At 41.7% G+C, this 65000-nt stretch overlaps 6 protein-coding genes and 1 long non-coding RNA gene across 10 annotated transcripts in view; 2 read left to right on the top strand and 5 right to left on the bottom strand.

Moving 5' to 3' along the window:
• LOC122975567 (spectrin beta chain, non-erythrocytic 1-like) overlaps positions 1-5272 on the bottom strand; it is a 51456-nt gene extending 46184 nt beyond the window's left edge. The window contains exon 1 of the mRNA XM_044344075.1: positions 5101-5272. The gene's annotated coding sequence lies outside the window, so the exon portion shown is untranslated. The remainder of the gene's footprint in view (positions 1-5100) is intronic.
• Positions 5273-11985: 6713 nt separating this feature from the next.
• Positions 11986-18346, bottom strand: polr3f (polymerase (RNA) III (DNA directed) polypeptide F). Its single transcript, XM_044344271.1, has 9 exons — positions 18136-18346; positions 16723-16840; positions 15265-15332; positions 14823-14890; positions 14628-14740; positions 14397-14540; positions 13044-13151; positions 12284-12475; positions 11986-12184 (listed from the first exon to the last, which is right to left on the bottom strand). The coding sequence occupies exons 1-9, from the start codon at positions 18195-18197 to the stop codon at positions 12107-12109; spliced, it is 951 nt and encodes a 316-aa protein (XP_044200206.1). The 5' UTR covers positions 18198-18346; the 3' UTR covers positions 11986-12106.
• A 208-nt stretch (positions 18347-18554) lies between these two features.
• Positions 18555-40983, top strand: dzank1 (double zinc ribbon and ankyrin repeat domains 1). Of its 4 annotated transcripts, none has more exons than XM_044344190.1 (21): positions 18567-18924; positions 19950-20074; positions 20568-20715; positions 20870-20975; positions 21167-21230; positions 21417-21535; positions 21638-21708; positions 23073-23190; positions 23768-23881; positions 24685-24768; positions 24951-25073; positions 26631-26804; positions 26881-27115; positions 28712-28815; positions 29026-29109; positions 29203-29308; positions 30643-30701; positions 30842-30919; positions 31004-31131; positions 40002-40076; positions 40194-40983. In XM_044344190.1, the coding sequence occupies exons 2-21, from the start codon at positions 19966-19968 to the stop codon at positions 40354-40356; spliced, it is 2262 nt and encodes a 753-aa protein (XP_044200125.1). In that variant the 5' UTR covers positions 18567-18924; positions 19950-19965; the 3' UTR covers positions 40357-40983. The 4 variants fall into 4 exon arrangements, with proteins under 4 accessions (XP_044200128.1, XP_044200125.1, XP_044200126.1 ...); XM_044344191.1 differs by having other exon boundaries at positions 18571-18924; positions 19901-20074; positions 26631-26753; XM_044344189.1 differs by having other exon boundaries at positions 18571-18924; positions 19901-20074.
• On the bottom strand, positions 21100-23123 carry LOC122976097. Its single transcript, XR_006400800.1, has 3 exons — positions 23053-23123; positions 22371-22482; positions 21100-21237 (listed from the first exon to the last, which is right to left on the bottom strand). It is a non-coding gene; the product is annotated as an uncharacterized LOC122976097 (long non-coding RNA).
• Positions 40984-51705: 10722 nt separating the features above from the next.
• LOC122976068 (ribonuclease inhibitor-like) lies at positions 51706-53334 on the top strand (the record flags this gene model as incomplete). Its single annotated transcript, XM_044344353.1, has 3 exons — positions 51706-51874; positions 51988-52161; positions 53175-53334. Coding segments are annotated over exons 1-3 (417 nt in total), but the record flags the coding sequence as incomplete, so codon positions are not given.
• Positions 53335-55769: 2435 nt separating this feature from the next.
• kat14 (lysine acetyltransferase 14) lies at positions 55770-64636 on the bottom strand. The gene is made up of 10 exons (XM_044344188.1): positions 64378-64636; positions 62411-62532; positions 61324-61445; positions 59914-60086; positions 59227-59661; positions 58532-59124; positions 57612-57745; positions 57182-57357; positions 56886-57076; positions 55770-56483 (listed from the first exon to the last, which is right to left on the bottom strand). The coding sequence occupies exons 1-10, from the start codon at positions 64634-64636 to the stop codon at positions 56310-56312; spliced, it is 2379 nt and encodes a 792-aa protein (XP_044200123.1). The 3' UTR covers positions 55770-56309.
• The window catches only part of LOC122976076 (protein PET117 homolog, mitochondrial), a 1496-nt gene continuing 1065 nt past the window's right edge, over positions 64570-65000 (bottom strand). The window contains exon 3 of the mRNA XM_044344366.1: positions 64570-64661. Within this exon, the coding sequence (XP_044200301.1) occupies positions 64654-64661 (8 nt within the window). The 3' untranslated portion in view covers positions 64570-64653. The remainder of the gene's footprint in view (positions 64662-65000) is intronic.

Here is a 65000-nt window from a genome sequence, read left to right as displayed (position 1 = left end):
AGAATGTCTCAGTGTGTTCAGAGATCTCACATTAAACTGCTTCACACAGCTGCTTCTAACCATCATCATCATCATCATCATCATCATCATCATCATCATAACCCTTCATCTGCAGGTCATTTTAACCATCAACCGATCAGCTGTTTGGTCCATAAAATGTCAGAAAATGGTGAAAACGTTGATGAGTGTTTCCCAAAGACGACGGCCTCAGAGACATTCAGTTTACTGTCAATCAACTAATCGATTAATGTGATTAAAAGCTGGACTGAGTGAAGCTCAGCTGATCCAGGATCAATCTGTTGAGCTGAAACATCTTCACCTGTAACATGTTTTTACTTCTACTTTTGTCCTCCTGATGTATTTCAACTCTATTTTTACTGCGTTTTGTGACCCGGATCAGTTCTCTGAGTGTTTGTTCTCTGAGCGAATGACAGATAAAGTTGAGTTGAACCTGAAGACGGCGGCGGCGGCGGCGGCGGCCGTCGACACACACACGATGGGAAACGTTTCATGTTCCAGTGAAACAAAACAACACACACACAGAGCAGGTTAACTTCAGGTCAGAGCGAGGACGACGCCTGTTTTATGTTCCAGAAAACAGCAGAAGAAGAATGACCTCACTGCGCCGAGCAGAGCCGGGTGGAGTTATCGAATTTACACACACACACACACACACACACACACACACACACACACACACACACACACACACACACACACACACACACACGTTTCCTGGTTAGCTGACCCCACCCTTCATCACTGATCCACTCAGACTGAACAAGAGAAGAAAACATTTCTGCTGAATCACACGAAAACAGAAACATACGACACGCCGGCGTCTTATTGGTGCAAAAACCGTCAGAAATAATAATCAATGTTTTTATCTGAAGCTGTCAGTGATTCTGATGTCTGACGAACAATTAGCCGCCTCGTTAGAGCTGCTGAGATTGGAGGATTAATCGATTATTCAACTGACTGACAAATAATCAACAACTTTTTTAAAGTTAATTAATCATTTCAGTCATTTTTTGATGCAACAATGTCAAACACTCGCCAGTAACAGGAAGTGATCTGTGAGGATTTGCTTTGTCTTATGAGACAGTAAATTAAATATCTTTGATCAGCTGGACGAACAAACCGACAACCTGAAGTTCAGGAAACTGTGACGGATGAAAAGAATCGTTAGCTGCAGCCCAAATGTTATGTTACGTTATGTTTTACTATATTATATCACATCTCTGAGTATCTTTAAATGTGTTAATAATAATAATAATAATAATAATAATAATTATTATTATTATTATTATTATTATTATTATATTACATGATATTATGTTTCTCTCCTGTTGAATCATCTGCTTCTTTAGTAAAAAGTCGAAGCTACGAGCCTGCAGTTAACTACGTCTCCCATGGTGCATTTCAGCAAGAAACAGCCAATCACAGAGCTTAATGAACGGTGAGAAAACTGATTTTACAATCTGCAGGTTCACTTTTAATGTCTGAGTCACTTTGAGTGAATTCAGTAACCGTGGTGACGTGTTTTGTTTACAATGCTCTGACTGGCCTCCTCTCCGTAGCAACAGCAGCTGAGGCTCATGGGTATTGTAGTATTTCCTCTGTGTGCAGGTGATCAATAATATCAGTGAGCTACTAATGATTTTCACTCGTATAGTGTGTAACGAGTGCGAGAGAGCGAGCAGCAGAGAAGTGACGTGAACGTGAGCGCAGCCGAGGAAAAGCCGTCAGAAGCTCCTGCAGGTTAAACTGACTGGAAGAAACTCGCTAGCCTAGCGACATGAATGCTACAAACTACCCAGAATGCATCACTCGCTGTAGGAGACACTTAATAAAAGAAGATCTGATGTTGTGAACGCGTCGTTTCAAACGTTTCATTTCCTGACAAAAATATCGTCTCATATTGTTGTTAGAACACAGCTGTGGTCATGTGACGTCACGATGTTGAAAAAAAGATAAATGAGGTTCACGTCTGATCAGTGATCGATTAATCTGTTATATTATGCTAGCTTATATTATATAACATTATATTATGCTAGCTTATATTATATAACATTATATTATGCTAGCTTATATTATATAACATTATATTATGCTAGTATAGCTTATATTATATAACATTATATTATGCTAGCTTATATTATATAACATTATATTATGTTACTATAGCTTATATTATATAACATTATATTATGCTAGTATAGCTTATATTATATAACATTATATTATGCTAGCTTATATTATATAACATTATATTATGCTAGCTTATATTATATAACATTATATTATGCTACTATAGCTTATATTATATAACATTATATTATGCTAGCTTATATTATATAACATTATATTATGCTAGTTTATATTATATAACATTATATTATGCTAGCTTATATTATATAACATTATATTATGCTAGCTTATATTACATAACATTATATTATGCTACTATAGCTTATATTATATAGTAGCTTATATTATATAACATTATATTATGCTACTATAGCTTATATTATATAACATTATATTATGCTACTATAGCTTATATTATATAACATTATATTATGCTACTATAGCTTATATTATATAACATTATATTATGCTACTATAGCTTATATTATATAACATTATATTATGTTACTATAGCTTATATTATATAACATTATATTATGCTACTATAGCTTATATTATATAACATTATATTATGCTAGCTTATATTACATAACATTATATTATGCTACTATAGCTTATATTATATAACATTATATTATGCTACTATAGCTTATATTATATAACATTATATTATGCTAGCTTATATTACATAACATTATATTATGCTACTATAGCTTATATTATATAACATTATATTATGCTACTATAGCTTATATTATATAACATTATATTATGCTACTATAGCTTATATTATATAACATTATATTATGCTACTATAGCTTATATTATATAACATTATATTATGCTACTATAGCTTATATTATATAACATTATATTATGCTATAAACTGTAAACTGAAAATCTGGTGATTCACATTTTTCAAAACATTTATAGACAAAACGAATAATTAACGGAGAAAATAATCTTCATCGATCAGCTACGAGCTTCTATATATTTATATATATCGATATTAAATGAAGTCATTTGGGTGATATCACATTAAGCTTCTGTATATTTTATTAAATAATAACATTATAGATGAAAGCAGAGCTGGTTGGTTCACATGTATTGATCCAGCTGAATGTTTTCCTGTGTAAGAAGCAGCCAATTAGATGCGTTCAATGTCAGCTAAATTAATCTGAGTTTATAGCGTCACGTTATTCTGCATTAACTTTAGTATTATTGTGTTTATGTTATTAATGTAACTCCTACTGTAAGATTATACAGTCGGCATACATGTTTCATGTCTTTATATTTAATGAATATGTGCATCAGGACAGTGAACGCACCGACATTTACATAAATGTTGAATATTAACTGTTTACTACATATCGTCATATATTTATTAACTGTGAGACGGCGGCGATGACGCTGTCGTATTGCAGATATTCCTAATAATAATTTTGAAATTCAATACAGCATTTTGATTGATCCTAATTTTCCTTCAGTATATTTTAACTGTTTTTATTCACCAAGTTTAACAGAAACTCCGGCTTTTTGTTTCATTTCTCCATCAATAATGTCAAAAACATCATAATATGATATTTCTGCTGTATGGTCTCAGCCTGAGTCCAACGTTTACAAACAAACTGCAGATATTTATCATCAACCATCACCGATCGATTAATGGACTCAATGTATCAGCATCAATCAATAAAAGCATCTCAAGCCTTTTAAAAACAGACAAAGCATGAAAGAAAACCAGCAGATTATTTACCGTCTACAGCAGGAAACCAGGAAACGTTTCCATGGAACCACCAGAGAACGTTCTGTAGAGGGTTTCAGGGAACGTTACGGGAACGTTACGGGATTCTCCTGATTTTAGGAAATAATTCCCAGAACGTTCCCTGAAAGTTTCCTAAACTTCCTTATTTACATTTCATAGTTTATTTGATAATAATGTTCTAATGATGTTCTACGATGTTCTTTTAACCTTCAAGGAACGTTTTCCAAACGTTCTAAAAAAGGAAAAGGAACAATGTGTTTCAGAGATTTTCGAACGTTCTCATTAATTTATCTCTAATGTTCTTTAAACATTAACAGAACGTTGAACACTAGAACCAAACAGGAAGTGTTGTTGTTTACATGATGTCGCTGCTGCACCCTGTTTATTTGTGTTGGGGGGGGGGGTGTTTATGTCTGGTCCCCCCTCCCCCGGGCTGGATCCGGCCCTGCTGGACCACATCACGGTTCTGCTGAGTTCTAACAGAACAGGAACCAGACAACTCATGTTGCTGTTTGTTTGAGTTCACAGAACCTCAGTAAAACGTTCCTGCAACGTTCCCGAAACCCAGCGTGTGTTTGGGGGTTTGGGGGCCAGAGGCCTGCTCCACCTTCCGTCCTTCTGTCTGTTTTCCAGCATTTTGTGACGCACCGGCCTGCGGAGCTTCACACGGCCGAGGACAGCTGCTGGAGGCCGGCCACAGCCCGCTCAATCTGCCGCTAACAAACACCCGCAGATCGGCGCGATGAGGAGCGTTTTCCTCGGTGTTTATTGTCCTGAACACACACAGTAACACACACCTCCTCCTCCTCCTCCTCCTCCTCCTCCTCCTCCCGCGGCCACGCCTGTGTTTGCGTCCATGCATGGCGCACCGTTATTCTGCTCCATCCTCCGCCGACACTGATGGCTGCTGGCGGGGCGGGAGGGGAGGGGAACGCGCAGCGGACACGCGGGCTGAAGCGCACCGCGACACGGCTACTGAAAGCGGATCCCGCCCCGGAGAGAGGAGCGGGCCTCCGGGAGACTCCCCGCCGGTGACCGGAGCAGAGTGAGAGCGCACAGATTCATCAGACATGAGGATCGGAGGCTCGGTGTGTCCCTCCGCAGAGCTCCGGAGCGACAATAGAGGCAGAATAGAAACAGGTAGAAAACACAGAAACAGGTAGAAACACGGAGGAGCGGCTCACCTGCTCACAGGGTCCGGGCGAGGCTCCAAACTTCAGCCGAGAGGAAGAGTCCGCAGACGGGCATCCGACACAGAGAGCACCGAGAGACGGGAGGAGGGAGCTGCTGCTGCTGCTGCTGCAGGGAATGACGGGAAAGAATCCGCACTGCCCCCCCCTCCCCTCCTCCTCCTCCTCTTCCTCCTCCCTCCTCCCTCCACACAGCCTCCTCCTCTTCCTCCTCCCTCCACACAGCCTCCTCCTCTTCCTCCCTCTTTAACAGCTTTATTGGAACAAATAAACAACAAGTTTACAGCATCTTGTGTCCACAGCAGACGGTCTGAGGCCCCAAACAGCTGCAGATTTATTATGATGTTTACATGTGAAAACTAATGAATGACGTTATTATTTTAACTCAATGTGCATGAAATAACCAAAAAAGGCCCCAAAACACTTCAGAGGAAAACACTGAAACTACATTTACTGACAGATAAATGTTACTTGTCTCTGTCACTTTAAGTAGAAATCTGGACTTTTATAGTATTTTTATTTTGTGGTATTAATAGTTTTGAGTCTTTCTGTCACTGCTGACACTCAGTGACTGCTCCCTGCTGGAGGTTGTAATAATAATAAAGACAAAATAGTTCAGTAATGATCTTGTAAAGCTGACAGGTTATTAGATTCCAGATCAGCTCTGACAGGTTTGGCTTCTTGCTTAAAAAAATTGGATTTGAGAATATAAAATTTGGTCAAAATAGTGATAAAATGAATGAAATAGAGCTGCGAGCAGAGATTCATGTCATATTCAGGAGAGCAGATATGATCTAAACGTGATGATTTACTCCACAGATGTTTCTCTCTTTAGTTTCTGTTAATTATGTTTCGTTGGATGAAACCTGTGAAGCATCTTCAAAGATCTCTGTGACTCTCCTCCGTCTCTGCATCACACTCAGATCCTGGTTTCCACCTTTTTACTTGTCAGACTGGACTCTGTGTTGCGTTCAGGGACTCCTCTGAGCAGTAAACGTAAAAGTGTAAAGTGCTGTCAGCGCCTCCTACAGGCTGATCTGTTCATCAGGATCTGTTCGCACATACAAGGAATTTACAACAGAAGGAAAAACTGAACACAAGAACCAAAACACAGTTAGAGACAATACAACTATATATAAATAACATTTACAATTAAAACACAGAATGTCGTAAAAATGTAATCAAAGTGAAAAGAGCTGCTGAGTTTCAAAATATTGCCTGAGAATGTGAACATTTTCCACTATTTAAACAGTATAAACAGTGTAAACAGTACATGTAATGAGTGTGTTTGTGATTATTGAGGCCAAAAATGTTTGATTTTACAGCAGCTTTGTGATGTTTTATGTCTCTTATTGTGGTAAAATTACAAGCAAAGTAAAATAATGTGATTTATTTAAACTGCTGCCAGTGAAGAGTCGTATGTAACGACTTCCTGCAGATCACAGAAACAACTATAGTTCAGCTGAACATGAGAACCATGAGGACTCAACGTGCTATAAAACAGAAAATACTGTACTTGAGTTCCATTTATAACCTTTATTAAATGAATTTTCAGCTCAACATCAGCAGCAAATAAAATCATCAATAATGTTATTAAAATAAATCTAGTTTGATGTTTATGTTTGAGGCAGATTATGTCTCCTGACTCACTGAATCAAACCTCATTTGGGAACATTTGGGAACATTTGGGAACATTTGGGAACAGTTTTGCTCGTCTATGGCATCGTGTTTGTCCATCTTCCACCTGAATGACGTCAGTTACCACCACACCAAACGCCACGATTGGTCCAAACCACAAGCAGCTGCTGGTTTAGACGTTTATGTAAAAAAGTTGCTGTAATTTAGTGAAACTGAAGATCATAAATGTTGCAGAGATCTGTTGAACTCGTGTTAATTATTGCGACGGCAGAATCGTAGTGAATTATTCTCTGTGAAGCTGCACATAAACCCCGTCCGGCTGTGAACCTCAACCACCTGCAGGATCCAGGTGTGCAGGTGATGCTTGTTGATGTCTAACGGTGAGTTCAGACAGAATGCGAAGCAAATTTTGGCCTCACGTTACTCACATGAGTTTGACCGCTGGATTATTTGTGTTTATTCGCCCCAAACAGCCAAAGTTCATGACTGTATATCAGCTGTAAGCTGGCAAGTTTCTGTGTTTCTCCGTTCAGCTTCTGACTGAACTCAGAACTCAGCAGAGACTCTGGTTCTTTCTGTGATTGACCTCCCGTCTCCTTCCTCGTCTCTTCTGTACGTTCATGAAGTTTATTCATAAAACATTTTGACTCACCGTGTGATCAGCTTGTATTCTTTTGACTCACTGAATCAAACCTCATTTGGGAACAGTTTTGCTCATCTATGGCATCATGTTTGTCCATCTTCCACCTGAATGACGTCAGTTACCACCACACCAAACACCACAACTGGTCCAAACCACAAGCAGCTGCTGATTCAGACGTTTATGCAGAAAAGTTGCTGTAATTTAGTGAAACTGAAGATCATAAATGTTGCAGATTTCTTGAATTTGTGTTAATTATTGCGATGACAGGATGTTAATTACCAGGAGGGAGCTGTGGTAGAGAAAGCTCCATTTAAGTTCAGTTTAAGTTTCCAACAGGAAGTGATGTCACATGGTGGGCGTGGCTCAGTTTCAGCAGAGTCAGTGCTGATTAATTATTAATGAGCTTAATGTATCTGCAGCTGCTGTCAGAGGAAAAACTCATAACTATCATTATTCTTCTGAATATGATCCAACCCCTGAATCGTCTCCATGGCAACAGCTGCCGAGGCTCATGGGTACTGTAGTCTTTGGAGACGTGTCACAGACCAAAGGCAGAGAAGACATTTAAGGGTTTCTGCCTGGCGAGCAGCAGATGAAGCTGTAATGAGGCGACTTCCTGCCGCTGGTCGATATGTAAACTGAGCCGAGCTGAGCGTCAGCACTGAGCCCATTACAGTCTGATGGAGCGCTTTAATGAGCTCTGATGGAAAACACTGAGGCCTAATGTGAGCCGTGATTGGGTAAACACACTCAGACTGCAGCGGAGAACCGAGGTTACGTACCTGAGTGCTGCTTTCATATTGATTGTTTATTGAGGCAGTAAAATGTTTAGAATAATTCTCCTTACACGACACTCCTGTTTACATGAACTATGACAACAGCAGCCAGTTACACTTTGATGTTACACATGATGACGCACGTCTGTCATTAAAGGGTCAGTTCTCCCAAATTACAACAAATTACACTTTTATCTCAGCACGTTACATTAATGACATCACTCACATGGCAGAGAATCAGCTGTTTATCAGCTGTTTACAGGCCACAGTGACCTGCTGTCTGATCCTCCTGCACATGAACTCATTAACACTTCCTGTTACTCCACTTTTACTTTCTACACAACAGGAAGTTGGTCCTCATGACATGACTTGTCTCACAGGCGCCAAATCGCTGTACTTTTTTATTATTTTGGGGGCATTTTATGTTTTTACGAGATCGAACCAACAGACAAATGACAAGAAATGATGGATAGAGATGAAACTTCGTCAAAGCGGGACTCGTAACAGGAAATGTTTCAGTTTATAGTCTGCGTTTTAGGTGTCAGGTGACCCAGCAGCCACCTGGTTGAGACTAGCTGATTTACTTCCCCGTTGTTTCATCTGTGCAGCTTTTGGTTGAAAATCTGTAGATCTGGTTTTTTTTATAGCGTCGCTGGTATCGAACACGTGGTAACGAAAAGTATCAGAGTATCGACACCTTTGACGACCTCACTGTAACCTCAGATCATATGAGTGTAGGCGTCGTCCTCTAAGAGTCTCTGTCGGGTTTATCTCTGCACAACGAAATATATTAACGATGGAAATGAAGTGTGAGAGCGACACTACAGTTGGTGCAGCTGTGTTTCTATTGGCTGAAATGAGCACAGGTGACCTCTGACCTGTGAAACCACCACAGCAGCCGGACATCGCACCAAAACAGGAAACACGTGCTCGGATGAGCTTTAACAATCCTCGATTCTTTTCATTATAATTAATCTTTTATTTTCTCCATTAGTAGATTAGTTGTTTGGTCTGTAATGAAGCCAAACTGCAGTTCCTTGAACGACCACTTGAGGCTCCAAAAGCGAGTCAATCCCCATAGACCCCCATGTTAAAATGTCCAACTTTACAGCAGAAATAAACATGTTTACAGCCTGGTACAAACAACGGTTTTGGTCTCTGTAGCTAATTTCCTCTTTCATGACAACTGTACGGGGGGTGAATGTTTTTATAACTCACCCGTTTAAATGTTATTAAGCCGTAAAGTTCTGCATAATGAAGGACATGGCTGCTTTGAGTGACAGGTCCGCCAGCCGCTAGGTGGCTTGTTTCAGCCATTCGGCCCGCCTCTTTGCCCATTTTTGATTGGCTGGGAGTTAGGCAGCGTCACGCACTGCCAAGATGGCGGCGGCCGGAGCGGCTCCAAGCCTCCAGGAACAGCGCCGGGCTGTGAAGCCAGTTTGACATAGTGGCCAAACGGTGTAATTACGACATCATGTGACGCTGTTGGGCCCAAAAAGACTTTTTCCCATAGACTTACATTGTGAAAGAGACGTCTGTAAATCATCAGATACATTTTTTTGAGCATCACAACCCCCGCTACACGACTCACCTCACTATCAGAATTTGATCTGTTCAGTCCGATCACATTTCGAAAGTCTAAACGAGCCGAATGATTGAATTGTTTTATTCCCATTCAAGTTAGCCGGAGGGCTAACAGGAAGTAGCCGGCTCGGTCAGCGAAAGTCAGTAGTGCGCTCGCTCTACAGGCCCAGTGATCCCGGAAGATCCGGGTAATTTTATACGCGGAAGTCGAACTTTTTTTGGCTTCATGCGCCACTGAGCAACTTTCACATGAATGAACGGGGCCCCGCCTCCAACGCCGTATCCAGTTCTCTTTATACATCCATGAGCGGCTCACTTTGAGCTTCAAAATTTTTTTAAATTTTTTAAATTAATTAATTAATTAATTGTATTGAAAGTGCTTGCATAGACAGACATAAACGAACAGGGTGAGGGGGTTACATACGGAAATAAAATAATCCCAACTAAAAGTTACATGAAATCACAGAATGCAGGAGAGAAATATTTATTTATGGCTTTCTTGTTTTCAGATTAATTGTGTTAATGTATTGTTTGATTTCCTTTTCGAGACGGTAAGTACATGGTATTTGATTAGTGAATTTCCGGTTATGGATATGAGTAATATTGGTCTACTTGGGGGAATCGGACTAAAATGAAACCAAACACTTTTATAGTCCAAAACAAAATGTTTGTCAATGTGTTGACGATGAAAGTGGTGACATTTTTCCAATAAATGTGCAGAAGAGGTGGTGAAGATCTTCTGATCTTCGTTTTTTTTATCTTTGCATAAATAGATCGGAGGGATAGACTCGGTGGATGAGTTTGAGGGACACTTCTTTAGTTTTATTTGTGATGAAATAATTGCAGGGGAGGGACTATATGTTTTTCAAAATCAGGTTTGTGAATGTATTGTTCCAGTATGATACGGCTTTGGGGGTACTGATGATTACAGTTCGGTTATTGTTCTTTTTCACTGAGAAACAGATTCGACCGACTTCTGTCTGCACAGACTCCAGACGTAACGGGTCAACTTCAGGTAATGTGACATTTTTGAACAACATAATTACACCAGAAGGTATTGCATCAAATACTATTGTGTATTCTTTCGGAGGAATAGGAAATGTATATATATATATATATATATATATATTTTTTTTAACTTTATTGCCTTTATCAAACTTGCAGGCAATACAAACACAAACATACATTCAATACAAATATACACAACCTAACCCTCCCATAGGAGGCTACAAACAAACAGACAAATAAAAACAAAACCAAAACCAATTACACCAACTGAGACAAACAAAAAGGTCACCTTGTCATTAAATGTTATATCGCAATTCTTGGTTGTGCAGGATCGAAGTAGATGATATAGAATTGTACATTACATTTAAGGTGTTAGCATCATTTCAGTCCCAGAATGACCCATCTTCTTATGAATAGTGGTACTTTAAACTGTAAAATAGCAATAGTCATATTTTCCATGGTATGTATCTGCTTCATCTTCTGTATCCATTGAGCTTTTTGTGGCTGCATCCAATTAACAGTAATCATTTTCTTCGCAGTACATTAACAGAATATGTAACATATAGCATTGGTCCTTAGAGAAATGTATATTTATTTTAAAATTCTGAGTATAATAACAATGAGCCGTTTGGTCTGAAAAGTTGACTGACTAAAGTTATGCCACAGGTGAACCAGTTCTCTATAAAAAGTGATCTGTGTTTGTATAGTATGTCCCTGTTGTTCCAAATGTAATATCTATGAGGGGTGAAGTTATAAACCAGACCAGGATAGAAGTATCTGTTAATGAAAGTTGGCTGGTTTTGTGGGAAGTTTTTCAATATTGTAGGAGCAGATTAACAACTTTGAGCTTCAAACCCGCTCTTCAGAAACCAACGAGTGACGTCACGGTAACTACGTCCATATGTTTATACAGTCTATGGTGAAAAATGTGTATCAGTGTTTCCTAAAGACGACGTCATCAAATGTCTCGTTTAGTCCTCAACTCAAAGATGTTCAGTTTACTGTCATAGAAACCAGAAAATATTCACATTTAACAAGCTGGAATCAGAGAATGTGGACATTTTTCTTACTAAAAAAAAAATGACTCAAAACAATAAATCAATTATCAAAATAGCTGGCGATTAATTTAATAGTTGGCAACTAATCAATTAGCCTCAAACACTGACGACAGAAACTCTGCAGCCTGAGATTCTCTGATTTACAAAGTGAATGAGACGAGCCGGCAGCACGTTCACATCTCCAGGTTTTTATTAAACTTTGCCATAAATACAAAATAAACGTCATGGATCACAGATCGCTGAGGAAATAAAGAGCTTTTCATCACAGAGAAAAGAGCGAAGACGAGCCGCCGTCAGAAGTCCAACCACTCGCTCATGTAGATGCAGTTTGACGGAGAGATTTCTCCTCCTTCGTGACAGTCGTCAAACACCTGAGGAGAGCAAACAGCCAATCAGGGAGCAGTTCTGTGAATCCTCTCTGAAACTAAAACATTAAAGACGTGTGTGTGTGTGTGCGGTGTGTTTGTTACCGGGCAGATCCCGCAGGGTGTCTTCACCAGGCCGGTGGGCTGGATGACGGGGTTCACGCCGCGGTAGAGCTTCATCTGTCCGTCCACGCTGCCCACCGTCCCCTCTTTAGCGGCGATGATGGTCATCTCCACCTTCCCGTCGTAGATCAGCGTGTTCAGGATGGTCTCGATGTCGTCCATGGACAGATCCACCTGCATCACAGAGCTGTCAATCAAACGCAGCAGCTTCCAGATGCTGTCAGTTATTGTTTCAATCTGCTACATTTTATCAGCTCAGAGGAAACGATCTGTTAAACATTAAAAATGTGTTTATGATGTACATTTATTTTCTTTAATTATATTCATTTTTGTGTTTTTTTTTAAACTTGTTTATAATTCATTTATGTTCGTTATTGTAGCTTTGCTATTGTGTAATTAGCAGCGTTGTTCCTGCAAACATCTGAAGCATAAATAAATAAAGTCGTGTGAATCAGCTGTTGGAGTCACATGACGATCACTCAAGAAAACTTTCTGGAGGTTTATTGGTGATGACATCAGAGATAATGATGATGTCACACTGAATGTGTGTTCAGATCTGACTGAGTTATGACTCTGAGGAGGAGGAAGAGTTTTGACTCTTCCTCACCGGTCTGGATGGATCTTTAGTTGCGGCTCCGCAGGTAAAACGTGTATCAGCAGGTGATTGTTGGCGGTGTGTGATTGGCCGGTTTGAGGTGTGTCATGTGATCATGAGAAGGGGGCGGGGCTGTGAAAGCGTCACCTTGCTGATTCCCAGCTCGCAGATGTACTTCCAGACTTCATGTGAGGTGGCGAAGGAGCTGTTCCTCTGAACCATGGGGCTCTGTTTACTGTCCCTCGCCGCTTCAGCCTGAACACACAAACACAGTCCCAGGGTCATGTGACCAATACAAACACAGTCCCAGGGTCATGTGACCAACACAAACACAATCCGAGGGTCATGTGACCAACACAAACACAGTCCCAGGGTCATGTGACCAACACAAACACAGTCTGAGGGTCATGTGACCAACACAAACACAGTCCCAGGGTCATGTGACCAACAGGAACACAGTCTGAGGGTCATGTGACCAACACTAACACAGTCTGAGGGTCATGTGACCAACACAAACACAGTCCCAGGGTCATGTGACCACCACGAACACAGTCCCAGGGTCATGTGACCACCACAAACACAGTCTGAGCCCAAACCATCTCACCTGACGGGCTCCCAACATGACATCATGCGACGTAGTGAAATGATAAGAAATAAACTCATTACACACTGTTTATTAGCCATGATATTGATTATATCTGATCGATAGTATCAAAGCTCCAGACTGTCGCAGCATCAGCTGTTAATCATCTTTCTACTTTTATACTTTAGTGGAACCACATCTGTGGGAGCAGCTGTAATGTGGTAACGAGGTTATTAATGAACTAACCAAATTTAATTGATCAGTTCTGACAAGTGCATAAAAATTCTCTGTTAAAGTCTGTAATGTTTTTATTCAAATATATCATATTATTTAGCAGCTTTAATCTGTGCAGGGTTCTGGTATATTTCAACAATCTAATAAATGCAAACAATCAACAATAATAATAATTATGACTGAGCAGGAAGCAAATCCACAAACAAAGCTGCTGTTTAAAGAGGAAACATCTGCACATTATATTTATATTTATATTCTGGGGCTCTACTGGAATATCTTTGCATGATTTACAGTTAAACTCCTTATTGATCTTCTACTGGTCCTTTATGCAGCCCCTCAGTTCAGCCTCTGTCTGAAACAGGAAGTTTTAGCTCCTGTCTCTTTAAGGCCCCGCCTCCTGATGAGCCCACTCTGTTCTGATTGGTCAGCTTCAGGAAGCTTCCTCCGGCTCCGGAGGCTACGTAAACAAACTATAGTAGCAGGATTTCACTTCTTCTTCTTCTTTACTCCAAATGTCAACTTCTCAAATCCATCTGTACATGTTGGAGCTGAACCCTGGGTTTCGTCTTGCAGGCAGCGTCTCTACATACGTTCACCTCAAGTTTCTGATCATGTTTAGCATCCGACATCAGAACAGGACAGAAATAACACAATACGTCCTGTTTAAATAAAGTTTTCTGTACCTTGCTCTGCAGGAACTTGAAGCACTGCTGGTTGAGAACCTCCACAAACTCAGACTCAAAGTCCTGGTCGCTGTACCAGGCCCCGCCCGTCACTGAGCGGTCCGGCTGCAGGTTGTACAGCATGTACACCTTCTTCTTCGACGCCTGGACACAAAAACACGTGACTGTCAGGAGGACTTTGGTTTGAGTTTTGATGTTTCAGTGAATCTGGGAGCAGCTCTGTGAACTCACAGCGACAGATTTGACGGCTTTGATGAGTTTCTTGCTCTCCAGGTTCTTCAGGATCTTGTTGATCTCCGTCAGAGGAAGGTTGCTCTTAAAACGGATATCTCTGCTCCAGATGCCTGCAGCAGCAACAGAACTACACCTCAGCAGCTGCGTTCACATGCATGTTTGTGTTTAACGTGTGCGTTTAACACGTCTCACCTTTGTTTCCTGCGTCTTCGATGATCTGGTAGACCAGCTTCTCCTGGTTGTCTGAACCTTTCATCTTACTGACACAAACAGACAAAACAATTCAGCTATAAATTAAGTGTTCAGTAAATAAATGAGCGTCTACAAACTCATCTGCAGGTCATCGGTTTCTGTTAGTGCTGCTTCAGTACGTTCAGTGTTGCAAAGATGAACATGAACAGTTAACAGTGTTTGTGAACGTTAACATCGTATCCTGGTTTCATGAACCTGAATATATATTGTTATTATTATCCAGGTGAAGAGAAGAGTTGAGATGCTCGACTACATGGCCTTCAGTTCTTCCTGCGGGCTGAGAGGAAGGCCTGCAGACGACACTCAGGGCTGAAAAACTACGTGACACCTGTGTGGTAGCTGCTTTCTGCCTGCAGGAGGCGACAGAGAGCTACTGGTTTACCTGGCGCTCTGAGAGTCCTTCATCCTGTACAGCAGTCCTGAGCTGTTCCTCAGCAGGTCCAGCAGGCCCTGGAACAGGTAAACAACAGGTAAACAACAGGTAAACAACAGGTAAATAACAGGTAAACAACAGGTAAATAACAGGTAAACAACAGGTGAACATCAAGTAAACCTTTTGGCTGTGTTCCAGGAAGCGGTTTTAGTGAACTCTGAGTTCAAACTCTTGAGTTTTCAGTACCAGAAAGAGAGGAGACTTGAACTCTGGGTCGGTTACCATGGTAACGTAAACTCTGGGTCAGTTACCATGGTAACAGGACTGGTTTCTCTCGGGCGGTTTCATGTCTTCATTCAGCTCTGTGGCCGCTGAGTCTGGATTTGATCTCATGATTCTCTAATAATCTTTGTTTTGACATGTTTGTGTTGTTGATGTCTGGTCGGCGTTGTGTGTGTGTGTGTGTGTGTGTGTGTGTGTGTGTGTGTGTGTGTGTGTGTGTGTGACGTGCTGTCGTGTGTAGCTGTGTGTATTTTTTGCTTTGTACTGTTTGTTATGATGCTGTTCTAATGTTTTAATTGTGACCTGCTGAAGCTGAATCTGGTGCAGCTCATCATTTATGTTAAAAACTGTAAACTGTCCCGATAAATAAACACAATTCAGTCGAATCAAAGCTCGTTCATTAGTGAAGGTTTACTGTCAGAATCTGGATCCTGGTTGATGTTAGTTTGTTATTCAGGAATTGATCCTCAGCTAATCAATCAGAATGAAGCTTCAGACACGTCGGATCAATGAATAATGATCTCTGATTGGTCCACTGATGGAACATCGTTCCTATAATATCATAGATTATATGTTAATATTTCTGAGTGAATGATGTTGAGATACAAACAGACGTCTGAACATTTAAAATCTGCTGTTTTTTAACCTCGATACAAATTATCAATCACATTATTATTGATCAGCCTGTCAGTGTCTTTGATCTCTTTATGTTTTAAATCTTTAACTATATTTTTCATCTTCAGTTGCTGCTTCCTGTGTTTCGTCTGTCAGATTAAAGCTGAACAAATATATTTAAAATGTAGCTGCAGCCTGATACACAGATAATAAATGATCAATTAATGGACGACACTCAATAAAACTTTATTGACACTTTTCCTGCTCTGACTCTTTCTTTAAAAGATAAATGTGCATCGTCTGCATACACATGGAGGCTCTGCCTTTTATTTACCCGTTGCCATGGTGACTCGTACTATCAGAGCTCCGTTGATGACGACTGATGACGAACAAACTCAGATCGATTGAACTGATCAGCTGTTCTGGAACCAAAAACTCAGAGTTTCATTAAGTGAGATCAGAGTTTGTTAAAGCTGCTTCCTGGACCAGCCGAGAACACGAACGCATCTCTGATCTGATCTGACCGACCAATCGGCAGAGAGCAGGCAGCGGTGACATCATCGCACTGACCAGTGACAGCAGCTTGTTGATGGCCATGGCTCTCTGCTGCGGCTCCAGGTGAGGCATGTCGTTCTGGATCACCTGGTCGGTGATGCCGTGAGGAAACTGCTGACACAGCTCTTTGATCCTGAAACACATCAACATCCAATCAGCACCGGCTCCCAACCTGAGGGTCCCGACCCCCACTCGGGCCGTCAAAGCTTCACGGGGGATTTTAGGGGGTGTAAGAAATATATACATGATATTTATGTACATGTCAGCGTTTCATTATGTTCTGTGAAGGAAAGTAAAAAATAGAGAATTGTATAAAAAGTTCTTGAAAATTAGGGCTGGATATCGGTGCTCAATGTCTTTGAGGTATCAAACGTATCAAGTAGCATCGAAACTTCTCCAGTCAAATGACACCTGCACTGGATCCTTACTGGAGTATTCTACTGGTATCACTTTAAGGGTACTGGTGGTACTGGTATCGTAACGATACTCAGACCTACTGAACGTGGACAGAAAACTCATCTCTGATGCACTGAAATAATCTGTTCATTATTCATCCAAACTGCTCGTTTAACACAAACTTCCTGCAGTTAATTGGTTCATTATTTATTTGTTTATCAGCTGTTCTGTGCTGTTATTTAATATTCACTGAATATAATATGAAACATCCATAAAATATTTCACTTGGTCCGTTTACTCTGTTGGTTATAACTGTGATTTGAATAATCAATTAGTTGTTTTAGCAGAGTGTTTATTGATCAAGTTAAAGTGTCCTCCAGTGTTTAACAGCCACTAACTGTAATAATAATAATAACACATTTCATTTGTTACTAACTTTTCATTCATAGTGAAACTCCGAACACAACAAATCTCTACTGGTGTAATTATATTAACAGTTAATGTGTTAAACGTCCAGTGTGGTTTGTGTTTCTGTGTTTGGAGCATCTTTCTATCCATCAGAGGAGCCTTCAAACCAAACTCGCCTTCAAATAATCACAACTGACAGTCAACTAACATGTTTGATAGATTAAATGATTTATGAAACATGACTCAGGGTTGTTTCTAAATCTTTCAGACTAATACTTCAATTCGGCGATACTTTAAAAACACCAAGCAGAAGGTTACTGACAGAAAAATCCGCTCAGAGTTCAACAACGACGCTGCGACGCGTCTTCAGCGCGCAGCGACGAAGGCAGTTAGCGGCGCAGTTAGCGGCGCGTCACAGCGCGGAAAATGTTCGTGTTTTGGTGAAATTAAATCACCCTGGTTTACTGACTGTAAGCCGAATTTAAAGTAACATCATTTCGGTTGAAAACATGCATTTATTCTGCTCCTGTGGCCTGAGTTTGTCAGATGATGTCCGAGGAAACACTGAATATTAAAGAATTTAGGCGGAGTTCTGCTCAGCGCTGCAGATCCATAATGACTCACCTGTTTTCTATCTCTGCGGGGTCCGAAATGTTTTTCTCCTTCTTCACTTTGACTTCTGACATTTTAACACTTCTGTCTGTAGTTCTCTGTCTGTAGTTTTCTGTCTGGGCCGATGTAACTGTTGGTTAGCCTGTTAGCTAATGTTGTCACACAGGCACACAGGCATGCTAGTTCAGGGTCCTCAACAGTTAGCTGCTGACGGGAGCGTCCAGAATAATGCCTGTATATAAAAACAGTGAAAATGCTAATTAATAAACATTAAAAAGCCTAGAGGGTTAATTTTCATCCTTTGTCCTCCTAAAATTAGAATAAAATGACAACTTGTAAAATTCATAGTACGCAAAATAATATTTAAATCGCACTGAGACTAAAACAGTACACATCCACCTATCAAACAATGTCATACAAAACACAATATAATTAAGAACAATATAAACATTTTCTTGGAATTATGGTTAATACCATGAAGTGATAACAAATTGCTAATAAAACTTATTTCCTACATTCTCTTGACATTACTTTTTACGGCTTTTTTTGCATTGATATTACCAATTTGTGTTTTAAAGCTTTGGATAGATAGATAGATAGATAGATAGATAGATAGATAGATAGATAGATAGATAGATAGATAGATAGATAGAGCTCTCCACGGTTTTAATCGTCCCGCCCTCCTCCGTCACTTAGTGCGTATGAAACGAGCGCTCCACCGGGCAGCCCTCGTTGCTATGGTGACGCTCGTGTAAACGGCTGCTGGATCCGGATCAACCAAACTGTCCTGTTTCATCCAAAGTAAGACCGATTATTCAGTATTAATGTGAGCAGACATGCGCAGTACGATAAATCTGTTTGTGTCTCTGTTGAAGTTCAGACTGCAAATTAATTACTAATTAATTAAATTCACCTGAAGGTTCGTTTGTTTCCCGGAAGATAAAGTGAAGCCGTCAGATATGCTGCAGACTGCACACAGGGGAGGGAAATATTGTACTTTCTACTCCACTACATTTATTTGAAGCTTTAATTACTTTTCAGATGAAGATTTGACACAATGGATAATATAACAAGCTTTTAAAATACAACACCTTTTCCCTCTAAACTTCTCACATGCTTTCATTTCAATAAATGTTCAAATGATCCAATATTTCAGCAAAAATCAAAGATTAGAGAAAAAGTCCAAAAACTGAAAACAGATTTGTGTATCAGAACTTTGTTTTTTCTTCTTTCCTCTCCCATTAATCATCTCACCACCCCTCAGATTTATCTGCTGACCCTTTGGAGGGGCCCCACCCCTAGGTTGGGAACCACTGGACTAAACTAGCTAACTGTATATAAAGTAGTGTAAACTAGCTCCACCTCCAGCAGCTACAACAGTAACATGCTGCTCTAACACTGATGCTTCACTATTAATAATCTAATGATGTCATATATAATAATATATCAGTCAGAGGGACCAAACCACTACTTTTACTGCAATACTTTAACTACATCAAGCTCATAATACTTATGTACTTTTACTGCAATACTTTAACTACATCAAGCTCATAATACTTATGTACTTTTACTGCAATACTTTAACTACATCAAGCTCATAATACTTATGTACTTTTACTGCAATACTTTAACTACATCAAGCTCATAATACTTATGTACTTTTACTGCAATACTTTAACTGCATCAAGCTCATAATACTTATGTACTTTTACTGCAATACTTTAACTACATCAAGCTCATAATACTTGTGTACTTTGCTGTAATACTTAAACTACAGAAACAGATATTGATCTGATTGACTGACTGACTGATCGATTGATTGAAAGCTGGATAGTCGTCGTCATGACAGCAGGATCGGTGGCGGCTCCGCTCATCATTCCCATCATCCACCTGCAGACACACAGAGCCAAGAACCACATCGACACCAGCACACCCGTCTCCATCCAGTCAGGTAAACCACCATCAGATGTTTATTTAATTTTCCCTCCAGTCGTGATGTAATCTTTATATCCAGTATATTGTTTCAGCTTCTATAATCCATGTAAAGCTTTGAGATATTTCTATGACCTGAGTCTGTGTGATCTGCTTTTTATTATCAGCTGCTCACACTGACCTCAAAAGAAAAAGCTGATTTAATCGTGTTTTATTTTCACCTCTGAACACTGTAGACTGAGCTTTAGACAGACATCAGGTGGAAGGATGACGCAGATTTCACTTCATGAACTTCATCCCTGATCGGTTACAGTCTGTGTAGATATGAAGGTCTACGTGGATCTATAACGTGACCAGAAAGTGGCCTCTATGATCTGCAGTACAACATGAACTCTTCTGTCCTGAGTTTTGTCTGTCAGGCAGCGTTGACTATCCGACCTTCCTGACCCTCTGATTGGTTATACAGCTATAGTGTCGCCAGGTGTGTTTAACGGGTGTTTTTGTCTCTGCAGACACTCCTGCAGTGCTGATCTTCTACACTCTGGATGGGTCGAAGCCGGCAGCCATACAACGGGGGTCAGCGGGCAGCAGCAGGAAGTACAGCGAGCCGATCCTGCTGCCCGCTGGTCGGGTGGCTGTCAGAGCTCTGGCTGTCACCAGGTAACTGCTCACCTGACACTCTGACACTGGGAGGAGGTTACAGGAAAGGAATCGTTCAACATTTTGGGAAATAAGTATAGAAACTACACTCAGTCTGCCCGTTTAATATGTGAGTTTTCTCTGACGTGGAACCTTTGCTGCATCTTTTCCGCAGTGACGGCAGAGAAAGCTCCACAGTGACGAAGGTTTTCTTTGTTGAACTTGTGGATTCAAACAGCAGGAAGGAGGATGAGGAGAACTTCCTGCAGAGCGACCAGCAGGTAATCAAACATCCTCACCACATTCAGACTTACATTTCCCATCAGCCCCGTGTCTTACTGCCCCTGCAGAGGATCCACATTAGCTCTGACAGAACGGCACATAGTCCTGATGGTTTAAAGTGAAACAAACACTGTGCAGATTTGAGATAAAGAAATCCTTCACGTTCATCAGTCGCTTGTTTTCATTTCAGCGTCCGTCTGAAGGAACTTGGTGGTCTGCTGAGAACTCTGCCGGTTCGTCACTGAGGCCTCCAGGTCTGCTCTGGGCACATAAAACATCACAAACTGTATCGCAATTTTTTGAGAAGCAAAATCAAACATTTTTTCAAGGACGCTCTGACGTGTGATCCAGGATGTTAGCCTAGCTTAGCCTAGCGTAGTTCAAATTAAACAATCTGTCAGAAACTAAACTGACACAGATTTACTGTTGTCTGTCTTCAGAGCCGAGGATGATGGGAACCACCTCTCCTCCATCAGGTCCTCGTTTCCTGAAGAGTCGACTGGGATCTCCGACCGCCGCCGCCACCCAAACTGGTTCCTCTCAATGCTCCCAGTCAGCGGTAAACAGGCCAAACAACCCGACTCTTTCAGACTAACAGTTCTCTGCCGCAGTGCTGAAACTATTGACTTCTGTTTATTCTGTTGTGTTTCCTGTCTGTCAGAGTTTGGGCGTATTGAAGCAGCTGAGCAGCACGCAGACGACCCGAATCCAAAGAGAGACCGACTTCCTGCGGTACGAACAGGCGCTGAAGTGTCTGCTAATGGACAGTTAGCACGTTAGCATGTATTTGTTCTTTCTGTCCTTCATCTCAGTTCTGATTTTTGTCAGAAGATCCTTTGTAAGTATTTCAGGACCCTCTGAGGTTTCCTCCAGGATTTCCATATGTACGTACATCATGTTGCAGCTGTTGAATAACAGGATTCAGCTGCCACATGTTTTAATATTTCTGCAAGTAACAAATAAAATGATGTAGTCATGCTCTCATTCACTGGCACAGCTCGCTTCTATGCATGGCTTTGCTTATATACATTATAATAAATCAGGTAATAATTCCTACTGTATTCAGTTCCACTACTCTGACATTATGCCGGTACATCATGAAATGATAAATAAAAATGCCTTTGTTAAAGACAATAACCCTAACATGACTAAGCACCATTTTGTAACAGCTAATCAACTATATAACGTAACCACGACTGTAATAAAACTGTAAAAGTTAAAAGAAACAAAGCTAATTAGACGGCTAACATGAGACTAGCATGCTATGCTAGTAAACAAACAGTCACATAATCTTCAGCTTCTTATTCATACAAAACACATTCAACACTGCATTAACGAACATTACAAGTTAACAACAATTTACCGTCAATACTTTATGACATATAATTTCTCACCTGCAAGCAACAAATAATATGACGTCATGCTTGCCGTCACTGGTGCAGCTAGCTTGCACAGCTGACAGCATGTGAGTGACGTCGCTGTATGTCTGCGGCCTCTGCTGGCGGTCTGTTGAAACAATTATTCAAATAACCAAAAAATTCATTAGTGGGTGTCACAGACATAGTTGTACCGATGTGGAACATGATAATAAACTGTACCACATCAATGGCGCCACAAAAGCCAAAAGTATGTTGACAGCTGATCATTTCAGCCATATTTTTTTTATGTTACAATCAATATTCTTTTCCTGATCAGTCGTCTCACCTCGTGTTTTTGGAAAAAAACAAATCCTCGTGTCTTTCAGGGTGATCAGTTCATTTTGAACAAATTTACTGTTTACAGGATCAAAGACATTTTCAGGAGTCTGTACATGTTTACCAGATGTTGATGGTGCATAAAAAACATCCACAGCGTCCGTGACATAGTGAACAAAAACAAGTCATTTATATGACATTAATTTATCAAAAAAACCCAAAAACATTTGAAACAAGAGCAACTTGATATCAAACAGAACAAACAGAGAACGAGCTAGTTTATAATAAATGTGTTATGGATTTAATGTGTAACAGTGAAATAAGGAAGAGTTCATCTTGAGCTTTGTCAAAACATTTCAAATCAACAAATCAGCCCAATAACCTGCCGGTTGCTCTGTCCAGGTGTGCTCAGTGTTTGAGTCTTCGTCCTTCGGATCCTTTGGCTCGGTTCTGTGCTCAGTGTGGCGCTGTGGTTCCTCCGTTACCTGAACAGAGACTGCCCCCTGCTGAGGGAGGACAGGTACTGCACTGAACATCCCAGATTCACCTGAATGTCTCAGATACACCCGAACGTCTCAGATACACCCGAACGTCTCAGATACACCTGAACATCTCAGATTCACCCGAACGTCTCAGATACACAGAACATCCCAGATACACCCGAACGTCTCAGATACACCCGAACGTCTCAGATACACCCGAACGTCTCAGATACACCTGAACATCCCAGATACACCCGAACGTCTCAGATACACCCGAACGTCTCAGATACACCCGAACGTCTCAGATACACCTGAACATCTCAGATTCACCCGAACGTCTCAGATACACAGAACATCCCAGATACACCCGAACGTCTCAGATACACCCGAACGTCTCAGATACACCCGGACGTCTCAGATACACCCGGACGTCTCAGATACACCCGAACATCTTAGAGTCATCTTCTGATGTTCATTGTTACTTTAGTCGTCATTTCATGGCGTCCGTGTTCTGTCAGCTGTTTGGAAATGTTGTTCTTATTGGTTCACAGCCACAGTTTAACAGTGACGTGTCATCGTGATGTCATACCGAGTTTATGTGTGTTTTGGTGTCAGATGTTGCGCTGCTTGTTCTGTCACACTGTGGTTCCTGTGAACGCTGAGACCTGTTTGATCTGTGAAGCTTCCATCCATCAACAGCTACAACCACAGTCCAGCCTTCGACTGCAGGTACACACACACACACACACACACACACACACACACACACACACACACACACATGCTTTGACTGTCTCAACCACTTAAATTTGAAATTTCAACCATTTTCATTGTTTAAAGTACTGAAACTTAACACATTGTTCATGATGTTATAATGTTATCATTTATATTATCATATAGATGTTTTCTTGTAGAATTCACAGTTTATCTTGTAAAATTACAGTGTAAATCTTATAATGTTTTGATGTTTCTCGTAATATTTTCTTTTCCTCTTTAATAATTTCTAATAATTGGCTTACTAACTGTTTGTTGTCATAATGTGTTTCTAGTAAGATCTAAAACTTTATTCTCATAATATTGTGATGTTTTCTCATAAAATTTTAAGTTTATCTTGTGAAATTACAATTTAATTATTGCAATATTTTCCTTGTGAAATTACCGCTTTTTCTCATAATATACATTTTCTTGTTGAACTTCACTTTCTCCCATAATATTGACTTTTAAAAGTAAAATTACAATTTCAATCTCATAAGTTTCCAAATAAAATGGATTCTTATAATACTGTGATGTTTTCGTGTGTGTGTGTGTGTGTGTGTTTGCTGTGTGTGTGTGTTTGTGTGTTTGTCTGTGTGTGTGTGTGTGTTTGTGTGTGTGTGTGTGTTTGTCTGTGTGTGTGTGTGTGTGTGTGTGTGTGTGTGTTTGCTGTGTGTGTGTGTGTGTGTGTGTGTGTGTGTATGTGTGTGTTTGCTGTGTGTGTGTGTGTGTGTGTGTGTGTGTGTGTGTGTGTGTGTGTGTGTGTGTTTGCTGTGTAGGATCATATTGTTTGTGTTTGCTGTGGAAGCGGAAATCCAGCTCACATCTCCAGCTGTTTGACCTGCGAGAGCCACCTGCAGCCGGTAACACGTGCACACACGCACATACACACATCTACACACACACCTGAACACAGACCTGCACACACTGATACAAAAACACAATATAATATAATTATATGCATAATATAATTTATTCATTCTGATTCATTGCTGATAATTTCATTGCTGAACATTTTATTATTTTGATCATTCACACACTGCAGGCGGTGTGTGTCGGTAACGGCGCCCCCTCTGTCCCGTCAGCAGACAGCAGGATGTTGTCGTGCTCCAGATGTAAACGTATAAACCACAGCGACGCCAGATACTGCGACTGGTGCGGCTCCAAGGTGAACACACACCTGAGCTCACACATGACATCACACACAGCTGACCAACCTGTGACTGAAAACAGGTGAGGACAGACTACTAGTGGGACTGCAAACAGCAAACAGGACAAAGAGACAAATACACACTGATGATTTATACAGAGCCACGAGCCAAACAGTATGTGGCAACCACTGGTTTAATCCTCAGTAAAGCAGAGTGATTTATTTTCTTATCATTATGTTATTTTATGTAATATTTTAGTAAAAATTTTAGAGTAGAAAGTACAAAATTTCCTTCTGAAATGTAGTGGAGTGGAAGTATAAAGTAGCATCACATGGAAATGCTCCAAACCTTGTAAATTGTACTTAAGTGCAGTATTTGAGTAAATGTACTTAGTTACTTTCCACCACTGATTTGTATCTGTTGTTAGTTGATGCGATGAGGCTGTCTGCTTCTAGTATAGCTAGCTCTATGCTAGCCTAGCTCAGCACAAATAGAGCTAACAACTCCAAGGCCTTCATTAGCATGTTTTAAGTTAGCAGTGCAGTAACCACCAGGCTGTGTCATGTTAGTTTAGTTATAAACAGAGTCTTCACACAGCTAGATTTACGGAAATAGTATTAAATTATTATTATTGACTATTTCCAAGTTGCTTTTGTAAATTCCTTTTTAAATTGAACAATTTATTGATGGATAATTATTTTATTTGTAAATTCTTTTTTTAATTCCTCTTTTGAATTGTTAGTTATTAATTAATGAAATGCTTTATTACTATTTCCGTGACCCTTGTAGTCCTCCATATAGATTAGCCTCACACCAGACCTCTGAATCAAGCAAGCAAAGTCATTATTGAGTGACCTTAAACGAGACAGCACTTTAGTTTGAATACATACTAATTACTACAGCAGGAACTTATTAAGCTGCTTTTTTAGCACAGAAATTAGTTCAGAAGCTGTTAGCCTGCAGTTAGCCTGCAGTTAGCCTGCTGTTAGCTTGTAGTTAGCCTGCTGTTAGCCTGCTGTTAGCCTGCAGTTAGTCTGTAGTTAATCTGCAGTCAACCAGCTAACTCAAACTTAGCATCATGCCACAAATTAGCTCAGAGCTCAAACTGCACTGAAATAAACAACCGCTCACTGAGCAGTGTTAGCTTGTCTGGTGGTGTCCAACACAATCATCCTTTGATAAATGTTGACATTACCAGAATCTGTCAAACATGAAAGGTCAACTCCAAAGCTGTCTGATTTACATGTTTGTTTAACTACTGTTACTGCTTTTACAGCGAAAACTACTGCTACAGCTTAAACTACTGTTACTGCTGAAACTACTGCTAGCTACAGCTAAAATTACTACTACAGCTAATAATACTGTTAAAGTTGTCTGATTTACAAGTAATCCTCTCCTTAGCTCTTTTTTACATTTTGATTTCTGCAAATAATTATAAACAAGATAAAAACATGCAGTTGTTGGAGGGTCTCTTTTTTTCTCTTTTGATGGAGCTAAGCTAACAGCTTCTCCCTGCTTCCTGTCTTTGTGCAAAGCTAATGTGTGACATGTAGTGATGTGATGTGTGTTGTTAGCCCGGCCATGCAGCCAGCTGTGTCATGTGTTGGCGGTGTGGAGCGAGCGGACACCCGTATGCCTTCTACTGCGCTGCTTGTGGCGTCTTCCTGGAAGCACCGGCCCCGACCACATCCTCTCAGGTACACTGCAGCAACACTACCCAGCCCACAGGGGGCGCCACCACCAACCAGGTACACTTTACCGCCGACAGCACGTCACACACAACATATATCAGGTTAACCAGCTGAGTCCTCTCTGTGTGAGCAGGCTTCAACCTCGATTTCCCATGATGCCACCTGGAAGGCCATGCCCTCATCTGGCGCCGTGCCCGGTGTGCCGTTAGCCCCGCCCACTGCAGAGCAGTACACACAGACTGTAGGACTCTATTACCCATCAGCCACCAAGCTCCACAGGAAGGAGCAGCAGAGGGCGCTACAACTCAGCAGGCAGCAGGTGTCCAGAGACCGCCAACCACTGCTGACCGCCATCAGCCCAGGCCGAGGTAAAGTACTACTGATACTACTACTGATACTACTACTGATACTACTACCATGGCCGAGGTAAAATACTACTGATACTACTACTGATACTACTACTGATACTACTACCATGGCCGAGGTAAAGTACTACTGATACTACTACTGATACTACTACCATGGCCGAGGTAAAGTACTACTGATACTACTACTGATACTACTACCATGGCCGAGGTAAAATACTACTGATACTACTACTGATACTACTACCATGGCCGAGGTAAAATACTACTGATACTACTACTGATACTACTACTGATACTACTACCATGGCCGAGGTAAAGTACTACTGATACTACTACTGATACTACTACCATGGCCGAGGTAAAATACTACTGATACTACTACTGATACTACTACCATGGCTAAGGTAAAGTACTACTGATACTACTACTGATACTACTACCATGGCCGAGGTAAAGTACTACTGATACTACTACTGATACTACTACCATGGCCGAGGTAAAATACTACTGATACTACTACTGATACTACTACCATGGCCGAGGTAAAATACTACTGATACTACTACTGATACTGAGGTAAAGTACTACTGATACTACTACTGATACTACTACCCTGGCTAAGGTAAAGTACTACTGATACTACTACTGATACTACTACCATGGCCGAGGTAAAGTACTACTGATACTACTACTGATACTACTACCCTGGCCGAGGTGAAGTACTACTCATACTACTACTGATACTACTACCATGGCCGAAGTAAAGTACTACTGATGCTACTACTGATACTACTACCCTGGCTAAGGTAAAGTACTACTGATGCTACTACTGATACTACTACCCTGGCTGAGGTAAAGTACTACTGATACTACTACCCTGGCTAAGGTAAAGTACTACTGATGCTACTACTGATACTACTACTGATACTACTACCCTGGCTAAGGTAAAGTACTACTGATGCTACTACTGATACTACTACCCTGGCTAAGGTAAAGTACTACTGATGCTACTACTGATACTACTACCCTGGCTGAGGTAAAGTACTACTGATACTACTACCCTGGCTAAGGTAAAGTACTACTGATGCTACTACTGATACTACTACTGATACTACTACCCTGGCTAAGGTAAAGTACTACTGATGCTACTACTGATACTACTACCCTGGCTGAGGTAAAGTACTACTGATACAACTACCCTGGCCGAGGTAAAGTACTACTGATACTACTACTGATACTACTACCCTGGCTAAGGTAAAGTACTACTGATGCTACTACTGATACTACTACCCTGGCTAAGGTAAAGTACTACTGATACTACTACCCTGGCTGAGGTGAAGTACTACTGATACTACTACTGATACTACTACCCTGGCTGAGGTGAAGTACTACTGATACTACTACCCTGGCTGAGGTGAAGTACTACTGATACTACTACCCTGGCTGAGGTGAAGTACTACTGATACTACTACTGATACTACTACCCTGGCTGAGGTGAAGTACTACTGATACTACTACCCTGGCTGAGGTGAAGTACTACAGCAGCAGTGAGTATCAGCAGGTATATCAGCAGTCTTCTCTTGTGTTGTTCTTCAGGTTACTGGAGGAAGCAGCTGGATCATGTGTGTGCTCACCTGAGGAGCTACGCCCAGAACAACGCCCCCTTCAGGGCTCTGCTGGGAGAGCCTCGCCTGGGCCGGGTACAACATACCTCAACACACCTGTACTTCACTTCACCCGTACCTCATTTCACCTGTACCTCACCTCACCTGCTCCTCACCTTCACCTCACCAGTTCAGTTTTAAACAACTTTGTGCTGTCAGGCATCAGATTCACCTGAACAGGTGTCGGCAGCGCTGCAGTTCCCTTCCAGGGTGTCACATGACATGTTGTGTTCCTGCTTTCCTCAGATGGTTTCTGCTGTGATTCAGGAAGATCGCTACGAAGTCAGTCTGACTGTCAGCTTTGTGTCGGCTGGACGGGAAGAAAAACAGGTCTGATTAATGGAACCTGAGCTGTGACTCAATGAGGCAGAAAAATGAAGTGAAGTGTGGAGTCGTGACTGACTGACATCTGTTTGGTCTCAGGTGGGTCCTGAACAGGTCGGACCAGCAGGTGACGGCGTTTTACCTGCTGGTCGGTCTGAGACTCTGAGCAGCATCACAGAGCGATCTGCCAACAGCAGCAGCCTCAGTAAGAACTCACATTACAAACCTCTACATGAACAACATTCATTAATTATTAAAATGAGTGAAAAATGAATTTGAGTGAGAATCAACCTGAGAATCTAAGTGTGCAGAGACAGATTTATAAACTCAGAAGAAGTTTAGAACGGTGAGTAAAAGTGAAGTCATACATGAGAAGTTCAAACTAAAACATTTTAAAGTTTCAAGTTTTAAAGTTTAAAGCTTCGGGTCACAGCAGAGCAGGAAATTTATACTACTCTTTGCAACGGCTTTTTTTTGTCCTCATGAAATATGTTTTTGGGGCATTGTGGATAATTTCCAGGGCAGTTTTTTTCAGATGATGAGAAATACTTTAGTTCTATGTTGCATGATAGACCAATACTCAGTGACTCTTATTTAAAAAAGTAAAGGGAGGAGCTGAACTTATAATGAAGAACATTTAATGGGTAAAAATACTCACACCGAGTTATGATCCCATTCTTACCCATTTAATGCAGATGTTATTTTCAGATGTAGAAACAATAAACACAACGTTACGTAACAACGTCAGTTCAACATGTCAGCAACGTTGTTGATTGCCTGCATGTTATGTGGTTTAGAATAACGTGCACTCTGACAGCTTTGGTAGCTGTTTTAGGCTCAGCGACTGTCCACATTTCCTACCTACTTTCATTTAGGTTAGAAAGGGGGGGGGGGGGGGGGGCTTTCATAGCTTTCATAGCAATTATCAGGCGCCATATTTGAGTCTGGTATCCAGCTCATATAAAACATCAGTGATAGCAATGTGTTGTATTAGCCTAGTGAGCTAACAGTCATTAATCAGTTGGGTCAGTCAGGTCAGTGGGGTCAGTTCTCAGTTTAAGGCCTGTGCAGAACAATGTTCGTTAATTAGACAATAAGTCAACACAGTTAACTGAAAGTAAAGTAAAAGTGGATGATGCTACACAGCTAACACAATGGCTTCCTCCATTTTGACCTCTCTGGCTCTTTGTCCCCTCAAAGGTCATCTGTGTTTGCCGTTGGTCAACAGAATTATTGTTTAAATGTTCACTAACGCTGAACTCAAAGTGCAAACTTCAAATTTACTGATCACGGAGATTCCAGTGAAATGATTGATTGATTTATTTCTCAGTTAGACTGTAAATGTTGGTGTGACCTGATGTTTATATGACTGTAAACATTCAACACGAGGGAACCTGCTGGGAGGTCAGTGGACAGCTATGAGTCATCATCCTCGTTAGATCAAACATCTGTTAAAACTCATGTAAACTTATAAAATGAAATATAAAACATGATCCATCAGTCAGTGCTCCCCTGTGGTTTTATTTGTGTGTCTGACAGGAAATGATCTGACAGCTCTGATGAAACCCCTCAAACTGAACCCAGCGCCCAAACCTCCGGTAAGAAACTTTTATCTGCTCAGATTTATTTCTGTTAGTCTTCTGGGATTTAAAAGGGAGACTGAATGGAAAAGAAGACAAACTGAGGTTCTTCCTGTCCATTTATGAATCTTGTGTGTGATTGGTTGTCCTGGCTGCAGGTGAAGGACAGTCAGCTGCTGAGGGAGCTTGGTCCGGGTCGAGGTCAGATCAGCGTCGTCCAGCTGCTCCTGGATCAGGTACAAGCCTCTCCGGCCAATCAGCAGCTCCCCTGGCTCACCTGATGTTAACTCTGACTGGTCTGTTTGTTTGTTAACCAACAGGGGGCGGATCCCTCCTGCTGCGGGAGCGACGGCCGGCACGCGCTGGCGGTTGCCGTGGTGAATGGTCACTATGATGTCCTTCCTGTTCTGGTGCAGCAAGGCGCCGACATCAACCAGCAGTCCGGACAGTAAGAAGACAATTCATGATTAATTAATAAGTTAATAACTTACTAATAACTCGATATCTTAACTGTTGTTTGGGTCTGTTAGATGTCAAACTTCGAGTAAAATATCCATTTTAAAAACAGAGTTGGTTTCATGGACTGAAACATTTTTAAAATATTAATCAAAATTAAACATCAACACAAAGACGTGTTTAGATGCAAATTCATCCTTTGAGGCGCAATTGAAAGTGAAATTACTCCTCACTCAACTCATAAAGCTGTCTCTGTGGCGCAATCAGTCAGCACATTCGGCTGTTAACCGAAAGGTTGGTGACTCAAGCCCACCCAGGATCTTGTATTTACATAACCAGCTAACATCATGTGAAGGGTTAGAGAAAGCTGTAGCTAAAATATGACTGTGTGGTGGAATAAATGAGAGTATAATTATCAGTAGCTGTTGTATGAAAATGAATTGTCGCATTGGTCCGTTCACCAAAAGGTTGATGGTTAAAATATGGGGCAGCTGTGGCTCAGGGGGTAGAGCGGGTCATCCACTAATCAGAAGATTGGCGGCTCAATTCCCAGCTCCTCCAGTCCGTATGTCAAAGGGCAAGATTCTGAACCCCAAATTGCTCCTCTTTGGCTGTGCCATCAATGTATGAATGTGTGTGAATGGTTAGTTCCCCCTGATTGGCAGGTTGGGACCTTGCATGGTAGCCCCTGTACCCATTCAGCGTGTGAATGGGTGAATGTGACACATAGTGTAAAAGAGCTTTGAGTGGTTGGAAGACCAGAAAGGTGCTATACAAGTACAGTCCATTTACCATAAAACCTGAACTTGTCATCAGCTCCACTAATGTTACTTTATTATTTTACAACTTCTTAACAAAATAACATGTTTATGTGATTCTGGACAAACTTTCAGAACAACAGTAAGAGTTGTGAAACATCCGTCTGGGTTGCAGAGTATCATATAAAAGAGCAAGTTAACATCAGTATAAACTGGCAGTGGTTGCTTGTATCTGAAATGTGAAGATACAAGCATCCACTGCCGTTGGGTCTCACCGGCCGACCACAAAGGGAGTCCTCAAGAACCTCAAGAATTTCCCCAGAGTCCTTGGTTGTTCGCACCCAAGTGTGAACTCCACAAGGCGAACAAAACGAGAGGTTGCCTTCTTCTCTGTTTCTTTCCCCTCACGGCTCAGCTAGCAGCAGAGTCATTGCAGCAGGGCTGAAACTCCCCCCCCCCAGGAGCTACTCGTGACTCCTGCAGATTGAAGCTCTCTGACCTAGTGTGGTCTGCTCCAAGCAGACACGCAAAGAACTCCCCTGAACAAGCAGCAATGCAAACCCTAACCCTAACCCTAACCCTAGCAACAAAGGCAAACTTTGACAACAAAGGCACGATCAGTGGCTTCCACAGTGACCTGCACCCTCTGCACAACTGGAACGCCAACTATCCAGCAAAGCCTGCATCCTTCAGCCTTGAAGCCAAAACTTCTCAGCCTGGCTCATTCATGGATTCACCAGCTAAGAAGCAGAACACCATAAAGCATCACTTTCTCCATGGACTTGGTAACAACTGGGCATAGCCTAGCAAAATACAGCATAGCATAGCATGGCTAAGCATAGACTGTTAACCTCGTCGATGGTTTAATGGTGTCCACTGAGTTTTATTGTTGCGGTGCATTTCCATTGTTAAACTACTGAATAGCTATACTATTAAGCTAAGGTTAGTTTATACTTCACACATGTTACACCCAGTAACTAGGCCTTGCATACAAACCTCTTCCTAACCTGATACCTTCTGTTCTCTTTCTCAGCAATGTTGTCTGCATGCCCTGTGCTACACCTACATACACACTCACACTCACACATACATCTGTGTATAGGTACATTTAGCCAGATTACACGTTGTTTGTATTGCTCTTTTATCTTTGTAAATACACACTGTCTGTTTAATGTTGCACAAGAATGAGTTTTGCCAACCTCTGCTCTGCAAAGAACTCCAAAATCCTTCAACTCTAACTAGCTTTTGACATGTATAGGTATTGATATAGGTAATTTTGGCTATAGTTATTAAGTTAATTATTAATCAGAGATCCAAATTGATAGTTTAGTAAATTTTAAGACTGAATTTGGCAGTCTTTTTCCCTGACTCCAGGGTGGTGCCCCATTATTATTAATTCTTATTAATATTTTTTGTTGATTTTAATAATTAATAATTATCTTTGATAATCATTAATTGTTGCTGATAGCCAAACCACGTAACCAAGGCCTAGCAAAATGGTCCCCCGTGTGAGGCAGACCATTGATGGCAATCATTCATCATTGTGCAATGTTTGGAAAATTATTTTTTTCCCAAAACCAAAATTCTGGAATCTAAAACCTTAAGACTATCCAAAAGCCTTTATATTCAACACAACTAGTCTGCCACAGGAGTAGACATCCAGCTGTACTTACAAATAAGTGCATTGTGGTGAAAATAGATTCATTCACCAAATTTAGATAACCCAAATCTTGAGTTATTGATAACTAACATTTTAAGTATTTAGAGTGTTCCCCATAGTGTTACATTAAGAGCTTGCTGTTTGTGCTAGCCATTCAAGTTGAACCTGCTCTGTAGGAATTGTAAGAATTTTGGTTCAGTATTAGAATACCACATACTCCATGCAATCTAGTCAAGCTGTCAGAATTGGCTGTTAATTTCAGTGCTCCCCTTTTTAATTAAAACACAGTGTACCATCAGCCCTGTGAAACATAGAGAGCTTGTACATGGCTGTTACTGCCATGCATTCCAGCCTGAATAAGAAATAGAGTTATCCTCTGACTGTTGCTGCAATGCATCTCACTCAGTACATGCTGAAATCTGTCTCCATAGTGTAGGCTACCACATTGTTTGATTAGGGTAGTCTGCTGCCCAAACTACACTACAAGGTGTCTGCCATGCAACACCATAGCCAACCACATTGTTTTGTTGAACTAGACAACTGCTTAATCTCACCCTCTGTTCTAGAGACAACAATGGGAAACCCCTGTCTAGAGCAGTTTATTTCTTACCTAGCACAGAGCCTAGAACAGACATCAAACAGGTGTACTGCCTCAAAAGATCACTCTCACAACTGTCCAAAGGGGGATGACAAAAGGCCACATAGGGACACTGAGTGTAACCGCCATGTCCATCAACTGTGCCAAGACAGGCATTCACACACTAGAAGCTTTAGAAGGCCATACGCAGAGATTCTGGCCCAGAAGCATGACCACCCAATGGACGGACCAGATGATGACCTCAGCATCTTTGACCACAGTGCATAACACAGTCACCATCCATCAGATGGTGACAGCACCTTTGAATGCCTCTCTGGCTCTGGCTACCCAAAGTGTTACAGCCCCGAGCCACAAGTTAAGAAAACTTAAGGCACAAGAGCTCTAGAGCTCGCTCCTCACGATCATAGACAACAAAACAGTCCACCGCTGTACTGACAGTAAGACAGATACCAGTGCATTACTTTTCCTGCAGTTACATAGGCAAACTTGGGTTTGATAGCAACAGTAGCAAATTCAGGAATAATAGCCAGGCATCCTGCTATTAGTTGAGAAAAGCCAAAATTCTGATTCAACCCAGATACCACTGTTCCACTTTGCAAGTACAGTTGGATCAACGTCAGTGAAGGTTAAAGACATTGTCATGAGCAGTGATAAAAATGCAGGAAGAAGTGACATTTAAAGAAACTGAAAACATCAACAGAACAACAAATGAAAAGAAAAGTGTTGACAATCCCAGTTTGATTGACAGCTGATCTCTGTGCAGTTCAGAAACACCACAGCAACGAGCTCTCAGAAACAATGGAGACAAAAACATGAAGAATTACAACAGAATCTGACACATGAAGTCTGAAATGACTTCTGTCTATTTCAGTTTACACAATTCAGCTGTGTCTCCATAATAAGGATAATAGAAATAAAGTCCAGCATGGAGAGGCTGAGTGAATGTGGTCTGGACTCTGTGGAGGAGAGTCATGGTTTCAGAGACGCTGTAGAAGGACAGAATACCTGCTCTGTGATCCAGGTACACTCCTACTCTGGAGGAATGAGGACCTGAGATGGGAGTTTTGATTTTGTTGAACCAAAATTTGTAACTGTTAGTTTGATAATATAAAGCCCAAGATTTATCATTAAAACCAAATCCACATTCATTCGAGTCTCCTGTTCTGCTGATATCCTTGTATGCGACTGCTACACCAACTGCTCCCCCTCCCCACTCCACCTCCCAGTAACAACATCCAGTCAGACTCTCTTTACTCAGGACCTGACAACATCCAGTGAATCTGTCTGGGTGACTAGAATAAAGCTGGTGTTGACTCATTAGTTCTGCTTTTCTGTTCCCATCAGATAAAAACAGCTCTGTGTGTGCTGTGTTTGGATCCAGGATGATTTCATGTGAATATTTTAAGAACTCAGCTCTGGTCTTGGGTTCTGCTTCTGACAGTAAAACGTCCACGTCAGTCCCCGTTGGTGAGATGTTTGTCCATTTCTCCCTCAGGATGTCCTGTAGTTGATCTCTGAGCTCTGACACAGCTGCTGTCGCATCCTCAAAGTATCTCAGAGGACGGATATCGATGCTGGATGAGTCTGTAGATGCACTGAGTTGTGACAGTGAGGGGTAGTTGTGTAGAAACTGGATGTGATCCTCTGTGTGTGAGAGCTTCTTCAGTTCAGTGTCTTTCCTCTTCAGCTCAGTGATCTCCTGCTCCAGCTTCTCCTGAAGCTCTTTGACTCGACTCACTTCGGTTTCCTGCTGGGATCTGATCTGCTGCTTCACATCAGAGCTTCTTTTCTGGATGAGACGGATCAGCTCAGTGAAGATCTTCTCACTGTCCTCCACTGCTTTATCAGCAGAGTGACTGACGGCCTCCACCTCCTGTTGAAGCAGCTTCACATCTTTCTCTCTGTCCTGGATTCTCTGCTGGATGTTTTGTCGACTCACCTCGAGCTCTCTCTGCCTCTCAGTCCTTTCTGCTGCAGCTGAGACTGTGTCATGGCCTTTATGTTCCTCCACAGAGCAGAGATAACAGATACTCTGCTGATCAGTACGGCAGAACATCTTCATCACCTCATCGTGACGAGAGCAGATGTTCTCCTGGAGCTTCTCCGAGGGGTCGACCAGCTTGTGTTTCTTTAATGGAGCTACATCATCATGAGGCTGGAGGTGATTCTCACAGTAAGAGATGAGACACACCAGACAGGACTTGAGGGCTTTCAGCTTCCTCCCAGTGCAGACATCACAGGCCACATCTTCAGGTCCAGCATAGCAGTGATCAGCAGGAGCAGCATGGAGTGTAATATTCTTCAGCCGCTCCACTAAATCTGCTAACATGGTGCTTTTCACCAGGTCAGGTCTCGGTGTGAAGGTCCGTCTGCATTGAGGACAGCTGTAGATATTGTTGTCATCTTCTCCATTCCAGTGTGTTTTAATACAGCTCATGCAGTAACTGTGTCCACAGGGAATAGTCACCGGATCCTTTAGTGGTTCTAGACAGATCGAACAGCTGATTGTTTCTCGGTCCAACTGATCCCCTTTCTGCGCCATTTCAGCTCTACAGTGGCAACGACTGTCTGAATTTCACTTCCGGGGAAGTGAAACAGGTTTGAGCTCTGATCTAACAACATGTGTTTCTGCAGTAAATGCAGCCTGCAGCTCTTGTACTGCATCACATGTTGGTTACACCCATCTGCAAACTGTAGATCTGAATGGGAGGGAACAAGGAAACATGAGCACAGAGTGGAGCTTGTTGTGTTTGAAAGAACAGGGAATGGTTTCCAGCTTTGCCACATTCCAGGATGAGAAGTGGAATTAAAACTGTTTCCTCATTTACAGAGAAGTTAAAACCTGCTCACCATTTGAAAACATTTTTGCATTTAGATGTAAAATAAACTTAGCACAAAAAGTAAGGAAATTTGCGTTTGGTAGATTATTTCTTTGTTGTAATGATGCTTCTGGGCAATAAATCTTATACCGTTGGAAAGGCTGTTTATTTCCCTTTCAAATGGTGCCACATTTGTAAGGAACATGAATTTATGGGATGAGCAGCAGAGCTGAGTATGTGGGTTGCACCCATGAAAAATTTGCCAAATCTTCTCTGCCAATGCCAAACAGCTCATTCTACCATTGACTCTTGTTTGGTGTTTGGTGGATTGGATGATTGAAATTTGAAGAAACATGACATATTGGCAATTTAACAATTGATTCATTTAACAAACAGGAGCCTCAGTAGCGTGTGGAAGAACCATACACAGCCACAACAGCCTGGCACCTCCTTCTCATGCTGGTCACCAGCCTGGTCACACTCTGCTGTGGGATGGCGTCCCATTCTTCAACCAGCATTTGTCACAAGTCAGCCAACATGGTTGTGTTGGTCACTCTGGCACGAAGAGCACGCCCAAGCTGATCCCACAAGTGTTCAATGGGGTTGAGGGCAGGACTGCTGGCAGGCCATTCCATCCTCTCCACTCCCAAATTCTGGAGGTGGTCTCTGATAAACCCCGCTCTGTGGGGGCGAGCGTTGTCATCTTGGAGGATAGAGTTCGGTCCCAGACTGTGGAGATATGGGAGATATGGGATTGCCACTGGTTGCAGAATCTCATCTCGATATCTCTCTGCATTGAGATTGCCTCCAATGATGACAAGCCTCGTTTTTCCAGTGAGGGAGATGCCGCCCCACACCATCACCCTGCTTCCACCAAAAGATGTTACTCTATCGGTGCAGCGATCAGAATAGCGTTCTCTGCATCTTCTCCACACCTTGACCCAACGATCCAACTGCCGTAGGCAGAATCCGGACTCATCGCTGAGCATAACGTTCCTCCACATGTTCAGGTTCCAGTGCACGTGTTGCCGACACCAGGCAAGCCCTATGAGACTGGAGATTGGCTGCGTGCAGTCTGTTCTGAATTGTCTGGGCAGAGAGCTGTCGGCCATATCGTCCTGCAAACCTTGACTGCAAATCTGTAGAAGACAGCCTACAGTACCTAAGTGCTGACAGGGTGAGGAAACGGTCTTCTTGGGGTGTCGTCTTCTTGGGACACCCACTTCACGGCCTGTCTCTGACATCCCCCGTTATATGGAACTTAGCCTTCACTTTGGAGATGGTACTAGGGTTCACTCCAAATAATGCCGCAACTTGGTTTTGCGGAACACCAGCTTGAAGTTGCTCTATCACAGTAAGTTTAGTTGTTGGCATGTCAGGGTTTGGTGATGCCTCCATATTTCTCTAACTCTTCCTTAAAATCAGATCAATTTCTATGTATTGGTTAAATAAACAGCTGACTGACAACAGGGATTTATTACACTTAAGTGATAAAATAATTTCCTGACTGTATCATCATTTTCTCACATATTTAGGGCCTGAGCACTTTCAGTGCCAGGGGACCGTTGAAAGTGCAAGGATCCTATTGTTTTTGAAAGGATTATTATTGTTATTATTATTCTTATAGTACACCATTGCATTTTTGAGGGCCTTAAGATGCTCGAAAAGTCACGAAAATTGGCACACACGTCAGAACTGGGGAAAGTTGCTAAGTTCTATAGTGATTGGGCTCGGGGGTGACCAGTGGGCTCCATTGTGCCCCCAAACGCAGGGTCATTTTGGCACAAAGTTTCTTTGATGTTAATAAAATTTGATGGGTTCAATACTGTCATCATTCTTGACATAATCCGTATTTTTTCAAATCTTTTTGCCAAACAGGAGGTCAGCCATTAGGATTTTGTGTGTCAATTTTCATTTTACAAACACGTTTGAGGCCTTTAGGATCCGCGAAAACTCATGAAACTTTGCACCCATGTTCAAACTTGTAAATATTTCAATTTGTATCAAAATTGGGTTTGGGCGTCGCATTTGGGCTCTTTAGCGTCTCCTAATTACTTTCAGCATTTTTGAGGTGCTAGGGGTGCTCGAAAACTCATGAAACTTGGTACATTGTATGGGCTTGGACGTAGCAAAATGGCTCAATAGCACCCCCTACAAAAGTCAAATCCCCTCCTTTAAATTTAACATAGATGAACAAAATTTGGTAGGCAGATGTAACATTTCTGGACTTTAAAGAAATCCTCTTGAAGTCATACCATAAGTCCAACTGAAAGTCAACCAATTTGGAATCAACTCTGCATTTTCTTTGCAAAGTGAAGCCATTGACAGATATTGTACTTTAACAAACTCCTCCTAGAGATTTAATCCAAGTGACTCCAAATTTGATAGGTGACATCCAAAGAAGTTTTTTGTTTTTATGGAACACCCTTGGCTTGGCGTGTCAGTCAATTTTGCCCAAAGCATGTTTGGGGCATTAAACAGGAAGTTGTTGTAACTCGGCTTTACATTGTCCAATCTACCCCAAATTTCTCATGCTTGGCGCCACCAGCCTTATGTGACAAACATCATCTGATTTACATGAAATTTACATGGTGCAGTCTACACGATATACAGCAACATGACGTATAATTATTGGGTGTTCTCTAGCGCCATGTAGTGGACACAGGAAGTCATAGTTTACTCCAATGTCCAATATTCATGAAAATTTAGATCCATGTCAGGTGCCCTCTGGTAAATGTATCGCTGTATCATGTTGCTCTGCAATAACAGAAGTTCAACTGCATGTGCAAAACCTCCTTCCAGCTGCTGCTCCACTGCTTCATTAGGAGCTCCATAAATAACTGTTGTAAATAATGTAATATCTCCTCAGACCATGCCACTCTTGTTTTAATTTAATCTAAATTGAATGTATTGTAATTTTTTTCTTTTTCTTAACTTGACCCAGTGAACTGCAGTGTGCCTGTGCAAATAGCAAGAAAGTCTCTTGAATTTTGAGTGTAATGTAATCCTCCTCTTCCTCTTCCTCAGGATGAAGAACACTGCTCTGCATGAGGCTGCAGCTCTGGGCTCTGAAGGCCTGCAGTGTGCGAAGGTCCTGCTCAGGTAACAAACATCACACCTGTACACCTGCTGATGATGAGAAGTGACTGACTTACCTGTCAGACATGACATCATCCTCTGTCATAATGACATCACACCCACCAGCTGTTTGTGTTCCAGCTGTAAGGCCGGCCTGAGGCGCAGGAATGCCGCTGGTCAGACGGCGTATGACGTGGCGGTGAGCTCCGGCTGTAACGTCATGGTGTCCATGCTCGCCGCCCAGACAGGATGTGACATACTGGGCAAACTGGGAAAACCAAAACTGAACCTGGATGTTTTCTGACTGAAACAGACTTCACTTTTATTGGAAGCATGATGACATCACTACTGACCAAACTGAGCACCTGTATCTGCAAACAGATGCAAAATATAAAGATGTTTTTGTATGTAAATCTACAATAAACAGGCAGCTGTTAAACAGATTACATATAATAGTTAAATTGTTTGTTTAAAGGAACATTTCATAGATAGTTTTATTTTATTCACTATGATCTGATGTAGATGTTTAGAACAGGAATGTGAGGAACATCACTTGTTACAGTTTTAATATTATAAGTTATAGTAACATTAAATATGTCTACTGCTGTTATTGTGGTCTAAATGTAAAACACAAATCCACCATGGTAATACTGTATGTAAATACACGGTAACCCTGCGTTAGTCTGCAGAAACAAACAGCTGATTCTATTGATTACTTAATGAACTTGAGAGGAAATTATCTCATGTTGCAACTTTGGTGAAATGACGTCTGTCCTGCTGAAGACTGAAGTTGACAGTCAGATATATTTTTACATTTATAGACGTGTATTCTGCAAACTTGTGTATGAAACAGGTGACAGTCTGTACAGTGTTTCTTCAGATCTTGTTCTTGTTCTGTGTAGCGTTGATAAAAATAAACAAATATTTAATATGGGTTTGTGTGTTAAATCTTTCATGCTAATAAATGTAACATAAAATACATATTTGCACACTATTTTATAATATTTTTAGGTTTTAACTCTGCTGATGTGTTACAGCTCCCCTGCTGGACAACCTGCAGTCTGCTGACTGAATGAATGAGTGAAATAAAAACAACCAGACAACTTTACTTAGATGAACTTTAAACAACAGTAGAGGAAAAACTGAAGCAAATGAGACAAAAATTAACAGGTCATGTTGTCAGTCGAGACATTTATAGACAGCAGAACTGAACTCTGATATTGTACTGAACTAGATGTCTTCGAGGATTTTGGTCGTTCCAGTCTTTCTTCTGATTTTGAAGAACTACATTACAGCTGAGTGACATTTCTAACTGTTGTTTGTTTTCAATTCTTGGTTGTTAAGTTTGTTTCAGTCAGTACTGTCGGGTTCTTGCAGACAGACGTTCATAACTGAACAGTTGTTGGTTGAATCTCTGGACTGACTGGGACAAACCGAGCAGAGAGAACGTCTCATCCCTCTGCAGCTACAGTCCAGGTGCCTCTGAGCAAGGCATTGTGCTGCAGTGGAGCAGCAGAACGATTAAAATGGCGTCTACCCATCATTGACAGGACGTCGGCAGGTCCTGCAGGTGAACTCAGGTGAACTCAGGTGACGGCATCTCAGCGTCGCAGTCGGAGGAAGAAGGCATGGTGACACTGTATATATAAATGAATCAGTTACTTAAAGAAAGTCTGAGAACAGCCCAGATAAACTGTAGATATGTAACAGTTCTTTTCTGTGAACAGTTCATTTGGGATTAGTGTTTTGTTTTCATTTCTTTTCTTTTCCCACATGCTTCTGTATATGTGTTACTGGAAGATGCCAAGTGGGATGGGCCAGATGTTTGGGATGACACAGAAATGAAAATAAAAATAAATAAAAACTAAAACTACTACTACTATTATTAAAGAGGGTCCATCTCTACCTAGAGCTGCCTGTTGGAGTGTTTCAGGAACCTCTTTACCTGATGAAGGGTTTCAGGATGCGGGAGGTATACTGACTCTTGATGCTCTGGTCCAAACTGCCTTCTGCTCCCATTAGTCAATGCCAGAAGGACACGGTTTGCTGCTGGATGCCTCTTCTGCTGGAAAGTTTGGTCTGAGCACACAGAAACACACATTTATGTATGAACAATGTTATAAGTGGGTCCTGTCAAGGTTTCAGCGTCCCCATCAAAATGAGGAGTAGTCATAAAGCTGAAACCAAAGCTGTTAAATATTTACCAAAGACAGTTTGGACAACTGGAACATTCATCTGTTGTTGATCTACATAAACACTGTAGTATATATTCATTTGGCCGTCAATAGAGGTAAAACTGTATTGACATTATGAGCAACTCTGACCAACTTTAGGCCCGAGGAAGACCTGCATTTGTTCAAACGTTACTAAAAAAATTAAAAACAAGCTGTGATTCCAGCATGTAAAACTTGTACTGCAAAGTTTTGTATCAAGTAAACAACTACTGACTTATTCTGGACAGCTGCTCATTTTCTCAGCTGGTCTCAGACCTCTCAGGAGGTTTTATTCAGTTCAGTTTGGGACTCTTCATTCATATCATATCTTTCACCACACTGCAATTTTTCCCTTATTCAGTTTTGTCTTATTTCTATCTACTATGTTTCTATTTAATTCTTTGAAATTCCTATTTAAATAACTTAGAAATGGATTTTGTATTTCTCCACCATGAATAATTCTTGGCAGTGTGGAGGACATTCTGAAACATTTAGTCTTTCATGTTTAATAAAATGTACAAAATATATTATATAATTGGATAATTACATCTAAAAATATACAATGAAAAATCTAAATAATGATACATATTATTTATGTTGTTGTATTCTGGGTATTTCTAAAATCCTGGCTACAGCCCTGAATATATACACCAAAATAATGTATTACAAACAAACAATGGAGCAAAATGAATACGTAACCATGGAAACAATCCAAAAGAAGAATCCAGTTGGATGCATGGACAGGTGTTTGCTCCTGAGAGAGACAGACAAACACTGAAAACTGTTTTTACATGAAACGAATAAAATGTAAACATTTGGAATATATTTGCACAAAGAATCATTTTCCAGCATCTTCAGTCTGTTCTGTTCTATATAAATTATTAGTCAACTTTGGCTGCCACTCAGAGTTAAACTGACTTGTAATTGACATGAAACACAGCTGTAAATTCCTCCACATGTGCATCACGAGGCCATCTAGTGGACTGATGGTAGAACAACAGCAGCTGATTACAGCTTTCATGGAAATCAAATGAATTGAACAGACAGACAAACATCCTGATATTAAAATACAAAGAGAGACAGACAAACACTGTGAAGGTATTTCAACAATATTTCCAACATCTGGAGGCTGACAAACATTCTGTCTGACACACAGTCGTTCTTCATCCTCCCACCAGATGGAGCCAAACTCAACTAACTTTCACATCCTACACATAGTGTCTGGAAGAACATTGTTCTGATCATTTCTGTCTGGATTGATATGGATATTAGCAGCATTAATATCAATGCAGACACATGAACTTTAAAGAAACTTGTTTCAGTTTTACTGGATGAAACAGTTTGTGACAGAGAACAGAGCTGCTTGTCTTCATACAGTGAAGTTGGTTTGAATCAAAGATAAACAGAGCATGTTCTCTCACATCAAAAGGATTATGTGCTATGAAATAAAAGATCAATCCACAATAATTACAACTATCAGCTTCATTTGTTTGCTTTGACAACATTTTGACAAACATTTCATCAACAAAATGTCATTTTCACAACCTGTAATTTCAGAACACTTGAACTTTTCACAACACAAAATGCACTTTGACTCCGTGCTGCTGTTTTTTCAGCTTTTTGTGCACTGCACAGTTTGTGACTCTGACCAGCCAACATTCATCATTCATCATCTTTCTGTCATTGAGTAAAGTGAAGTGAAGTTTAGCAGCTTTCTAGATCAGAGCAGATCAGTGCTTCATAGTAAAAGAGAAAATAGAGACACAATAGAAAAGTAAAAGCTGAAGTAGAGATGAGATGAGTTACAATAACACTTGGTCCTGAACGCAGCTCAGACTGACACTAGTTCAACCAGTCAGACTGCATACTGTCACACACACATGAAGCAGCATCACTTCACTTCACCTGAGGAAAGTTCAACTTGAACTGAAGCTCATTTCCTTCACAGACCTGCTCAGAGAGCTACACACTGATGAAGTTCATGAGAAAAAGTTCAGTAAGTGGAGCTCTGATTGATTTCTCTTGATCTTTGAGTCTCTTCATAGACAGTGTGTGATTGTTGGAGGAGTTTGTCAGCTTGGGAAACTTTCTGGTTGTTGTCGGGTAAAGATGGTAAAGAAAAATCCTCCTGTGAGGTTAAACTATTGTACATCATATGAATGGGTTATTATTACTGATAATTGACGAGTAAGGAGCATTTTACTGTTGTAGTTGGTGGAGGTGGAGCTGATATTATTTATTGTTAGGCAATTTATAACAAGTATTCTATAAAATAATGACGTTTTGTATGTAAATATGAAAATGTTCAATTTACAAAGTAACTACTAACTGCAGCTGTCAAATAAATGTAGTGCAGTGAAAAGAAAAATATTTCCCTCTGAAATGTAGTGAAGTATAAAAAGGTATAAAATGGGAAAACTCAAGTGAAGTACAAATACCTTAAACTTGTACTTAAGTGCAGTACTTAAGTAAATGTACTTCCCCCCACTGAGGAGAGCAGGGCTAAGCTGACTGTAAGAATGAGGAAACACACTCAGTGATGAGATGAGATACTGTCAGTATCATATCACTGCTGCAGAGTCTGTTTTCCACTGAAAACACTGAGGAGAGCAGCTTATTCTCTTGGTTTTAATCAGTTTGATCAGTTACAACATGTTCATTTAGGAGAAACATCATACATGATGTGAGAATACAGACTGTAGGAAACAGTCGGGTTACAGTCAAACACAAGATGTACTGTCATACTGTTAAAACTCTCATCCATGACTTATGTGACAAACAGTAAAGAACAGAGAATGTCTGTTTTTATAATATAACATCCATTGTGACTGTGATTTGTGTGGGCGGCTGTACAGCTGCACTGACTGATTAAAACTGACCTCCTGAGTTTGTTCACTGCTGTTTAAAGAGCTGACAGTGCAGAAGAGACCAAAGCCTCCAGATACATGTAGAAATAATCAGAAAACTGGAAACGTCATTATTTTAACTGAATGTTCATCAGATTTGTCTGAGGATGGTTTAGAGAGATCACTTTAACTTTAAGTTGGTCTCTCATCAGTCATCGTTCTCTTGTATGTGAACCATCATACATGTTCTGAATGTAAACGCTGACATGTTAATGTGATTTATTCTGTAGCATCAAGGTGTTCTTTAATGCAGTGGTTCTGTAGTCATACTGTACATAATGCATTAAATAAAGCATTAACATTGACTCAGAGTGCATTTAAACTGACCTTTTTTTAAATTTTATCTCTACATCTCTCTATCTCTACATTTTTACAGTAAATTTACTTTTACTTGAGTAAAGTATTCTAGTACTCGTTCCATCCCTGCTGGTCTTATAAAAACTGTCAGAAATGATATAAACTATAACGAGAGTGTTACACTTGTCAGTAGTCAGACAGACGGAGGATGTTTGTGTAAAGAAGTGATTCTTAAGTGTGACTGCAGTGACTCACTGCTGGAAAATAAATACTACAATACCCACAATGCCCTGTCTCAAGCTTTGAACCAGCCAATAGCAGGCCTCCACAGGTGACGTGTCAAAGCTGGATCAAAGTTTCATGATTCAGATTACCCATCATTCAGTGTCCAACATTATATATGATTCAATACACTGAAACATGAGAGAAGAAAGATTATAGAAGATATTTATCTTGAGGTTATGTTAATATTAATATTTGATGTTGGGATGTTAACACACACAAAAAAAAGAAAAAAGATATGAGTTAATGAAGATGTGTTATAATGCACAGACAATTTTCAGAGTTTCTGTTTATGTGACAAAAAAGAAACAGGGTTCAACATATAAATTAAACTTTTCTATAAGAAGTTCATACTGACAAGTTTATATGTTTAGAGTCAGATTAATTTATCTTTTCTTTGTTTTATTATTCAGTGTTGCTTTTTCAACCTCACCAGAGTTCACAGAATTCACAGCTTGACTGAAATAAATATTTATGCAGTTTATATAATCAAAAAGATGAAGATGCCCCGTGCACAGCAGTGTCTCTCTCCTGGTCGCCCACTGATGCAGGGCAAGTTACATAAAGTCAGAATAGTATTCCAGCTCACACCAGGATACCAGGATAGACACTATTTTCTTAGGTGATTACATTAAAAAACAAAAGAAGCAAACTATGTGTTTCACATGTTGCTTCATCAGATTCGCTCTGTGCTTGATTGCTATCAGGTGTGTCTTTAAATAGTCAGGTGCTGATCAACAGAGGATCCAACCGATTCACACACAGCATCTCATTTTCTAATACAAATGCATAAAAAACTAAACAACAGGCAACAGTGACTATAATTACACCTTACAAAATCAGATATAAATATACATTTCTGTAAGACTCATATCCACAAGATAATGAGATGCAGTTAAGGTCAGAGTACAAAATACACAATGAACAACATGGAAACTGTCAGATGAGTGTATTTAGTATTGAAGTGGATGAGCTGCTTTCCTCCAGTCAGAGCTCTGTGTGTTTGTCACGTGACTGAGAGGAATGAAGAGAAATAATGTGTTGTTGTTTTTGTGTGAAGGTGTTTCTCTGCTATGGATCAGTGTGAGGACAGAGAGGAGGGAGTCCCTCCCTCTAAAAGCTCTCTGTGTGGGGAACATGACAGCCAGACCAAAGCTCAGAGGTGAGATGAGGATCTCTAACTGTCCATCACTGTTCTCCACTCACATCACTCCACCATCATTATTCACACTCAAAGCTCTGTGTGTGTTGTGTTGAAGAACAAAGAAGCAGCACAGACCAGACTCTGCTGGACCTGGACCTGGACCTGGACCTGGACCTGGACCCAGCTGTGTGGCCATGAAGAGTGACTGGTCCATGGGGATACCTTTATATTTTAAACCTGGACAACCTACTGATGAAAGGTCAGAATGTAAAGTTGCAAAGACTGAACAGACTTTTCATTTCTATCCAACATGCATATTTATCAGAGCTGTTGTTGTTTCAGGATCCAGCAGCAGAGACCAGACTCTCCTGGACCTGGACCCAGCTGTCTATCCTTTAAGAGTGACTGGTCGAAGCATGATGACATTGGTTTTAAAGGAGGACGTCCATCTGCTGATCAGATGTAAGCTGTAACTGACAGTAAACGTCGGGTTATGCTAGAAAAGAACTGGTTTGTACGACGTGTTGTCCGACCACGTCAGTGAAAAGCCGGCCGTCATAGAGAGGGAGGAGACGTGATAATCATTTAAATATGGAGATAACAGATCACATGTTCAGACAGTCTCTGCTGGAAGACATTCATGGTGTTGCACTCAGTTGTTCATATGTGAAGTCACATGATATGATTTTATTTATACATTACAGACATAAAAACATGTTAAAGTGAAAACACTTATTTCAAACATGGTCCCAAGATGTTAAAAGACAAAACACAAGACATACAACATAAAACTAAACCACCAAAAATTAAATAAAATAATAAACGCCCACATCAAAACGCAAAGCACAACAAAGACAATTTGATGGCTGAAGTAAAAATGGAATTGCAGATTTCATTATAAACCTGTGAACATGTTCCATAAATAAGTCCTGACCTGACTTCTATAAGCGCCTCTCATTTTTAACAGCTAGATGTGTAACAGGAGGCTGTTCCACAACACGGCAGCAGCTTAAAAAAGGAACTTTTGGCTACATTATTCACTGGAGAGACTTTATATGGACACACAGTGGCCCTGGTGTTATAGCCATGCTGAGTATGTTCCATTGTTATCTGTGAAGTATTGAGCAGCAAACCCATTGATAATGTTGAACATATGATGCAGCTTCTGTTGTTCTACTCTGAGCTGTACTGGCAGCAGTCCTACACTTCTGAATTCATCACCAACATGAGTTAAAGAGGATACATTTAATAAATACTGAATAATATTATTTTGCATCACCTGCAGTTTGTTCCTAAATGTAGATGTCAAACCACTGAACCAATCAGAACAGGCAGAATCAAACAGATGCTGTACCAATGAGGACATGAGAAGTTTCTCAACAGAAAAGTCAAAAAGAGTTTCTTCTTTTTGGTCTGGGAAACAGGAACTTAAGTTTGCTGCCACTCTTGGATAATATTTTAGCAACAACAGATTCACAGGACAGTGACTGGTCCAATTTTATTCCTAAATATGAGACAAAATATTGAAATTTTCAGTTCCATTACAAAAGATTTTTGTATTTGTTCTTGACGTCTTTGCTCCAAACAGGATTGACTCAGTTTAACCCAAATGTAGTGAAAGCTTTTTATCTATGAGCCACTCTTTTACATTTTCTGATTCAGTATTAAGAGTTGTGAATTTAACTGACATCATTCCCAGATAGCAGTAATGCAGAATCATCAGCATACAGCAGCAGCTTGCATGTCACAGCAGCTGTCGTATCATTTATATACATAAGAAATAAAAAAGGCCCAAAAATAGAACCGTACAGCACCACACATGTAATATCCTGAATTTCTGATAGAACCACTTCAACATCACAGACTTGAGTTCTTCCTGTAATGTAAGAAATAAACCATTTTACAGCAGTATGTCCAAACACAATGCACTGTAACTTTGACAACAGTACAGAATGATTCACTGTGTCAACAGCTTTCTGCAAGTCAGCATAATTTCCTCCATCAAGGTTTTGTCTAATAAAATCAAACAAATGAATAAGACAGGTGTCAGTAGAGTCTGTTGCTGTAAAGCCAGACTGAAGCTCATACAACATATTGTGTCTGACTAAATACTCCTCAACCTGCTCAGACACAAGATGTTCAAAAACCTCAGACATGAAACCTGCATTTCATTTTCATACTGGGAGCTGCCCAGTTCAACCAGTCTGATACAAGCAGACACTGATCAGCTCCACTGGAGCAGCTGGAGGTTGTAGCTGCCTTGATCCAGGGCACTTCAGCAGTGTACAGTGAGGGAGGGAGAGCTGTATGGAGGGTTGTTCAGAGCTGTTGGGACTAAACCAAACTGACTGATGAAGCAAAACACTGAGCTGAAAGCTACAAACACACTGAGCTGTTGATTCTCAGTGGGATCAGCAGGACTAGTAAAGCTTTACAACTACAGTGAGTCATTTGATTCTCTGCTCACATCCAAATATCACTTGATGGTCCTTTAGCTTGTGTTTGTCTCTGTGTGGAGAGACATAATGTGAATTCATTCTTCATCGTTCCTCCACAGAGTGGACCAGGAGAGCTCAGAGGTTCCCAGTGGTCAGTCTGCCCAGCAGCATCAAACACACCTGGACTCCATATTTATGGTATGTGCATGTTCAACAACTACTTTTACATCTATTCTGTTCACAATCATCTCCATGCTGCACTTTGTAGACCAGTGGATTGTCAGTCTGTCCAACATGGATCTGATGTCTGCTTCATGATTACAGTTTGATTGTATCATTCATATAGTATTCTGTTCCAGCTGCTGAAGGAGAACATTGTCACTTTTGTGAAGAACGAGCTGAAGAAGATGCAGAAGCTTGTGAGTTCAGATTACCCACAATTCATAGAGAGTCAGAGAGATGATGAGGAGGTGTTGAATGGTGAAGAGGAAGGGCAGAGGAAGAGCAGCACGGAGGCATTTATGAAGATCACACTGCACTTCCTGAGGAGAATGAAGCAGGAGGAGCTGGCTGACCGTCTGCAGAGCAGTAAGAGGATTTCTATAAAGATTTGACATGCTGGATAAATGAGACATTTACTGATGTCCCAAGAGATGGAGGAAAATATGTTTGATGTTTAATTAAATGTTGAAATATTTACTCTATACTTCATTTATTGATCCGTTTTTGTGTGTGTTCATTCAGGGACTCTTGCTGGCAAGTGTCAACGTAAACTCAAGTCTAACCTGAAGAAGAAGTCCCAGTGTGTGTTTGAGGGGATTGCTAAAGCAGGAAACCCAACCCTTCTGAATCAGATCTACACAGAGCTCTACATCACAGAGGGAGGGACTGCAGAGATCAATGATGAACATGAGGTCAGACAGATTGAAACAGCATCCAGGAAAACAGACAGACCAGAAACAACAATCAGACAAGAAGACATCTTTAAATCCTCACCTGGAAGAGATGAACCAATCAGAACAGTGATGACAAAGGGAGTGGCTGGCATTGGGAAAACAGTCTTAACACAGAAGTTCACTCTGGACTGGGCTGAAGACAAAGCCAACCAGGACATACAGTTCACATTCCCATTCACTTTCAGAGAGCTGAATGTGCTGAGAAAGAAAAAGTACAGCTTGGTGGAACTTGTTCATCACTTCTTTACTGAAACCAAAGAAGCAGGAATCTGCAGGTTTGAAGAGTTCCAGGTTGTGTTCATCTTTGACGGCCTGGATGAGTGTCGACTTCCTCTGGACTTCCACAACAATGAGATCCTGACTGATGTTACAGAGTCCACCTCAGTGGATGTGCTGCTGACAAACCTCATCAGGGGGGAACTACTTCCCTCTGCTCACCTCTGGATAACCACACGACCAGCAGCAGCCAATCAGATCCCTCCTGAGTGTGTTGACATGGTGACAGAGGTCAGAGGTTTCACTGACCCACAGAAGGAGGAGTACTTCAGGAAGAGATTCAGAGATGAGGAGCAGGCCAGCACCATCATCTCACACATCAAGACATCAAGAAGCCTCCACATCATGTGCCACATCCCAGTCTTCTGCTGGATCACTGCTACAGTTCTGGAGGATGTGTTGAAAATCAGAGAGGGAGGAGAGCTGCCCAAGACCCTGACTGAGATGTACATCCACTTCCTGGTGGTTCAGTCCAAACTGAAGAATGTCAAGTATGATGGAGGAGCTGAGACAGATCCACACTGGAATGAAAAGAGCAGGAAGATGATTGAGTCCCTGGGAAAACTGGCTTTTAAGCAGCTGCAGAAAGGCAACCTGATCTTCTATGAATCAGACCTGACAGAGTGTGGCATCAATATCAGAGCAGCCTCAGTGTACTCAGGAGTGTTCACACAGGTCTTTAAAGAGGAGAGAGGGCTGTACCAGGACAAGGTGTTCTGCTTCGTCCATCTGAGTGTTCAGGAGTTTCTGGCTGCTCTTCATGTCCATCTGAGATTCATGAACTCTGGAGTCAATCTGCTGGCAGAACAACAAACAACATCCTGGTTCTCTGAAGTGTTCAGAGGCAAATCAACACGTTTGTACCAGAGTGCTGTGGACGAGGCCTTGCAGAGTCCAAATGGACACCTGGACTTGTTCCTCCGCTTCCTCCTGGGTCTTTCACTGCAGACCAATCATACTCTCCTCCGAGGTTTGCTGAAAAAGACACGAAGTAGCTCACAGACCAATCAGGAAACAGTCAAGTACATCAAGAAGAAGATCAGTGAAAATCTGTCTGCAGAGAGAAGCATCAATCTGTTCCACTGTCTGAATGAACTGAATGATCATTCTTTAGTGGAGGAGATCCAACAGTACCTGAGATCAGGAAGTCTCTCCACAAATAAACTGTCTCCTGCTCAGTGGTCAGCTCTGATCTTCATCTTACTGTCATCAGAAAAAGGTCTGGACATGTTTGACCTTAAGAAATACTCTGCTTCAGAGGAGGCTCTTCTGAGGCTGATGCCAGTGGTCAAAGCCTCCAACAAAGCTCTGTAAGTACAGTTATTTGTTGATTGGTTTATTGAAAAGATATTCAAAGAGATTTTTTCAAGAGGGGAGAAAAATTAATTATTTATTAAGTATTTTTTCCAAATGTGTTCTCCAGACTGAATGGCTGTAACCTCTCAGAGAGAAGCTGTGCAGCTCTGTCCTCAGTTCTCAGCTCCCAGTCCTGTAGTTTGAGAGAGCTTGACTTGAGCAACAACAACCTTCAGAATTCAGGACTGAAGCTGCTGTCTGCTGGACTGGAGAGTCCAAACTGTACACTGGAAACTCTCAGGTCAGGATGCATCAACCTGCTTAACCGATCACCATTTAAACTGTTTATATGATTAGATAAACACCTGGATATTTTCGCTACTCAAATTATTTTCAGACCAGTTGTGTGTTTAGACCCCTTGAATAACTTCCTATTAACATATTTTTATTAGTTTTGTTCTGTGTCTGCTGTTGGAACCTGAAATACCAGAGAGGAGTTTTAAGATTCAAAAACTGAGTGAAGAACTGTGTAACTGGCCCAAAGTAAAACACATACAGGCAGTCAGTCAACTGTTTTTGGTAACAGTCATTTCTTTTAATTTCAGAGCAGTATCTGAGCTGGGATGATAGTGATTTTTACTCACAATGGTGATATAACAGTGCATCCCAGCTGTTATGTGTTTAACCACCATTTAATTCTTCTTTTCTTTCAAACAACCTTCTAAAACTGGATGATTACTGAAAGTATATGAAGGAGTCAGAAATGTTTCCTTACTGTTAGTTTTTACTTTTATTTCCACAACGTCCAGTCCCTATATGCCATATTAGTTGGGATTCCTGTCAAGTAGTCAACTGTGAGCATCTGAGACAGTCATTTACTTCTGTGACATGTTGGAGGTTTGATGTTCGTACAAATTGTAGTCAGAGTCTGTCACCTGCAGCTCTTCATCTAAGCAGCTCTTCATCTAAGCAGCTCACTGTGCTGCTTCTTCTTTTACTGTTCTTTTATTTAGACCTACTCTTATGCAGTGAAGAATTAACAGTCGTTAACATCATGTTGACTAAGGTTAGAGGAAGCTGGAACTGCCTTACAGTACAAGCCTTACAGTGGTTGGCCATTTGAATTGAGAAGTAGTAACTGGAAGTATTTACCCTCCTGTTGTCCTTGGGTCAATTTTGACCTGGGGGGACAACAGGAGTGTGAAGTTTAACTCTAAAGATTAGAGAAACACATTGGTGATGACAGTATAAACTTACTCCACAAACAGTCCTGCAGTGATCTCTGATCATGTGTGTTATTTTGTGTGTCTGCAGACTGTCAGGATGTCTGATAACAGAGGAAGGCTGTGCTTCTCTGGCCTCAGCTCTGAGCTCCAACCCCTCCCATCTGAGAGAGCTGGACTTGAGCTACAATCATCCAGGAGAATCAGGAGAGAAGCTGCTGTCTGCTGGACTGGAGGATCCACACTGGAGACTGGACACTCTCAGGTATGGACAGACAGATGGACACTAAATGAAAAACAGGAAGCTGCAGTGAACTCATCTCAAACACTTCAGACTGCAGCTGATTGTCAGCTGTAACCATCATGCAGGAATGTTCCATCTGTGTGAGAGGAAATAACTTGTCAGTCATCCAAAGATTGTTGAGGAAAGACAAACAAAAACAGGCGGTTTATCATTTTCATGTTAGTGTAAATCAGTCCAAACAGTCCTGTCATCTGTTCACAATACAAACTGCTGAGGCTGAGAAGTGTCATTGTCCACATGATTTGACTTTGAGACGCTGGTTTTTGATTGGCTGAATGTAGCTCCTGTTGATAGTCGTCATGTGATGTGATTGACAGTTGCGTTGCCTAGCAGCAGCAAAGCACCTCAGTGTGATGAGGATCAGAGCTGCTTTTTCTAGAGTGATGTCATGTCCATGTTTGCATGCTGAAAGAGAACGTGCTGCTCTGACCCCCCTCCTCCTTTCAGGCTGCAGCCTGCTGGAGTCCGATGGTTGACACCAGGTCCTTGGAGGTGTAAGTGTGTTTTTCATTTCATTCATGAAAACAAAGCTCATTCACATCCTACTGAGGATGAAGATGATGTCATCATCAAACAGATGATAGACCAATAACTGCAGCTGTATTGTGTCTCATTCTCTCCATCAGATTTCTGTCAACTCACACTGGATCCAAACACAGTGAACATAAACCTCAAATTGTCTCACAACAACAGGAAGGTGACATATGAGACAGGGGCAGGGGCTCAGTCATATCCTGATCATCCAGATAGATTTGATGACTGGGCTCAGGTGCTGTGTAGAAATGTTCTGACTGGTCGCTGTTACTGGGAGGTCGAGTGGAGAGGAGGAGTTTATATATCAGTGAGTTACAGAGGAATCAGCAGGAAAGGATGCAGCGATGAATGTGCGTTTGGATGGAATGATCAGTCCTGGTGTCTGCTTTGCTCTGATGATGATTACTATGTCCATCACAATAAGAGGGGAACACCCATCCCCTCCCCCTCCTCCTCCTCCTCTGTCTCTAACAGAGTAGCAGTGTATGTGGACTGTCCTGCTGGCACTCTGTCCTTCTACAGAGTATCCTCTGACACACTGATCCACCTCTACACCTTCAACACCACATTCACTCAGCCTCTGTATGCTGGGTTTAGGGTCTGGTTTGGTGCCTCAGCATCTCTGTGTCATCTGGAGTAGGAAGAGTCTCCTCTGACACACTGATCCACCTCCACACCTTCAGCACCACATTCACTGAAGCTCTCTGCTTGGTTTACAGTCTGGCCTGATTCCTCTGTGTCTCTGTATCCTCTGTAGGAGGAAGAGTCTCCTCCTGTTAGAGAAACTTTCTCACTGCTGACCAGATAGTTCAGTCTGTACAGGATCACACACAGCTGATGGTATTTAGTACCAACATGATCTCTCACTGCCTGTAAATGTAAACATGGTTTCCACATGATTGACAGTTTGTTTGTAAAATGAATCAAATGATTAACTGAGTCCAGTTGTTGTTGTTTTCTGTTGTTAGTGTATTAGAAAGGCTTGAACTGTAATGGGATAATGGGAATGGGATCTTCACAATGTTCCAGAACCTGGATGTTTTCTGACTGACACAGACTTCACTTTTATTGGAAGCGTGATGACGTCACTACCGACCAAACTGAGCACCTGTACCTGCAAAGAGGAGCAAAATATAAAGATGTTTTTTGTATGTAAATCTACAATAAAAAGGCAGCTGTTCAACAGATTACATATAATAGTTAAATTGTTTGTTTAAAGGAACATTTCATAGATAGTTTTATTTTATTCACTGTGATCTGATGTAGATGTTTAGAACAGGAATGTGAGGAACATCACTTGTTACAGTTTTATTATAAGTTATAGTAACATTAAATATGTTTACTGCTGTTATTGTGGTCTAAATGTAAAACACAAATCCACCATGGTAATACTGTATGTAAATACATGCTAACCCTGCGTTAGTCTGCAGAAACAAACAGCTAATTCTATTGATTAGCTAATGAACTTGAGAGGAAATTATCTCATGTTGCAACTTTGGTGAAATGACGTCTGTCCTGCTGTCAGACTGAAGTTGAGAGTCAGATATATTTTTTTTAATTTTTAGACGTGTATTCTGCAAACTTGTGTGTGAAACAGGTGACAGTCTGTACAGTGTTTCTTCAGATCTTGTTCTTGTTCTGTGTAGCGTTGATAAAAATAAACAAATATTTAATATGGGTTTGTGTGTTAAATCTTTCATGCTAATAAATGTAACATAAAATACATATTTGCACACTTTTGTATAATGTTTTTAGGTTTTAACTTTGCTGATGTGTTACAGCTCCCCTGCTGGACAACCTGCAGTCTGCTGACTGAATGAATGAGTGAAATAAAAACAACCAGACAACTTTACTTAGATGAACTTTATACAACAGTAGAGGAAAAACTGAAGCAAATGAGACAAAAATTAACAGGTCATGTTGTCAGTCGAGACATTTATAGACAGCAGAACTGAACTCTGATATTGTACTGAACTAGATGTCTTCGAGGATTTTGGTCGTTCCAGTCTTTCTTCTGATTTTGAAGAACTACATTACAGCTGAGTGACATTTCTAACTGTTGTTTGTCTTCATTTCTTGGTTGTTAATGTCGCCTGAAAGCACCAACAGTCACAAATTTAACAAAAATACAGTGAAGTTTGTTTCAGTCAGTACTGTCGGATTCTTGCAGACGGATGTTCGTAACTGAACAGTTGTTGGTTGAATCTCTGGATTGACTTTGACAAACTGAGCAGAGAAAACATCTCCCTCTGCACCGACAGTCCAGGTGCCTCTGAGCAAGGTGTTGTGCTGCAGTGGAGCAGCTGAACGGTTAAAACTGTCTACCCATCACTGACAGGACGTTGGCAGGTCCTGCAGGTGAACTCAGGTGACGGTGGCGTTGCCGTCTCAGCGTCGCAGTCGGAGGAAGAAGGCGTGGCGGCACTCTGTGCTGTCCACAGGATAGTATTTATCATAAAAGTCCAGGATGTACTCCTCCGCTTTGAAGCCAAACTTCTGGTACAGCAGCATAGCGGCATTACTGGCTGACACGTGCAGCGTGACGTCTTTCCCCATGCAGGTCTGAAAACACACAGGACGGACGCGTCAGCAGAAAGTCACACGTCTGAATCCTGAAACTTGAATCTGAACAGGAAGCTATTATGATGCAATTTCATTTTCAGTCACTCAAACTGTGTCTGTAGAGCAGCTTTCATACAGCTGAATACAATTCACACTGATTTACAGACACTACTGTAGTAATACCACTACTACTACTGATTGACAAGCCAATAATCAGACAGAACACATGTGCAGTAAACAGTAAAAACAATGAGGGTTAGGGTCACAGCTCTGTGATACTGGAATCACCTGGAGGAGTTTTTTCTGATCGAGCGTATTTTGTGGAGTCACCTGTTAAGATACTGATCACTTAGTTGCCATATTGGTGTTTTTGTGTTCACTAGTCATTCTGCCCTCACAGACCTGGATGAGATGGTAGATCATGAAGGTGCCAATGCCAGCTCTCCTCCACTCAGGATGGACCAGCAGGAAGGAGATGTAGGCCTCGTTGTACTTCACATCTGGCACCATGAAGCCAAAGCCGACCACCACCTTCTTATAGAGGACGACCACGCTGAAGTCTGGGTACTGCAGACACTCTGACAGGTCCACACCTGCAGGACGGAAAGAACACAAAAGCTTTGGCTTTGGAGACACAGATTCATGGAGGGAGGATTTCATATGTAGGGAAGTCAGAGCTGCGTGTTAGCCGGTGCTACCTGGCCAGAAGCTGTCGTGACACATGGCGTTGACAGAGGGGATGTGGTTTGGTCGGACGTAGCAGTAGTCGATGGGGGCATCAGGTTCAGGGACCCAGTCAGGATCCTTCCTGTGAGGGTAAGCTCTGATCTCTGCCAGCAGCCTCAGCTTCACCGGACGGTTCTCGTAATCTCTCCTGAAACACAAATACAGTTCTACTTCTGTACCACTACTAATACTACAAGTACTACTGCTACTTCTTCTGTACTACTACTGTACTACTACTACTGTACTTCTACTACCACTACTACTGTAATAGATAGATACTACTATAAAGATCTGTGTGTCCAGCTGAGATCTGGTGTTTTACCACTGACTGTTGAAACTTGTTCAATGTGCTTTCTGAATGATAGAATCCATCCATCTGGAGTGTTTCAGGAACCTCTTTACCTGATGAAGGGTTTCAGGATGCGGGAGGTATACGGACTTTTGATGCTCTGGTCCAAACTGCCTTCTGCTCCCATTAGCCGATGCCAGAAGGACACAGTTTGATGCTGGATGCCTCTCCTGCTGGAAAGTTTGGTCTGCGCACACAGAAACACACATTTATGTATGAATAATCTTTATAAGTGGGTCCTGTCAAGGTTTCAGATTCCCCAACAAAATGCGAGTAGTCATAAAACTGAAACCAAAGCTGTTAAATATTTACAAAAGACAGTTTGGACAACTGGAACATTCATCTGTTGTTGATCTACATAAACACTGTAGTATATGTTCATTTAGCCGTAAACAGAGGTCAAATTGTATTGACATTATGAGCAACTCTGACCAACTTCAGGCCCATGGAAGACCTGCATTTGCTCAAAATGTTGCTAAAAAAATTAAAAAATGAGTTGTGATTCCAGCATTTAAAACTTGTATTGCAACGTTTTGGACGTCTCCACTCCCTCCTGCTCAGCAAAGTGAAGCTAAAATATGGCGTTTTCAGGAGCAGCCATCTTGCTTGTGTGACGTCATTTGCAACAAGAGTCTGCGCAGTAGACTCAGCAGAGGGATGATGGCTGCGGGACACGCCCCCTCAACTTGACTGACAGTGATCCCGCCACTGAGAGCTGAGTGAACCCAGGAGCCGTAATGGAGGTAAACCAGCCAAAACCAGCTGGTAACCAGCAGCTACAACTGAGAGTGAAATCACAGATGAAAACGTACATTAGCGTCTTCCATCAGAAACTGCTGTGGTGACTGATGGAGGTTTGAGCGCAGCTGTCATGCCAAACATCGTCTGGTTGCAGCTTCTCCTGTATCAGGGTTTACCTCTTAACTCTTTTAAAGTCACTGTAAACTGAGTATCTTTGTGTTTCGGAAGGTACCTGGAAGCGATCAAGGATCCGCAGCTCCTGGCTGTTGGTACAGTATTTCCCCATGACTCCTCCCATCAGTGCCCCCGCCTCCTGGGCGCAATAAATGCCTCCCACCAGGCTGAGGGTGGCACTGACTGCCCGGTCGATATCCAGCAGGGGGAGCCCTCTCTGCCTCTTGGCCTGGCGGACGAGCAGCTTCCTGTGGAGGCGTTTGGCCTGCGGGGTGACGGCCAAGGCCAGGGGGCAGGCGTCCAGCCGGCGCAGCAGCATCCTCTCCTCATACAGGCTGAGGGGGGAGTACCGAGGACTCTGGGAGACGCCGCCAGGTCCGTCTGCTTTCTCAGAATGAGTTATTCTCCTCCTCTCGGGCCCTGCAGCACCAACACAACCCCCAGTGGAGAGAGATGGTCCCTCGCCACGCCCCATTGGCTCCTCAAAGTATTCCTCACGCTCGCGGCCTTCATCGTCCTCGCTGTCAGCTTCACGTTTAATGTGTGGAGGAGCTGGGCGGAGCTTCTTGCGAGCAACGAGGTTGGCACTGGGGGGGGGGATGTACTCCATCCCCGGGTCAATCATCCCCTCCGCCTCCATCTCCTCATCATCTGGAGGTCCAAGCAGCAAAGAGGACATGGCATCATTTATATCATGTCAACTCAAAACTCACAAGCGATTAATTTACTGAAGAAGAATTGGATTTAACTCACCATGGAATAGAGCCTGTGGAGGCATGGCATCGGGGATAAGGTCCGCCTCTGACAGCAGGCTGGGCGTGGCTGAGTGAGAGGCCGGTGTGCCCGGGGCGGAGAAGTCAGGTGAAGGTGATGGCGATGGGCTGGTGAGCGGAGTCCGGTCTGAGGAGCTGAGCGAGGAGAAATCAATGACTTCACCTTTTTCCAGAACGAGGTCCGACCGACGTGCGGCACTCCCACCACGACCTCCACCCAGTTTGACCGGCGTGGAGGAGGCGCTGCGGTCGGTGTAGCCTCCCACCGCCTCCTTCTGAGCCCGCCGGATGTCTTTGGCCTCCTGAGTACGCGAACGCTTCTCCTTCAGCTGCATGGCGTTCTCTACGGGGTTTCGGGCTCCGCGCTTCCTCAGGCCATCCACAGTGATGATTGGGTCCACTGCAGGTTTGGAGGCTGCAGGTAAACAGAATATCCACCAAGATTCATTCATCTGCAGGGGTCACCTGAAACCTTTGCAGTAGGGGTGTCACAATATGTGTATTCGTCCTGAACCGTTTGGTACAGGATGTTTAGTTTGGTATGCTCTGTGACCCAAAGAACTACTGTCAAATTAGTTTAATAATCCATTTACTCCAACGTATGTCCCAAAGAACGTATAAAGAAATCAGATCAGGGTGCTCCTGGTGGACTGCAGGCAGTGGTTACCTTTGGTCTTTGTGGTGGATTTGTCCGCCTCTGGCCGCAGAGTTGGAGGTCGGTTCTGGACCAACTTCCACCAGCCGGGCTCACCAAACTCCTGCGCTCCTGACCGGAAGAAGGTAGGACTGCCCACTGACAGGCAGCCGGCCACCGTACTCCACCATGTCGACGTCTTCTTCCTGCAGAGAGAGAGAGAGTCACTGGTTCAAACAAAACCTCATCAGCTTCTGGACCAAAGACGAGGGGTTCATCCAGACAGAACACACTGAACAAGAGCAGCAGTTTATCTTCTAGGGACCAACGGGGGTCAAAGGTACAAGGAGCCTGTCAGGTAGGCAACAAACCGTATTACAGATGTTTGAGTGGGTGAATTTTAGAGCTGCAATGATTGATTAATCGATTACTTGCCAGCTTTCAAAGTGAATTGCCAACTAGTTTGACAATTTGCTAATCATTTTGAGTCACTTTTAAGAAAAAAAGTTCAAATTCTCTAATTCCAGCCTCTTAAATGTGAATATCCACCACGATATCCTCAAGCATTGGTTCTCAATGACTCTTTTTTTTCCTCCTTATTTATTGTGAATCAGTATTTTTCTTCGCCAAAACTAAGAAAGCAGATGCATAATTTGCTTTTTATAAAATAAAATAATTTGTTTACGATTACATCAACTTCAATGATTTGTTCAGCTAAACCATCATCCTGTCTCTTAGACCCCATCCCAACTAGGCTGCTTAAGGAAGCCTTACCCTTAGTTAGCACTTCTTTACTAGATATGATCAATCTGTCTTTAGTAACAGGCTATGTACCACAGTCCTTTAAAGTAGCTGTAATTAAAACCTCTTCTTAAGAAACCTACTCTTGATTCAGGTGTTTTAGCCAATTATAGACCTATATCTAACCTTCCATTTCTCTCTAAGATCCTTGAGAAAGCAGTCTCTAATCAGTTATGTTACTTTCTACATAACAATAGTTTATTTGAGGATTTTCAGTCAGGATTTAGAGGCATCATAGCACAGAGACAGCACTGGTGAAAGTCACAAACTACCTCCTAACTGCATCAGACAAAGGATTTGTCTCCATACTTGTCCTGTTAGATCTTAGTGCTGCATTCAACACAATTGACCATCAAATCCTATTGAAGAGACTAGAACATATAATTGGCATTAAAGGAACTGCATTAAGCTGGTTTAGGTCCTATTTAGACTAATTTCAGTTTCTACATGTTAATGATAAATCCTCCATGACGCATCGCATTTGTTACTTCTTATTGCAATTCCTTATTATCAGGCTGCTCTAACAAGTCTCTAAAGACTCTCCAGCTGGTCCAGAATGCAGCTGCACGTGTTCTGACAAAAACTAGAATATTTCTCCCATTTTAACGTTTTCAAACACATCACAGCATGTATAAAAGTGACCTTGTTCCCAACAGGAAGTTCCAGTGTCGGCCAATGAAAGCGCAGATGTCCTCCTTCCACCTGAAGTAGCCCTGTCGTCCCGTCCCCTCCAGAGACAGATTGTACATGGCCAACATCACCACCTAAGACAGCAAGTTTTTAAAAACACATAATATTATTGTCGGCATAATGACTATAAGGTTAAAAACAATGTTTTTAATACTTGTTTTTATTTTTTGTGTGGATGCAGAACAGACAGAGACAAAACAGCATCAACAGAAGAAAAAGCACAGTAACAGTTCATAAAGTTCTTAGAAGACATAAAAAAAGAAACATTTTTAAAAGTCTGGATGATTATAACATCCAGTATATATCATCCTTCTCCCTCTGAAGTGGAGGGGCAAATGTCACTTTTTCCATTGATCAAATTGATTATATTGATTAGAAGGCAGTGAAGGGAGGGTTCCTCTGCAGCCACCATTTTGTAATTGTCTTATTAACTGCAGCCGTGAAACTCTGTGTCAGACTTTTGGGAATATTTCCCGGGCACAAAAAAGAATTTCTGAAACTAAATGACCCACTTCTTTCCAAAAAGGCTGAAAATATGAACACGACCAAAAAAATATATGCATGGTCTATCAAAACCGACCTGTTTCCCTCCAGCAGGAGGCTGAGACCCAGTTAATTTGGATTTCTCTTTGAAGGTAGTAAAGATCAGGTTCTTCCTGCAGAAATGTCTCCAATGACTCAGTTGATGTTTTCAGCTTTTATATTTTGTTTAAAACGTTTGCAGTGAATATGTTCTATAAAGTGGGAGCCCTGTTTTGTTTTTCCCTTGACTAATTATTATTCCCCTCTTCATTTATTTATTATTTGTTTGTTTTTTATTCATTTAATGAATTATTTTACAGAATTCAAAACATTTTCAAAATGTAATTCTCAACTTTATATGTTTTTATCTTAGGGTCTTGGTTAATAGAAAAATAATAACAATTTTATAATAATTGTTAAAGTATTTGTATGTGTATTTGTGTTGTTGCTGATTGATATTCAATAAAAACCTTTGATAGACAGAAACAATGACTCAGTGTGTGGTTGTTGTGCGTACCTGCTGCCAGGTGAGTCTCATCCTCTCAAAGCTCTCCTTGCCATCCTCGGAGCAGTCGCAGCAAACGAACTTGAAGAAGTTGTCTCCTTTCAGGTAGCTCGGCTGCTCGCCGCGGAGCTGAGCTGAACACACACACACACACACACACACACACACACACACACACAATAAATAATACACATGGAACCCATATATTCAGTCATTTTATATTTTAGTTTTATTCACTAAACGTCAGCAGAGAGGCTGGCCGCCGCCTTTGTTGAAAATTCTGTCATGTGATGTTGACAGAACTCACCTGTGTGCAACGCAGCACCTGCTAGCATTACCTCGTAGTTCATCTTCAAAAAATGCAGCGACTGCAAGCATTTTCTGATTTAACAACTAAATAATTACCTTTGCGAGATGATGTGTAGTTTATTGTGAACTTTCTAAGCCGTCACTCAGAGACTAACGTTAGCAGAGCAGCGATCAGCAGTAACAAACGAGAACAGCCGACCAACACACACTGCAGCATTAAACAACTCTAACCAACTCTGAGGTGAAGAAAATAACTCTGAACAGTCTGTTTGACCCCAGAAACCTGTGGCTGCTCAGCGTGTTGGACAACAGGCTGCTCTCCACTGCTGGAGACATGATGTTAATAACACAGCGGAGTAGAGAGGCTGCTCTCCACTGCTGGAGACATGACGTTAATAACACAGCGGAGCAGAGAGGCTGCTCTCCACTGCTGGAGACATGACGTTAATAACACAGCGGAGCAGAGAGGCTGCTCTCCACTGCTGGAGACATGACGTTAATGACACAGCGGAGCAGAGAGGCTGCTCTCCACTGCTGGAGACATGACGTTAATGACACAGCGGAGCAGAGAGGCTGCTCTCCACTGCTGGAGACATGACGTTAATAACACAGCGGAGCAGAGAGGCTGCTCTCCACTGCTGGAGACATGACGTTAATGACACAGCGGAGCAGAGAGGCTGCTCTCCACTGCTGGAGACATGACGTTAATAACACAGTGGAGCAGAGAGGCTGCTCTCCACTGCTGGAGACATGATGTTAATAACACAGCAGAGCAGAGAGGCTGCTCTCTACTGCTGGAGACATGATGTTAATAACACAGCAGAGCAGAGAGGCTGCTCTCCACTGCTGGAGACATGATGTTAATAACACAGCAGAGCAGAGAGGCTGCTCTCTACTGCTGGAGACATAATGTTAATAACACAGCGGAGCAGAGAGGCTGCTCTCCACTGCTGGAGACATGATGTTAATAACACAGCAGAGCAGAGAGGCTGCTCTCTACTGCTGGAGACATGATGTTAATAACACAGCAGAGCACCCCTCCTCCTCCTCCTCCTCCTCAGTCTGTTATTCTCATACAGGCAGGAGACTGTAAGATGCTTCACATTAATTAATTAATTAATTAATTCAGTTAACTTTTTAAAATAAAAAGCTGTGGCCCACGTTTCTTATCTGCCAGTTCTGTTTCATATTGTATTTCACTGGACTGAGGACACCAGCGAATGGTTTAACACACACAATATTGGAGCAAGAGACTGGAAATAAGCCTCCTTTCAATTAATTCAACTGAAAATTGATTCTGAATCAAATCGGCACTCAAGTATTGTGATAGTATCGAACTGGGAGATCAGCATATCCTCCCAGGCCTACAAAATAAACACCATCATCTGTCACAGTCTTTATTTTTCATCTTTTTGTCCATCTTGGTATAAAATTGTTATTTTAATGGACACTTGTCTGTCAAATTATGATTTTTTTTTTTAACTGTGACACTGTAAAGGTCGTGACTGTGTAGGACACACAGTCTTTAACACCTTTGTCTCAAAACATCCAGAGAAACTCTGCTGCGTTCTGTTTTCGTCCCAATAGAAGACGATATTTTTCTTAAATAACCAGTCAGTCACTGACAATAACAACACAAATAATATTAATAGAGTGACAGTGATTCTGACCTGCAGGGATCCACTTGTGGCAGCGGTCGCAGTAGAAGGACATGTCCTCGCAGGCCCAGCCCCCGTCGGCCTCATCGCCCACGTCGCTGGTCAGCGAGTCTCCACTCTGGTCATGTGACAGATCCACCGAGCCCTGGTCCTCCGACTCCACGATCAGCAGCGTCTCTCCCTCCACCTCGCCCTCCTCCAGACCCTCTGAGGCCGACGTACAGGCCGCCTCGTCCTCGCCGCCGCCCAGCTGCTCGCCGCTGCTGTCCATTTCTGAGCTCGTCACTGTCACTCACCTGTAGAGGTACACAGCTGGTCAGTCGGCGATACAGAGCGCTCTCTGCTTCCACATGTCTTTATCGAGGCCTGGAAGTCACTGTGTGTATGTAAAGCCTGTTTATAACTGAATCATGTTCCGCTTAGCTGAATATAATTTTCCACTCTGGTCTGACTCAGTCACATCTGAACACTCACCTGGGGGGGGTCAGTAACAGTAAAGGTCAGCAGAGGTCATGCAGCAACAGAAGACCTGCTGATTCTACACTATTAACACTACAGATCAGTGTCACTGCTCTTTAAAGCTGCAGTAACTGATGTGTGTGTCTGTCTGTGAGTGACCAGGTGTGTCAGGCGGT

The sequence above is a fragment of the Thunnus albacares genome, chromosome 3 (assembly GCF_914725855.1).
Source record: "Thunnus albacares chromosome 3, fThuAlb1.1, whole genome shotgun sequence".
NCBI lineage: Eukaryota > Metazoa > Chordata > Actinopteri > Scombriformes > Scombridae > Thunnus > Thunnus albacares.
The sequence above is the reverse complement of the archived record's forward strand: the minus strand, read 5'-3'. Positions and strand labels throughout refer to the sequence as shown.

Excerpts from the sequence above, each read along its gene's own strand:
- polr3f (XM_044344271.1), bottom strand. The coding sequence starts at position 18,197 with ATGTCAGAAGTCAAAGTGAAGAAGGAGAAAAACATTTCGGACCCCGCA. Across the intron at positions 16,841-18,135 it reads CCCGCAGAGATAGAAAACAG|GATCAAAGAGCTGTGTCAGC; the intron begins GTGAGTCATTAT and ends GATGTGTTTCAG. Across the intron at positions 15,333-16,722 it reads TCAACAAGCTGCTGTCACTG|GGCCTGCTGGACCTGCTGAG; the intron begins GTCAGTGCGATG and ends TACCTGTTCCAG.
- dzank1 (XM_044344190.1), top strand. The coding sequence starts at position 19,966 with ATGACAGCAGGATCGGTGGCGGCTCCGCTCATCATTCCCATCATCCAC. Across the intron at positions 21,231-21,416 it reads TTCGTCACTGAGGCCTCCAG|AGCCGAGGATGATGGGAACC; the intron begins GTCTGCTCTGGG and ends GTCTGTCTTCAG. Across the intron at positions 27,116-28,711 it reads CGCCATCAGCCCAGGCCGAG|GTTACTGGAGGAAGCAGCTG; the intron begins GTAAAGTACTAC and ends GTTGTTCTTCAG.
- kat14 (XM_044344188.1), bottom strand. The coding sequence starts at position 64,636 with ATGGACAGCAGCGGCGAGCAGCTGGGCGGCGGCGAGGACGAGGCGGCC. Across the intron at positions 62,533-64,377 it reads CCACAAGTGGATCCCTGCAG|CTCAGCTCCGCGGCGAGCAG; the intron begins GTCAGAATCACT and ends GTGTGTGTTCAG. Across the intron at positions 61,446-62,410 it reads TGAGACTCACCTGGCAGCAG|GTGGTGATGTTGGCCATGTA; the intron begins GTACGCACAACA and ends TTGCTGTCTTAG.